This window comes from Stegastes partitus, unplaced genomic scaffold (genome assembly GCF_000690725.1).
Source record: "Stegastes partitus isolate 25-593 unplaced genomic scaffold, Stegastes_partitus-1.0.2 Scaffold97, whole genome shotgun sequence".
Lineage (NCBI taxonomy): Eukaryota > Metazoa > Chordata > Actinopteri > Pomacentridae > Stegastes > Stegastes partitus.
Window position 1 is genome coordinate 334,083 of NW_007577828.1, and position 67,704 is coordinate 401,786.

Genomic DNA, 67,704 nt, shown 5'->3' on the forward strand with positions numbered 1-67,704 from the left:
TCTCTCTGTCTCTCTCTCTCTCTCTGGCATGTTGGGACAGCAGCTAACCAAATCACTGATCACAGGGAAACGAACACACATTAGGAGAGAAAATATGAGGAGAAAAAAAGTAATTCAGATGCACTATGGGGTTCCTAAATTATATAAGGGTTCCTCTTTTTTTTTTAAATAAAAAAGCCACAGTTAAACTAAATTCTTCTAAAAGAAAAAGTCAAATTAAATGTATCTAAACTGCCACTTAAGACCCCCTAATTTCTCCTCTTGTATTCCCTCCATGTCCAGTTTTAGATCATTTAAAGAAGTATTTATTCCAGCCCTATTGGCCTACTTAAAACCCTCACATGCAGAAATATGCTTCATCATGCCAACAACATACATCCCATCCACACATATATCATTTTTGCAATGTACAGTAAATGCAAACTCACTACCACAGAAATCTAAATTTGAATTGCTTCGTGGCCACTTCCCACATTCGGGCCCTTCCATCAACACAATATGCTGTGCAATCCTTGGGGACTGTAATTGTGAATCACGTGGACGTGACCGAGAGGTGTGGGGGGTTTGTTAGATGAGAAATTGTCATTTGTATTGACCAACAGAGCTGACCACTGCGAGGAGAGCCGAGAAAGCAGAGAGAAAGGAACGGCAGCAGCTGAACACTGGGAGCACAAACTGGCCCGCGAGCATGGCAGAAGGTATGTTGGGGAGTTATCTCTGGGAAGACTTAGGAGTGCTTTCTGGAGGGGCAGGGTTAAGTTGCATTGTCTAAGGTGTTTTTTTTTGGAGGGTGGGGGGATTCTTGGATTCTTCAGCAAAAAAAAAAAAAAAAAAAAATTCTCCCGATGACCCCCCCACCCCTCATTGTTTAGGGGGAAAAGGTTGCCAGCCCCCTTTTGTTTACCTCCCTCTCCCGCTTTCCCTCTTGCTGCGCTGCTTCTGCCTTTCACAGCATTTTGCATGAAAGTGGCAATCTGTGAGGATTACCCAGTTTGAGGGCTAAAAACAAAAAAAAAAGACAAATCTGAGGATACTGTAGCTTGGGTGCTAATTTTGACTCAAGGCAGAACTGAAGACATGGGTTCCGTTTCTAACCAGGAATTCCCAGGTTGAGTAGCTTCGCATTTTTTATGTTTTTTTTTCTTTTTCTGCAAGTTGATTAAGTTGTTTTTCCGATGGAACTGTCTGATCGATTGTAGTGGAACATTTAAGGGGTATTGTTCGCACACGTGATGCGCAAATCGTGTGTCTATCAGTGAATGTATTAGAAATGCTGCCAACGAGATCACTTATTTTGCAGCAACTCGTGGCATATTGAATGGAAAATGTTGCTCAGTGGGTTTTATAAAGTTGGGGGCGATTTTAACTCGCAGTTTTTTGCTAAAATCCACCCTAAGCGCGTTACTGGTGTGTTCATTTCATTGATTCGTATTGATTATTGGTGCGGGAAAGCGAGAGGAATAGGTTTTCCGTGTTTTAAACCTTATTTAAAGTCCACACCTTTTTTTTGGATACATTACGCAGCGTTTTTACGCATCTATCCATTTGGAGCGATTTAAGTTTTTTTAATGTTTCGATGCATTTTTTTTGTTGTTGTTGCAGGAGTTTGTAAGACCGAGGAGGATGAAGGACCGAGCACCGAGGAGGATTCACAGTCTTTCCACGGGCTCGGCGTGTGTAAATGGTTCAACGTCCGCATGGGCTTCGGTTTCCTGTCCATGACCAACCGAGAGGGAGTGCCTCTGGACGAACCGGTTGATGTATTCGTCCATCAGGTAAGGATCTGCTCGGGCGTTGAAACAGATCTATTGTACTTGTAACGATTTCTCCTCCTAACTCCTTGCTAATTTTCCAAGTCTGAAAATGTAGATCTTAACGAGCAAAGTAGAAGGAGCGAGATCAGCCCACCTGTTTCTAATGCAGCCTAATTAATTTAGCTTTTTTTTTTTCTTTACTTGCTCAGACAGAAAATGATCATAAGCTATTAAAGTACTAAAAAAATAAATAAAAGTGCATTAAAAAAACAACAACAACAAAAACAATTAACTACTTCACGGAGCGTTTTGAGATGTTTGGATAAAGATTTGGATACTATCAGGATATATTTAACTGGTTTAGTTGGGTGTATTTCCTTGCACTGTGGTGGGTGTTTCTCCTTTCGGGAAACACGTGTTGCAGCCACAGGAGAGCAGAGGGCCTCCCTCGTGGTTTGCAGGACACTGATGCAAGCTGATGGAGAAATTAGAGTGTTGGAGAGGGTTTTTTGTTGCTGTTGTTGTTCAGTGAAGCTTATGCACGTTAACAGGCTTACATCAATGCTCCTGAACTGCAAGAAAACTTGTCTTTTAAAGAGGAGGAATCCTAAAATTGATCCTCCTCTGGAGCTGTGAGCAGTCCATACTCGTTTAGGTTGGTGTTTGTTTAGAATAAGATAAGTGGATGTTTTTGTGTTTTTGCTATTTATGATCACATCTGATAATAAAGTAAAGTAAAAAAATATTTTTGGCTTATTTATTACCTCATTAAAGACGGTACAACATCTGAACTAGGGTTGATCACTGTTTTTTTAAGGTTAGATGCATTTTGTTGGGCTGTATCTGTAATTTCCCTCCTTTTTTTTTCTTTTGGTACTTTTCCACCTTAAAATCTTCATCCACCTTTAAAGAGTGCTGATGATAATGAAGTGGGAGGTGGGGGTGCGTTTCCCTCCTCTTTCTCATCTGAGTGAGTGAGTGCCTCCCATTTCTGTCTGATAAGATAGAGGTTTAGCATGTGAATGAGAGGCATCCCCACTAGCTGCTCATTCACCTCAAAGTTCCTGTCATAAAGTGATAAAAGCCTGTCTGCTCAACCCCCTCCGTGTGAGGTGGTGCTACTTCTTCAAAGCTAACACACCTTTAAAGGGAGACTTTTATTTTAGGTACATTTCCTTCTTCACGCGCCACCGTGCCATCGAGGCCTTTTAGCTGTGGAGACACCCGTCTACCAGAGTTTATTCTTTAACCTAGTTCTGCTATAAATCCCTATAAAATAAAAGTCAATCAGCTGCATTACATCCTGATAGTTTGCATGTTCTTTCAAGCAGCTGCTACTTATTTCTCGCTTTCTGCTGCTGTCTTTACAAGAATGCAAATAGAGAGATTTGACTGTTCAGTTGTAACTGAAGTATTATTTGACTACACACAGGATGTTGGTATTTGATTACTCATACTGCAACCCAAAACATGAGCTCGGTTGAGGATAGAAACTTGCAGTTTAGTGATGGTTCTCATGGTATCAAGAAAAAAAAAATTAATGACTTGGTTTGCTCAGTCGTTAGAAAAGACAGACGCACGTGCGCACATGATGAATGTATCGGGGTTATGAAAAAGTAAAAGGCCTCTGTCCTAAAATTAGTGGCCGCGTGTCAAGGAAAATTAACTCCCAGGGTCCTCTGGCCTTTGTGCAGGTGGACAATAGAGCCATGCATCCGAATGAAGCACCCCTCGGCCGTGACCGAGCCCCTCTTTGTCTCAGCAGTAGTCCTGCTATTGTCCCCTCGCTGCTCTGATGTCTTTCTCTGCCTCACTTGGCTTCCAGACACATTCTGAATATATAGTTTACAGTAGACCCCGCTAATAACATCTCAGCATCAGGTCCTTTTGAGTTAAAAAGGCCCCACCCGGATCCTGTACCTGTGTGTGAGAATAACCTGATCTGGCCATGTGGCTGGTGAGGGTCCGTTATGGGGGTGGGGAAGGTCACACATGGGAGAGGAAGTGGGTTAACGGTCACCAGGGCAGAGAGGCCTGATGGGACAGGGGCTCCGCGGACGTCCGTGTTGCCACTCAAACGTCGCGGCTCACCAATCGTGTTTCCTCGCTGCTCGGGGCCCTGCGGCAGATGCTCAGCTGTGACTGAATGGGGATTAGAGACGACGGTCATTTAGGGTTTTGTTTGTTGGTTTTATGGTTGTTTGTTTGTAGTTCGCTCGGAACACTGGCTGCTGTGTCATAATTGGCGGTTTATTCTGAATCTGGGTCTTGGGGGATTAACTGCTTGTATTCTATTGAAGGATTGTTCTTTATAATAAATTGCGTGCTTTTTGAAATTTAGTTTGATTCCTGGTGCTTTCAGCAAACAAAAGAATGCACGTCCGGGTTTATCAGTGATAGATAGATGTGGGCTTTCCTCAGAAATGAATCAAAGAAAATGAGATTAATGTTTATCAAAACAGCCTCCAGTAGCCGTGACAATTTAATCTTAGAGTCACACTGGGGGAGTTTTAGACAGGGGTTTCCCGTGTTGTTTTTGCCAGTCTGAGAGGTTTATTCTCACAGTCACACCACACCTTCGTTTCCTTCATCTCTCCTTCCCTTCTGTGAGAATCCCAAATGCTTCCGGAAAGACGTTATTATAAAGAAGAAGAACCTCCTCAAGGGTCACTTCAGGTGAACGTAGCGTTGGTGAATACGTACTTCTCGGTTATTGTTTTCTCTCAACGTATTCAAACCTCCAGTTCCATTGTTGCCCCCTTATCGACTAATTAGGCCGGCACACCTCTCCGTTGTCGCTGTTTATCGAAATCACAACAAAATGAATTCGTTAGGTTTGTTTTTTTTTACAGAAAAAGATCCGATTTTCGAGCTGATATCAAAGAGATATAATTCATTTGTGCTTTCCCCTCAACTTTTTATCTTTCATGTCTTTTCTGCCAAACAACTATCCAAAGAATGTCACCCTGACCCCCCAACCTCTCAGAAAAGCCTCGGTGCCTTCTCACCCCACCCCCAACCCGAGCACCAACCCCTGCATCCTGCAGTTTAGGGTTAGCGGTGGTGGTCAGTGTGTTAGTGGAGCTTTGTGATGTGGGTGGGAAGAGGGATGGGGGTGGGGGCAGCAATGTGGAATGCTGTTCCTCCGGAGGGGGGGGATGGGTTGAAGGTTATCCTCATCAGGTTTACCACTCAAACACAGCAAAAAGACAATGCAGCATTACCGGTGGTTTGTGAAGCAGGCCGGTGTGTGCAAACTGCTGCGGCGAGCGGGAACAGCAAGCTTTGTAGGGCTTGTTTGTTTATCAGGCGAGACATAATGATCACCTTAAAATACCTGATAAGTGCTGATAGGATCACACAGTGAGAAATGGTTGGGGGTTGTCCTCATGGGTCAAAGTCTCCACAGGCTGGGTGTAGAGGTGATTTGGTAACTGGTGGAATAAGGGTAGTTTTAGAAGATCAAATCATTACTGCTTATATCTTATGAAGTATATTCATGATGGAGAAGGTGCTGACACGTTCATTTCTTCTTTTCTGAACTTCTTACCATGATGTAGTTTCTTTCCACACAAAACCGGAGCTCCCGATCAGTAATAAAATCCCGCTATGTCTCCTTTCAGAGCAAGTTGCACATGGAAGGCTTCCGCAGCCTAAAGGAGGGCGAGGCAGTCGAGTTTACCTTCAAGAAGTCATCAAAGGGCCTCGAGTCACAGCGAGTTACCGGACCGGGTGGCATCCACTGTGTGGGCAGCGAGCGGAGACCCAAAGGCAAGAAGGTCCAGAAGCGGCGTTCGAAGGGAGACAGGTGAGCAGAGACGAACTGAAACAGAATCAGAGAGAGTTTAGCTTCTTAGCAAATAAGCAAACTGGAGGAGGGTATGCTGAGAAAAATCACCAACATAAGACAAAAGTTTACATGAGTGTAACACAGAATTTAATCCCCTCTCTGCTACATTGGATGCAAACTTACCAGAGAGCATTTTGAAGAAAAAAAAAATCAAAATGAAATAGTGTTAAGGCTCCAATTCAACAAGGCTAGCAGTAAAACCATTAACCTAAACATCAACTATGAGGAACAGGTGTGTTTTCAGCTTTAAGATTATGCATTTTTCAGATGAATCAATGGTTTTTTGAAATGGTTTATTCAGCTTAACAAGTTTGACAATTTCCTCAACTCATAAAGACACACATGACTTTTTAGGATGTCCAGAAAAAAGTGAAAATCACCAAAATCTGGAGCTGGTTTCTATTGGGAAGCAACAAATTATGCAACTTTACATTAACGGCAATGCACAAACAGTCACTGTGGTGTTCAGTTTGGATCAAATATACAATGGTGTTGCAGTTTCTCCCAATTTTTCCTTCCTCTTCCTTGACACCAACCCCCACCGCTAGCCCGAGCAAGGGTCACATCAGCAGGCTTGACGTGTGACCTGGATCAATAACTGTTTAAATCTGCTGGTCCCTGGTGAATTCACACCAACCTACCCTTTATTCCCTCCCAAACCTCTTCTACCATTGTGATTTTACTCCAAATCCAAACTAATAACTCTAAAATCACAAAACATTAAGTTGGCAAAAAAGCTAGTTTGTGGGTTATTCTAGCACTTTTTTTTTTGAGGAATCGGTAGAAATATAATCAATTCAGTTGTGTAGAGGTCGTCTGTAGCTATGCTGTGTCGCAATAGGAAATAAAGCATTTGAAACGCTGCAAGAGCATCTTACATTTTGTTATGTTGCCATTTGAAAAAAATAAATAAATCCTGTACGTAATACTTGAAAACTATCATCATGAGTGTGGGTCGAATCAAAGCTCCAGAAAAGGAAACACATTGTTGTGAAGAAAGATGGAGCGCAAACACAAGAATGTCCCTCCCAGCAAAGAAAAAAAAAAGGGAGTTCTAAGGGGGCCTTGATTTTTTTGGGTCAGTCTTTGAATATCAATATAATGCAGGGTTAGAGGTGTATCAACTTCACCTCCCTGTCAGTTGTGATTACAGCCAGAGAGTAGTCAGTGTGAGAACAGAGATCATTACTGCCTCAAAGAGTCCTGGGAGGCCCGCTGTGGTTCAATACCTCTCCTTAGACCACACTGATCCACGGTTAAGATATCGTTCCCCCATTTCATTATGCAACCCTGGACTGTGTTTAATGGATTTATGTGTTAATAATTGATTGCATTTATAAGCAGCAATCGTACATTTTAACACTGTTTCGTGTTTGCCACCAGAGTGAACGACTGTCCACATTTCATAGACCACCTTTGTGAGTGAGTGTGTGCATATATGACGGAGGGAGGAGGAAGAAAAAAAAAAAAGCTCCTGTCCATTTAATTGATAACAGATGCAAGAGCCCAGGCAAGGGGGTGAAAGGTCACTGTTGTCAAGGCAACGGTGTATAAGTAAAAGCAAGAGAGCTGGGGGCAGGGTTGGGATCGGGAGAGGTTGGGGGGGGTCAGGGTTCAGAGGTCATTACTGCAGCTTTTTTAGACAAAGGGACCACTTCCCCTTCCCTCCACTTGTATCCTGATGGATGCTGATGTCGCGAGCTTCTGTGATGTGATCGTATAGACCTTGACACCATCCCAACGGCCGCTGCCACAAAGCCACACTGACCCCTCGGCAGCCGCCCTCTTCAAACCTCATCTGCTGCCTACAAAAAGGTAGCGGGGCAGGCTGACCACCACACGCCCACCACCCATCTGTCATCCGCCCCATACGCGTGGCTATTCTATGGGTAGTGTTTGAACAGCGGTGGTCGATGGCACCCCTGAAAGCTGCCGCCGCCAACCCCCCTCGTGGTGCTCATTTCGAAAGTTCGGTGCCAATGAAACAGGTGTCTCGCAATGACCTGAAACTTTTGACAGCGACAAATACGACAAGTTGTTCACAATACTTAAGATGTTCCATGTTAGCTGTAGCTAAAGGAAAATGGTAACCCTGCCCCTTAAATATTTACCCCATCCATCGATCTCCTTACTGTGCAAAAGACTGCTTAAAAAGACCAAAAATAAGTTGGCGGGAAATTTTTAATCTAATTTTTAATCTAGCAAATGTGAAAAGTTTTGTTCCAATCAATAATAACAGTGTGGTGTGACCTGGAATGCCCTCAAAGATTTATGTCCAAATGCAAGTCATTCCAGGTGAACTGTTGCCATCTAGTGGCAAACAGGTGCAACTGAAAGTCCTGTGGTCATGGCTACTCTACAGGAACGGATTATTTTGACTGTTCAGGTTGATGCAGAGGCAGGATTTGACACTAGAAGGTGGATTTTTAAATTAATATGAAAAGGAAAGTGTCTCAGTGCTTTTAAATATATGATTTGTAGGACATCACAACTAGCGTGGAAATCGATTTTCAGCTCAGTCAAGTGTAATATAAGCTAGATAAGTTTATCAGGCACACATAATAATTCAAAACATTTTTAAGCATCTTTACAGAATCTGTTTTCAACAGATTGCCTGTAGTGATGAAGCCACAACTCTCTAATTTATACGGTCTTTCAGGTCATTATTTGACTTGCATGTATTTTATTGTACTGTTTAAACCCCAGTGGTCTCTCACAGGTTGACATTTGGTTCCTCGGAAAGCTGCTGTCAGTAAAAAAGAATCTGATATGAACATAGTGGAGGGTTTAGCAGCTAAAGAGTCTAATAGTTCCACTAGGAGTTTATGGAAACCAAAGTACATTAAAAAAGGAATGTAAATATTGGACTTTCAATCATCAAGTAGAGTGAAACATGACTCCAAATGGACGTTAACGGTGCTCCATATCTGAAGGATGTTAAAACAAGCCATATACTCTTAAATGGATGATGTCATTGCTGTGTTCACTGCTTTTTCCTCCCAAGTTGCCCAAAAAAAAAAAAAACCTGTCACAGTGTCTGAACACAGTGTCTGAATTCTTTCCACTCATGCAGGTGCTACAACTGCGGAGGCCTGGACCACCATGCCAAAGAGTGCAAGCTACCACCCCAACCCAAGAAGTGCCACTTCTGCCAGAGCATCGACCACATGGTCGCCAGCTGCCCAATCAAAGCACAACAGTCCTCGCCGGGCTCTCAGGGAAAACCGTCCTCTTTGAAAGGAGACAAGGAGGAGCACAGCCCCTCGGCACCACCTCCTGAGACCTCCGACTAAAGGAGAGATCAGGGAAGCACAGAGGCCAATCACACTGCTTTGACGGGGAGGAGGGACACACGCTTCCCTTCTGGCTGTCGAAGCTGCTTTTGGAACTACCTCAGGTTAAAAAGAAAAAAATACTCATGAAGAATGTTGCTGAAGTTTGGTTTTTTTTGTCTTTTTTTTTTTCTTTTCATTTGGTGCAACACTCAGGAATTCTGCTTTTTATTGCACTCAGGACGTAAATGTATGAATCACTGCTGTTGTTTAACGGGTTAGAGATCGTAGTGAGCGATGCCATAGAACGGACGGTCTTCATGAGTTCTTGCGTGTTTCTTTGATGTGATACCGCGCCTCCCCTATCATTTTGGCATTATACCTCTTCTGGTTTTTTTTTTGAGTAATACTCGGTGTGTTTAGTATAGAGCTACACTTTTGCTGCCTTACCATTTAGTCTTCTTCCTGACTGTTACACGTCACTATCCGACAAGGCAGAGATGTAACAGTTAGTACCTCTGTAATGAATGTTAGTTCGCATATCGCATGGGGGGGGGCTGGGAGGGTTCGTGAAAAAAAAACATGGGACGGGTTTAAGGGTATAGCTATAGGCAATGTATTGGCATCTGCCAATATTGCAGTTGACCATCCAGGTTTTTTTAGGGCCAAATGAATGTCCGACCAGAGGTGTTTTCCAGCTTTTGGTCAGTTATTTTTTTTGTCATTTCATTTCTTCAATCCAGCGTACTGCTGGCGGTCTAAAGGTGCATGGTCTACCTCATTGGTGCATGTTTGGTCTGCTACTAAAACCATCATCCTAACCGCTGATGGTAAGCCAAATATTCTCAAAATACAGTTTTGGAGATTGTGATTTGAACTGGGATTACATCGGATCCTTTTTGCACTACAGTTTGAATACAGAATTGCCACTGGCTGCAATATTACGTTCTTAAAGAGTAACTTAGCACCTGCTGAAAATCTGGTTTTTCACTCGCTTCCAGTGGTTTGACTTCTGACCTTGCTGTGAAGGTACAAGACGCTGGTGGTCGGATGTCCGCTGTGTTGCACTTGTAACCTCAACCAAGACGGTCGAAACCCTCAAGTGGTTTCACACTACAGACTACCTTCAGAGGGTAGAAGGAGCCGTACTAAACTTTATTTGCATAGTGAAACAATCTGGGGGTGCGGTGGTGGAAAGAAGTTAGTCATAGATTTCTATATGATTGGAGGATGACTGTTTCAACTGGCCCACCTTGCAAGTTTCTTCATTAGTTGAGTCAGAATGTCAGATTTTAGGTTTACAGAAAGCTACAGGAAGTGTTGGACATGCGCCTTTCTTGTGCTGCAAATGACTTGGGGGGAAGTCGTGGTGTGGTCTGTTGTACTAGGCCGTGTGATATTGCTCCACAGTTACTCAGGGTGTAGAACAATGTGGTTGGCAGGGCAATCAAGATTTAAAGTCTCACCCAGAGAGGGCAGCAGAACACTGCTTTTCAGCTCGATGCTAAGTTACTCTTTAGGTTCGACGCATTATCAACTTTACCTCTGCAGTATATTCTCATTCTATGAGCTGCTGTGTGAAAGACTGCTGTTTTACAATTACCTCAACTTGGATTTGAATTTTTGCCAATGGGATACCAACCCTAACACATGTGCAACATCATTAAAGATACCTGACCGGGACCAAGTTGCTAAGGGATCCAGCTAGCTCTCCTTTTTGATACTTGAATACAACGAGGCAGAATCAGACATGATGTTGCCAGTGAGAAGGCTGGTGTTTTTGTTTAGTCAATGTGATCAATTTTTAGGTAGTTATTTATGACATTACCTCCATATAACCCTTAGTAGGGTAATAGTTCAGGAACACCAAGCCTGCACGGAGGAGCATGTAGGACTAGCTAGCTAATCAGCATTTTACTCCCGTTTTACAGGAGACGCTGACTGTGACTTTACACCCAATTAATATATATGTAAAATTATTCTAAAGCCTTTTTTTAAAAATAAAAATATCATACTACTTATTTATTTTCATCCAAGAGTGCTGCAGCTTCTCCTCCTGCTCCTGTTGAAGCCTCTCAGCAAGTAATGATCTAGTAGACATCAGAAAACTGCCAAATGTCATTCAAAACTACATATGACTTGAGAATATATTTGGGTAACAGATTTTTTTAACACCAAGGTACTACTTTGTACATATGTGCTTGATAAATCACTGTCATTGTCCTTAATAATATAATATGAATACAATGGAACAGTAATATATTGCACCATAAGAGTAACAATATACAGTACATACTGTACAGGTATAATGAGGACTGACGGAAAACTGTGAGGGTTTTTTTTTTTTATTATTATTTTCTTTGCCTTGTATGATTTTTTTTTCTTTTTTTTTTTTACTTTAGTGCACAATGAGCCTTTCAGAAGAGAAGCCCATTGGTATACCTATCTATGCCAAAACCAATGCAATGTAACTCTGCACTAATCATGTGTAAGATGCATTTTTTATTTTTTTGTATTATTCAGTTTAATCACTTTTAAATATGTTGCATATTTTAGATTAGAATTATTTTGATTTTCAAAAACCATATACAGTCAGTTGCTGGTTGGGGGAAAAAAGGAAAGAAAAAAAAAAAAAACACCTCTACTCTTAGGCTCATCTCAGGAATGACCAATCTGAAAACTCAGGGAATGCTTCAGATTGATTGGAAGGAGTCAAGACGTGTTTATTCAAGACAAAGCAGGGATTACATGCTCATTACGTGAAGCATACAACGAGCAAGCCGCAGCAAATTGGGCTTGGAAATGTCTTGATGCAACAGCTTCTATTTTTACAACAAAGGAAAGTACAAAGATTTTGCTCAAAGAAGAAAAAACGATGTTCAGCGATTAATGCTGAGATCTACGAGCTTTTTGACTCTTTGTCAACTTCTTGTCAGACACCCAGTGTGACGGTGTTCTTAATATTTTGTCTTTTTCGGCATAACTCGCCATGATATATGATATGAAGAAAATGTTTTACTATTATTGATTTTTTTTCCTCTATAATCGTTGTAGATGGGGATGTAGTAGAATATTGTAAAGGGACTGGGGCTAGTAGTATATAATCCGGGGTTGTCTCATCTCAACACAATTATGGTTCAGACTATCAATGCTTATGACAAAGAGAATGTGTCATGGATGACTTAACACTCAAATGTTACTCCATATCCTTCGGTTAATTGACATTTAAAAAGAGTTTTAAAAGTTTATAGAGTGCAGAATCAAACATTATTTTGATAATTCCATTCCACAACATAGGTAAGTGATGTGATTAGATGAAACAGTTTACATTTCTTGGTATTTTTTTTTATTTTGAATTTACCACTTAAAATCGCTGTGCCAGTAGATCCTCGAACTTGAACGTTGATTTTTATTTTTATTTTTCTTCAAAAGGGACACATACGGATGACTTTTGCTCAGTAATTTTAGTGATGTTAAGTTTGTTTGTTTTTTTAATGACAGAAAACCACTGATTGCCTCATCTGTCAAACTATCTAGTTTTCAGCAATTCAGACACCCACTCTTTAGATAAAGGGTGCGTTTAAGGCTTGTAATATTTGCAATATTCTGCAGTGCTGTTTTCCAAACACTATTTGGAAACTAAGGATGTTTATGCCAGACATTCTGATTGTAACGAACCTGTTTGACCCCTCAATGGTGTGTGACTTTTGATTTTTATTGTTGGGTGTTAGATAGGTTAGAGATTCCTTTTTAAAATCCAAGGACTTGGATAAACCATGTGCTCAGGGTAACATTTGAAGCTCATCCTGTTCTGCAGTTTTCTATGTGCTTATCATGGTACATCTTGTTCGTGACCATCAGCCATTCAATTTGCGATGGTGTATTTTTTTATCAGGTAAACGGCTCGAGCCACTTCCCACAATGTGCATTTATAACTGATGAATGTATCAATGTTTACTGCCACAAAACTACAACTGTCTTGATCTCAGGCGATTTAAACGGCTAGTTTGTCAACGATGAGCAGCATGTAGGATTTTTCAAAGTATTACTGTGATTATGTTTCTATATGTAAAGATCTGCTCCATTTCCTAATAAATATGTCAATACCCACGTTCTCTTCATGTCCTCTTACTCTTACAGCAGAGATTGTTTTCACTTTAGTTACACGATCTGTCTGATGTTGATTGGAATTTGATAAACAATCGTGGAGGAAATATTAATTAGCAAAAAGCAAATACAATTCTACAATTTCGTTTAGCAGATGCCTTTATCCAACACGACGTACATCTGAGAGCAGATACAACACAAGCAAGGATCCCGTCAGGAGAAAACAATCTAGATAAGTGCCATAGAACAAATTCAAGTGTGACAGGGCGTTGATGCCAACAGCAGGCTGTGTGGGAGGTAATAGGATTTATATATATATATTTTTTCCAAATACTTGCATTTAAGACATTGCTTGGCTTAAAGCGCACTGTACCACTCCCTTACAATCCTTCCTGTTGAGGAGTATTAAACTGTAAGCATGTATGAATAGATATACCTACAGTCATTGTCAGATTCATACCCTCCCATTAAAGAAGACAAAAAAATCACCTGTCACTGAAATAAGTTGAAATTGAAAAAAGTAATAATAAATAAAAATTTAATGGAAATCATGACCTTGCTTTTGAATTGGGTTTCAACAGAAACATGAAAAAAAAGAACAAAAAAAAACAAAACAAGCATGATGGGACCCGTGAACTAAAATTTTGTTGAACAACCCTTTGAGGCAATTGAGTGTTTTCTATAACTCTCAGTCAGACTTCTGCGCCTGTTGACAGGTATTTGGATTTCACTGCTCATCAGCAAAGTGCTCTAATTTGTCTGGGACAATTTTTTAAAAAATTATTCTTTTCACCCACAATTCAAAAACAATGTCTTATTTCACTACAATATAATTTAGCACATTTTTATTTATTATTACTTTTTTCAGTTTCTAGTCATTTGATTGACGATTGTGCATTTTGCCTGTTCTTTACTAGAAGGGTATGAATGCATTAGATACAGACAGTAAGACTACATGAGTAAATGTTATCTTTCACTACTGCAATCTAATTTAATTCTACCGAAAAAGCACCTGATAAGATCACCGTTCCTCACTACATTGCTTTACAAGAAGTGAAATAGAGAAATAAATTCATTAATTTAAAAAAAAAACAAAGAAACAATTCCTCCTTCCTTTTCCGCCAGAAAAATGACGCGGTGGTTCCGGCAGCGTCATGACGCATTGATCCACTAGGGGCGCTGTTCTCTGTTTATAATGACCTCAAATCCAATATGGCCGCCGTGTGACGGCTTCTAGCTTACCTCACGCGTCAAATTAGAAATATTATTAATTTGTCGTGTCGTTTTTATGCCCTAAAGTGAATTCGCGGATAGCTATGTGGTTGCCACTTCACACAGTGTGTCTCAGAAGCCGGACAGGCTGCAGGAGGAGCTTCGTCGCTGCTCTGTTGAAGTGTTCACGGCGCAGAGATGCTAACATTTCCCACTTCAGTCATTCAGCTGGACGCTCTGCAGCAGCATGCAAGGCACTACTGTACAGAAACCACGGAGACCCTTCACGAGTCGTCCAGTAAGAATGCTTGTCTTCATTAAAGTACAGAAGTGTTTTCAGTTTCTGTAACCACGAGATAGCGAAAGCTAATGTGTGGCTAACCCCCCTTCAGGGAGTTTCGGTGGAAACCTCAAGACTTTTCTCTTGAAAACACTTGTTATAAGGAAGAAGTCTCACCAAATAGTTGCTTGTTCAAGTAGTTTTCCTAACATGTTGTCTTCAAATTAGTGTGGTTCACCAAACGGTAACCGCCCCCCAAACTACAACTTCTTCTTCTTCTTCTTCTTCTTCTTCTTCTTCTTCTTCTTCTTCTTCTTCTTCTCTTATCTCTGTGGCCACTTGCTGTTTTTGTAATTAGATGATAACTTCCATTGTGAACAAATATTCACCAGAAAAAGATTCCAAGATCATACAATCTCTTGCAAAAGTTTTGTTTTCTTTCTGTGTAATACTCGCTACCTTCAGGACTGTTACACTCTGCAAGCACTGATATAACCTCCAGTACCTGAATCTATTTGTCACAACAGGTAGGCTGCCTAAACAAACAAATGGCTTTTTTTTTAACCTGCTGATTAAGATAAAAAATTAGTGCCTTCTTCAGGTCTACCTTCCCTATAATTTGTTTCCATTCACTTTCTTGTCCCTCCTTGATTTTCACTCCCTCTATTCCCAATGATACCTTAAAATCTCTGTCTTTGTTGCTGATTTTATTATTTATTTCTTTCAACCCCTGCCCCCTTTAAACCCATCAGTATAGCTGCTGACTCCAAATACCTGAGGGCCAACAATGAGCCCATACTGCACTCAAAAACAAACATTTAAAGGCAGTAAACATCCATCCATCCATTATCTATACACCGCTTAACCCTCTCTAGGGTCGCGGTGGGCTGGAGTCTATCCCAGCTGACTTAGGACGAAGGCAGGGCCACACTTAGAGACAGACAACCAAGCACACTCACATTCACACCTACGGACAATTTAGAACCACCAATTAACCTCAACATGTTTTTGGACTGTGTGGGAGGAAGCTGGAGAACCCGGGACTGATGTTCTGACTGTCAGAACTGATGAAGCCTCTTAGATGAGAGGTGAAACGTTTTCAAGAAACTCAAGCAAGTCCAGTTGCTACGATTAAACTACGAGAATAACCTGGATGACTGAGAATCTTCACAGACATAAATCAAAATGCAGTCTCCAAAAGAAATACAGTTTGGCATTTGCACGTTTGCACGAATAATGACTTAATGCACCAAACTATGTGATGGTTTCTTTTTTATGTGCTTATCAGGTTAGAGGATGCAGATGTGCCTCCCGTTGGTGCTAAAGATGTCCTAGTTAAAGTGCTGGCAGCCCCAATAAACCCGTCTGATATTAACATGATTCAAGGTATGGAGTTTGTTGGGTTTCCTCCACACCAGACAGCAGCATTCAGATAGTGCCCTAATTGTAAGAAACTGTGTCAACCAACAGTCATTTATTTTTTTAGAAAGTCTGATGATCATATGGTGGTGTGTGTTTTTTAGGTACTTATGCCATCCTGCCTGATCTTCCAGCTGTGGGTGGTAATGAGGGTGTGGCCCAGGTGATAGAGGTGGGCAGCCAGGTGAAGTCCCTCAAAGCTGGGGACTGGGTCATCCCAAGAGATGCTGGTTTAGGTAAATTAAAGCTCGCGCAACATGAATGGGTCCACCGGTGTCAACGTGAAATCGCTATAGTTCCGTACCTCTGTGTGACCAGGGACATGGCGGACAGAGGCGGTGCTAGCTGAGGATGATGTCATCTCACTGCCAAATGACATTCCGCTGCTGTCTGCTGCCACGCTGGGGGTGAACCCCTGCACTGCCTTTAGGATGCTGTCTGACTTTGAAGATCTCAAGCCAGGTAGCATTTCCCACACACAGGAGTATAATGTTTTCTTTAATGGAACTCAGTGTCATTGGAGTACATACACATGTGTAGATATACAGATAAAGCAAGTCACTTTATTTTATTTTCATCTTTACTGGGCTGGCATTTGAAACAAAAACATCCATAGAAAGGAATTATGTACAGTCATGAGTGTTCATTAATCAACAAGCAACATGATGAGAACAGCATGATTATTTAACCTCTTAAGAACCAAGCTCTTGTTTGATATGCATTTTTTATTTCTCTTTGCTATGTGATCAGATCAAATAGCAAAGATAATAAAAAATAAAAATCTGTAAATAAATAAAAATAAATTTAAAAATATTTAAATTATATATATATAATAAATAGCAAAGAGAATAAAAATATATAAATATAATAAAATAAATATTTAAAAAATGTAATTATTTAAATAAATAAATAAATAAAACAGTAATAAGAAAATAATTTTACAAATAAATAAAAAATACAAAAAATTAACTCCTGTGTTAATATAACCCAAAATGTGATGTCCATGCATGTGGATGCCAGGTTTTAAGAGGTTAAATGTGAAATACTGAAAATCTAAAAGGAGGTTTTTGGATGCAGTACCTAAATGTTTCCTAATAATATGACATGCTATGCAGTAGTCTTGGCCATCATAACACAGTTTCTCTCTATCTGCTGTATTTTTAGGTGATTCTGTGATCCAGAATGCAGCCAACAGCGGAGTCGGGCAGGCGGTCATACAGATTGCTGCTGCAAGAGGCATTAACACGATCAACGTTATCCGAGACAGGTGAATTCAGGTGTATTAGATTACCTCTTCAATCACAAAGTTTTTAGAAACAGTCAGTAAATAACAGAGTATAGCTCTCTGTACTGTTTTCTTCTAAGCTTATTAAGTCTTTTAATAGTCAGTCCTAATAAAGTTGTCAGTCTGCCAGTCTGCACAAGTTTTTATGTGCTAGCCTTTACAGCTGTAATGAACTTTTTTTTCCCTTTCTAAGGCCAGAGTTCACACAGCTCAGTGATAGGCTGAAGGCCATGGGAGCCAGTCACGTGATCAAAGAAGAGGCCCTCAGGCGGCCTGAGATTAAGGAACTGTTCAAGGTCTGTGGGTATGAAGACCGCTTTAAAGATATGATCACACGGTTTTGCCGGCCAGAAAATAACAAAGTTCTGTCATTGTTTTTTCAAGACGTGTCCAAAGCCTAAACTGGCATTAAATGGAGTTGGAGGCAAGAGTGCAACAGAGCTGCTGCGTCATCTACAGTGAGAATGCTTTAAAATCTTTGTTAGTATCATATACCATCCTTACATTGCAGAATAAAACAACAATCATATGTTTTCTGTTTATTTTAGGGTTGGAGGATCTATGGTGACATACGGAGGGATGTCCAAACAGCCAGTTACTGTGCCAGTGGTAAGATGAAACCTGGCAATGGCATTTCAGATTTAAAGACACAATTTTACGTCTTTTCAAATGTGCCCGCTTGCTTTCTTGCTGAGAGTTAGGTGAGAAGGTTAATACTATTCAGTGTGAGAGTGATACTGACCCTCTCATCACCGTCTCAGACTTGTCATTTAACCTTCTGCTTTTCTTTTTACTCACCGTTTAGTATCATTAGTGTTAGGGGAAGTTGTTACATGACGGTCTCACTGTTGTTTAATCTGCTTCTCCATGAGATCACATTAGATGACGCACTGCCCACCTGAGTGCTCCCGTTGTTCTCCCTCTGCATAGTAATTTTAATGTAACATAGTGTATGAGGCCCCACTTTTTTTGAAATCTCGTCATATATCTGCGATTAGAGCGAAACACATCTGTGAGAATTTTCCTTATGTGTGTTATGCAACCTGATTTCTGTCTCCTTCAGTCTGAACCCAGCACTGCTCTGAGCAAGAAAGCAAATTTCTAAAAAAGAAAAATGTTGAACTATTGCTTTAAAGTAACATCTGATGAGGATTTTTTTTTCTCTCACATGTACACATGGTGACCTTGTTCTCTGCAGAGTGCTCTTATTTTCAAGGATGTGAAAGTTCGGGGGTTTTGGGTCACACAGTGGAAAAGAGATAACTCTCATGGTGAGTTCGCATGACTCATAAAATAAACCTAAAGAGATGCACATCTCAACGGGTCACTTCAGATGAACTTTAATGACCTATTCCTTTCTCTAGATGAAAGAATATTCAGAACCATGTTGGATGAGCTCTGCTCCCTCATCCAGCAGGGAAAGCTTACCGCTCCAGCCTGCACCGAGGTGGGTCTCCAAGAGTATGGCAAAGCTCTGGATACAGCCATGCAGCCTTTTACTTCAACTAAACAAGTCCTGATTATGTGAGCTGTCTTGATTTCACATGCTAACACCACACCGTTGTGATTACAGTGCCGAAACTGAACTGTAACCTCAGGACTGTCACATTATTTCTAAAGTGTCAACCAAATGTACTGCTCAATCACATGCTGAGTAAATGTGTCTTCACACCAGGCTCAAAGTCCAGTATCTTTCCTGTTCTGCAATGACACCTCTGAGTGTTTGGCTTACTGGCAGTGATCAAAAGCTCATTAAATCTTTATATACTTATATGAGAGAACAGGCGTTATCACAGAACCCAGATAATACAAATTTATCTGTTATGTTAACAGATGGGACAGATTGCTTTGCTTTTACGTGATTAGTTACACAGACACAATGGAAATCCAGTTAATATTTAGCAACGCATTTATTGTTGAACAGATACTGATTGTCAATGGTGCATTGATTCCATGTACTGGAACCGATTTCTGGAATAGCTGCAGTAGATTTTGACAGTTTCTGGTGAAAAACATTTCACAGACTTCTTGATTCGATGCAGAATCTCACAGTTTCTGGTACCTTAGCCTCTTGAATTTCAAGAATAATGTGTGGTTTTTCAGTTGAAAGGAAGTACCAATAAACCAAGGTCAAGAGGCCACACCAAAGATTTGTGAAGTCAAAGGTTGTTTTTCTTTACTTCATTACATCTAGCACATGGCTCAGTGCATCTGTGGTTATTGTATCATTTAAAATATGAGGACACAATCTGTGATGCTAACTGTGAAACACACGTCATTTAAAACAAATATCTACATGATAACAATACTGCTGATTATTATTGAGTATTGCTCATTTTTCTATTCAACCCCTTTCACACAAAAATGTGCTTTGGTCGGTCTTACTACTCTTTCATGTTTAAGCTGTGAGTGATATATGCTTAAAGTTTGAATAACTTATAATTAAAAGTGGAATATTTTACATCTTTAAACATGTCTAGAATGAATGTGTTAGAAGTGTCTGTGATGATCTCTACTGACTGGTCAGTATGAGACTTACAGCCACAGAGAGGACCGGCAGCAGCCCGCCATAAATGAATGCTGCTCCTTCTTTTACCAAACACGCTTCATACTTGTCAAAGTCTACCTCTCTTGCTGCACACACATGGTCAACCCTGCAGTCACTGTCACACTCTGTCAGGTCGTAGTTGACAGAGTTGAAATCATAGTACTTCTGGAGGTAGCAGTGATCACTAGCCATACGCTCCAGGACCTGGTGCATGGAGGCTGGAGAGGCATCCGGTACTCTGAAGCTCTCTGTGAGGCGATACTCTTTCTCCCAGCGTCCTGCGGCTGCATTAGCGTGACTCAGGTTCAAATAATAGGTCACCACATCCTGAGTGTGCCCACACATGGTGTTTCGAAACAGAAAACAAAACCATAAAAGCATTAGAAGTCTCCTCTGGACGTTTCTTTGTAAAATATTGCTACATAGACAAGCCACTAAACATACTTGAATGAAAATGATATAAACTGGCCATGACTTACTTTGACCAGGAGCGTTTCTGTGTCATATTCAAACACACGAATCCCAGGGTTGTTGGCTCCATCCACGACTCCGGGAAGTGTTGTTTCCCATGGTGTTACACCTGGACTGAGGAACATCGTACTAATAGGAGTGCCTGTGGAAACAGAAAAGGCGTCACTATTGATTACTAGAATTTTACCACTTTAGGTATGGCACATGCTCATGTTGACGTCAGGACACTGCATAGAAGAGGAACCACACGATGAAGCAATTACCAAGTAAAAATAATTCAGTAGATCACTGGTGCAAAACAAGGTAAAAACAAATACTGCTATTAGAACAAAGGGACCTACCCTTTGCGTTGTAGAACATGCGGAAACTGTCGGTATGATGATGACCAAAGAACTGCCCGGCTATGACAGAATGATGCTTTTCAATTAACTCCAAGTATTGCCTGTTGAACTTCGGAGTGAACCATGGCTTACTTCTTTTCTTCTCAAAGAAACCTGGGGGAACGTGGCCAATAATGTAAACCTAGTAGACAAACCAATATAGTTAGAAAAAGTTATCTCACAAAAGGCTGACTTCAACTATTGCTGAATATATTTAGCTTTTGGGTTGTTTTGAGCCAGAGAAATGTGATGTGTCACCAGGCAGAGTCTAGTGGTACAAGATACCATCTTCTCCAGTGGATAATTACTTATACATGGGGACATAACCAGAAGCTGCCCTTCCATTTTACTCTGATAAACAGCATCAATAGAGGTATTCATTTTCATTTGCATATTTCATTGCAAGCATGGAAGCAAATAAAAAGAAATCAGGATAGTGGTTTGCAAAAGTTCCCAGCATCCAGGAAGATGCCCTCACTATTAAATTCAGTAATAATCCTGTTGCTGTGAACAGATTGCGATGCCTTGCCTTCTCTTTGTTGTTGGCTGCCTCCGTAAGAGCCCGATCTGCCCAGTAAAACTGGCCCGCAGGGTCGACCGTGTTCTGGGTCAGCTTGTTCTGGTCGTAGTACAGATTAGTGTTAAGGACCAGCATCCTGAAACCCGGTCGATTCAGTAGCGCTTCTGTGTAAAATCCCCCTGCGCAAGAGGAACATTTCAGAAAGCGTGTTTTACTTACATTTGTTCCATGTATGACAAGATGAGTTTTGGATTCTTTGGAAAGAAACTGTGCATATGTTTGTAAGTGTCACAGCAAGTTGTGTTTACCTTTTATAAATGTCTCTCTGGAGTTTGGATCCAACCAGTCCTGCCACATTTTTGATATTTGCTCATAGATATAGTTTTGGGCTGCAGGGAGCTGACTCTTAGGGTGGTAGTCATGGTTGCCCAGGGCAGAGTACACTTTAGTCACTAAAGAAAGCAATAATATAAAACTTTAGTCATTGTTTAGAGTCAGTAAATGTTAGAACACAATGGTATATACTGATCTGGGACGTTTTCTCCTTTTAATGTACAGCGATGTCACCTGATTTCACACTTACTTGGAAAGACCTCTTTTATGATGTGGGTGAGGTTTCGGACAATGCTGAGCACTGCCTCTTCTCCCAGATCCTCATTGGGTACATGTGGTGTGTCATCTCTGGGAAGTAAAAACAGCTTTCTGAATATATGCTGGGTAGGAGGAAGTGATGATTATCTGGGCCCAGTCAGAAAGAATCTACTACCAACAGTAATAAACCAGTATGCTGTTCTCAAGCTGCTGTACCTCGTAAAATAACGGTGACTCTGAAGGTCTCACAAGCATATGTGTCCCCACGGATGGACTTGGGACTGAACACTGTATTCATGAAAACAAAAAAAGTCCCTGTCAGATTACATACCCCGTCCACACGATGAAGTCCGGGTCTGGTAGGATGTTTTTCATTGCGTGCACAGAGGAGTTGATAAGGTGCCATGGCGCGTCACAGACATAGTCTCCAAATTTACCGGCACCGGCTGCGGGTCGATTCCCGCTGGATGCGCACACCAGTTCAGGATTGTTGCTCAGTTCGTATGTTGGGTCCCAATGCAAATCTGTGATATGCCAAAAGTTCCCTGGACAAAGAAAACAAAAAACAAAAACGATGCGTAATTGCGCGCAGAAAGTTGTGCCTGCACCATGACAAGAGCTCTCCAAGAAACACTGTAATGCGGTTATGATATTAATGCTGCTTACCTGACAGCGCAAGACCCTCTTTCAGAAGCAGACACGATAAGAGCAACCTTACTGCGGACATGTTGAACTCTTTGAAGAAAGCCAACAAACGACAAAAGCCAAGCCGAGGTTTGAAAGGTAAGGCTATAAAGGACAAAGGAAGATAAGATAGAGGTGTTCATGACGCGTCTGTGACTTGAAGGTGGTCCATTGTGTAACACGTTCCCAAGCATGCTTTGTATTTATTTACCTATATTGATAACAAACAAACAAAATAATCTCTTAAATGAACAGTAGATAGCCTGTTATGGGCAATGACTCACCCATAATAAAGAAGCGTCATTGCGCATAATTGTGAAATTAAAGAGACAAAAATTATGATGACTAGTTAATGGATATGTGTCTATTAATAGGCTTCAGCTCAGAGTGCCATAAAAAGCATGAGGATAGTCCGCATCACACTCTATTCCGAGTGGCAACTTAATTCCGACTCCATGTTGCCTGGTTTATTTTAATGTAGGCTAAAGATAAATTCAGTGTAGCAGCTTTTATATTTTATTAAAACATACTAATGTTTAAGTATAGGACTAGCCAAGATGGATTCAAGGCGCAAATTATTATTATTTTTTTTAAATTTGCGATTAACTGTGATTTCTTTGAATTTGTCAGAGGAAAGATATGATTCTCTAATATTTATTTTATTTTAATTTTTTTAAGGTGATGTTTTAGCTTCAAAAAATTCAAAACGTAGATATCATTGCATTTAATGATTCCACAATGGATTCAACTTAATTATATTATGCCAGTGGTATTTTCTAGACACAATTATGAATTAAAAGCTTTGAATAAACAGGAAATGCATTTTATAATCATAATAGAGCCTGTAACCTCCGATTACTACGTATTTCCGGCAGCGTTTGAAGGCACCTTCGGTCACGGAATCGCTAGAATTATTGTACCCCGCGATTTGTCTTGCAGGCAGCCTTTCTCCCAGCCTGTCCACCGCTTCGTCAAGCAACATCAGCTAAAGCTACAGCTAGCAAACGCTAAAGTTTGCATTAGGACCGTAGCTGATATTTTTTAGACTCGCCAATGTTGGTGCCAACGTGGGAACTACAGTCTGACAAGCAAAAATAAGGGCTTACAAATCCCGCAACTCCATGCCATCGCAGCTTTGGCGGGACTTCAACTCTGCGCATGCGCCGTACATTAACTCTGGCGCGCGGGACAATACTAGGAAGAATACAGCAGACGTGTGCGCACCTGCAGACCCAGCTTCACAGTGTCTGTCAAGTTTCACAATAGAGTTTAATTGAATTTACATCTAAGGAGCCAACATGTGGAATCAGGGTGAGTTTAATGTCCACACCGGTGTGTTTATGAGGCTGTCAGGTTTGTTTGTTGACGTTGTCTGCTCGCTGCTAACGTTAGCTTGACTACCGAACTGCCTCTTTGTTGTTGTTGTTGGTTGGATGTTAATGCAAATAAGCAAAGTCGTGTGTGATTTAATTGGGAAGCAGTAAAAGTTTGCTTATGTCTGCTATTTCTGCCGTTTTGCTCTTTCAGGAGGGTACAGTGAGTCTGGTATGGCCGGGGGTTACACTCAGTCTCCAGGAGGCTTTGCATCGCCTTCATTATCCCAAGGAGGAGAGAAGAAAGGGGTCTGTACTGCAGCATGCACCGCAACGCCTTTATAGCACACTGACAGCTTGAAACAGAAGTAACACAACTGTGCTGAAAATCAGTCAAAACTATGACAAACCTCACAATAGCAGCTTTGTCTCTGAGTGTTTAATCTATCATAACCCTATCCCATAATTTGTGCAAATGTTATGTGTAGCAAGTGGATGTTGGCACACAGCAGCCAACCATTGTGTGTGTGTGCTGGTGTGTTTTTGCAGAGAACCCGTGCCACACAAATAGTCCCCTGCACAGTGTCCCAGCTGATGTCTGCATCCCAGGCTGATGAGGCCTTCAGGGTAGGAGATGTGGAAGTTACCCAGGTAAGCTGAATCAAAGTGCTCGATGGCATAGAACGCAGCTTTTTTGATTTGTTTTCTAAAGTGGGCCTGACAAGAAAAGTCACAGTAGCTGATGTCTTTAAATTGGTCCGATTAACAGTCTAAAATCCTATTATTATTGTTATTTTTTAAATGAATAAATGATATCAAATGATAACACAGTGATGCATTTTGTTGCATTCTTGAATTAGTATGTAGTCATTAATCTTTTGTAATTGTATTGTGTAACAACAGTTCATGGTTTGTGTTGTAGGTCACTATTGTGGGTATCATAAGGAGCACAGACAAATCCATGACCAACATCCAGTACAAGGTTGATGACATGACGGGCGCTCCCATGGATGTGAAGCAGTGGGTAGACACAGAGGCAAGTGGGGCTCATTTACACCATTTTCACGATTATTGCTGTGATAGATTAGCCACAAGCCATTTTTTAGTGAAGTATAAATATGCAATAAACAAAACTGCTCACAGGGAGGCCTGCGATGTTGTCGTAATTCTGTCGGTGAAACTGTCGGAGCTGGATCTCAATCTACCAGAAATTAAACTATGTATGAGATAGTTAGCGTATTTGTTTAATGAAGCAATAGGAGAAGATATTTAGGTCTCACTCAAAGTGTTTAGCAGATAGCTGAATAAGCACACAGAGCTCTGGATCAAACTTCTCACCCTATCACCAACAAAGTTAATGTCGGGGCATGAAGTCTGACTGACTGCCTCTCCTCGATCCAGATTACTTATACTATTACATGAGGATGTGCACACAATGTGTTGCAGCTCGCCGATTGGCCCCTCCGTGTCCTTGAGTCTTCTTCCACCATCTCATGGGGGCAAAAACTTACCACTCAGCACCCGATTGTTCAGCACCTTCAGTTCCTCCCTCCTGCAGATACCTGCTTGTGACAGGGAAAGATACACACAAACCACCAAATCCTGTTTCCACATATGTTTTCTAATGCTGCAATTGTTTACAAGTTATGTTGATTATGCCTTAAGATAATAATTAGAGGTTAAGAGAATAATACGAGATTATCAAAACATGAATCAAAAAATATATGATCCTGACAAAACGATCACTAATAAACATCATATTTGGTCAACAACAAATGCCACTTCTGAAATTCTATTTTATTGTTATCCTTAACAGTTTTAGTTCACATGTAGTCAGGTATATTTATATTTACAAACAAATTATCAGAGTAAATACTTATACCAACACTGTTACCTGCATGAATTAGAATTAAAGGATCTAGATTGAAGTAAGGTGCTGTTCAAAGTGTTGAGCAAAAATCTCATTTTTTGTTATATTTAATATCTAATTCCACTTGTGCCCATAAAAAACTTGAAAACTGCTCAATGATTCCTTGTTTAGAGATGATCAGGTTTTGGTATGAGATATCACAGGACTCAAGCACCCTAGCAATGATATGATTTTTATTTGTATAGGACCCCGGTGTGGACAGTAGCGTCCTGCCCCCAGGAACATACGTCAAAGTCTCCGGCAATCTACGCTCCTTTCAGGTGAGTTTACCCCTTTTAACAATACCCAGAAACACAGTGGATCCCTTGTTTTTATGAAAGAAAGCGTTGTTCACATTTTTAACATTCTGCTGTACTATGTGTCTATAAGGTTGTGGGATACTGACCGACACGTTTTTTGTTTTGTTTCCTGAAACACGTGTATTTTACCTTGAGAAGGATGTGTGTAGATGTTTCCCAGAGCTGCTCATTCCCTGTAGGTCCTCTGCAACGTGCACAGAGTCTGAAGGTGTGTGTGTTTGTGTTTTTGTCTCAGAACCACAGATCCGTTGTGGCATTCAGTGTCAGGCCACTTGAGGACATGAATGAGATCACCTCGCATATGCTGGAGGTTGTCCAAGCACACATGGTGCTCGGTAAACCTCAGACCATGGTAAGAAACCTTCAACACACACACCAGCAGCCTTTACAGTTGGTTTGAAAAATTTGAGAATGAGGAAGTTGGGGTCAGTTGCTATGGTTACTTTCAGACGTCAAGTAATTTACATTTATTGAGCCGTTTTCCCACCATGTAGTCAGTTCTGCTGTTATCAGATTTCTAAGAATGTATGTTTGAGGATGTCCTGTATGATGATGCAAAGACAATTTGTCAACAAAATGTACTTTTTCTTTCTCTTTCAGCCAGGAGCTGGTGGAGGAATGAGCAGCAGCATCGTGCCCATGTCACGGCCAGCCATGGGAGGCCAGGGCGGCATGGGAGGGGGCTATGCAGGTGGTAACGACATGGCTAACAACGGGTTAAACCCAAATCAGAATCAGGTTAGTGAATGAGTGAGAAAGCAGACAATCCAAAAATAAAAAATAAAAAAATCCTCAAAATTCAAATGTCAGTGATCTGTGAAGAGCCATCGTCCACAGCCGCGACTAAAGGAAGCTGTTTGCTAATCACACATAAATTAAAAATTATCAGTGATTTGTCACAATGAAAGTTTTCTTCATGGTGTTAAGTTCTTTTACTATTTATTTACTGTCCGCCACTTCCTGTAAAACCCATTTGCATTAATGACTTAGAAAAGCAAGTGATGGTTTCACAAAGAGAAGTAGCTAAGATGTCATGCTTCTTCTTTTCGCAGTTGGACACTTTGTGGATATGTGATGTGTCTGTTTTATCTCATTAGGTGCTGCGTTTGATTCGAGGCTGCCCCGACGCGCAGGGCATCAGCATTCAGGACATAAAACAGAGGCTCAACGGCATAAGTCTGGCTGTCATCAAGTAAGGGAAATGCTGCTCTAAGTTTTGAATGACTTGTGGAATTGTAGTGAACTAGGGCAGTAAAGTTAGTCACTATATTGTCGTGTTTTAAATATATATCATTTCTTTTACATACTGTACTGACAAAGTAGTGTTTCTGTTTCTTTTTGTGCTCTAACAGGCAAGCAGTGGAATTCCTCAGCAATGAAGGCCACATCTTTTCCACCATCGACGAAGACCACTACAAATCAACAGACAATGATGACTAGACATTTTCTTAGCACTTGTGGCGTCACTTATTTGAATTCATCCACACAAAAGTCATTAGTTTTTCCCAACTCAAAGCTATCAACAAAGCAACAGCACCTCTGACCTCTTTAGAACTGAGTGAGATCATGCGCGTCCCTGTCTGTTAAGATACTGTGGCTGATGTTAACCGTTGGTTTTGGGTTTTGTGAGACCTTTAGTGTGCACATCCTGCATTCCTGAGGTTGCTTTTGCTGTTTTGCAAAGTCACACAAGTGTTGCCGAAGAAGCCGTTGGTGGCATTTATTACTACATGTCGGTGTGTACGCCTCTGCCCTGTAAAGCATTTTGTAATTTCAAGAATTTGGGAACATAAGTACTCAGTTTATTTTTGTGTATGTAACTTACAAATTTCAAAAGATTGTACAAAATGCAGGTTGTCCTGTCTCTGGAGCTTTTGTTTATCTAATAATAATAAAAAAAATCTTTAAAAGAAAGAACACTGTATTTGAATATGTTTTGTTCAGCAGGATTAGAAGTGATAAAAGCCCTTTCACTTTCCCACAGCTTGTTTCATGAAAAATGGAAGACAAGGTACTTTTTCACATCATATTGCACACAATTACAGTCATCTTTGCAAATTTATTCAGATTTAAATACAGAAATAGTTAAAAGTTACATCTGTATTTACACCTTTAGCTTAGCGTAACCTTTCACATCACAAAGTGAATTTTTGCATCTGGCGGCTTCACACGCTGGTCATGCTGCACATTAACATACACTTAAACATCTATGAGTTCTTAAAGGTGCACACTGTTAAAAAAAAAAAGACAAAGTTTGAATAAACCCAACAGGTCTGGGTGCATTTAGATGTCCCATTTTATGATGACAGATATATATTTTGCACAAGAGTAACATATTAATCTCCACATGAACAGAAAATAGTTTCAACTTTCAAAACACTGGTGATGCTAAACAACCATTAGCCCTTTGTTGTCATTTCACAGCACACCATTAAGTTCTTACTGGTGATTAGTTTGATGTGGTTGGAGGAAGAGTTTCTGCTACTGAAGCTGCAGAGAAACTGTCATTTTATAGTTCACCATTAAGTTTTTCAGCTGAATTTTTTTTTTAAAAAGAAAAAAAAAATTCACACTATAGCAACCTTTTGTACTCGCTGGTGATTAGTTTGATGTGGTTGGAGGAAGAGTTTCTGCTACTAAAGCTGCAGAGAAACTCTTTTGTGGTTTGGACTGTCGCCTTCTGTTGAGGACTAGACGGAGCCCTTTCTGGTTAGAGTTTGCATATATACAATGCGAGTTTGACACAGACGTTAAATATGAATGCAATAACATGTAACCCATTGCTATGTGAAGCTGATGAGTATTTTTGATACAAGAAGTTATTGATTCAACTTCATCCTTAAGACTGCAGACTGTTGATTATAGTTCATTTGCAAAAACAGACAACTCAGAACAGCCACTTTTCCATCATCTACCTGAAACAACATCAATCAAACTTAAGCTATCTCTATTTTTGTCATAATTTCTACTGAGTTAAATCCACTCAACTTCAGTTTGATTGACATAACCTAACAACAACAAAAGTTTTCTGAAAATCTACAAAAATGGAGTTACCTGTTTTTTCAAATTAGCTCTTCATATATAGTAATTCACAGCACAGTATTGCACAATATAAATATGAAGGAAAAACTACAATCACTGCTGGCAAATTACCAAATGGCTAGTTAAGAGTTAAAAAGGTAGTATTCGTTCTGTCAGAGTTTGTGTGTGGTAGAATATGGGTAGATGCAGCCACTGAGAACCTTAAAAAAAGGTAAAGCATCTTGGGTGGAAGAAAGAAATGATGAGCAGGAAGAAATTTTGCTGACGACATGACAAAAAAAAGGAGAATTAAAAATACTGTCTAATCATCAGATATCTGCGGGCCAGACATGTCCTATTACGGAACAAAATAATGGCACGCCAATGTGCGAGTATACCATAAGGAATAGGCAGCTGGATAATTTAATATTCACCTAAAGGGGTGAATACATCTATAGTGAGCATGACATCATATGAGTTTCAACACAGCATTTGAAATTTCATCACCAGGCACCGCACTTTGATTCATTTCTGACCTCACGATTGCAGAAGAAGATGATATTTTTTTTTAGTAGAACATGACATCCTCTTGTGCTTTCTTCACCATGACTGCCAAAGTGTCGTCCACAGTTTCATAGTCATGGTCGCTGTCCTCATCTGTCAGGTCGCTGCTCAGGGCCACTAGGGGAAAGAAGGATAAGTAATGTTTTATATCGGCAGTATTTTTTAAAAATAATTCCTTTGTTCTTTCTAGTTCTTCTGTTACTGCATTGCCATTAATGTCTTCCTTGGAGAGAACTGTTTGGAAATAAACAATAATGTCTCACCAGCCTCACATTTTACTTCCACCTTTGAGTGTTAGCTCAAAAATATTAAAAACACTTGAATAAGTCTGTGATATGTTTCTTGATTTTGAATTAATCCCACATACACAGTCCTTGTTCCGTAGCTGCAGAAAATGTGGCTGGATTTAGTCCCCAAAAGAAGCAGGATTGGCCTTTTGTTAGCATTATTTCACCTTTTCCACAGTCTGGACAAGGAACTATTAGTGATTCTGGTCTTAGAAGAGAACATGCAGGAGAATAACATCAGAATCCATTATTTGTGATACAGTCTGCAAAAAAAAATTACCGTTTATCTTGGACTCCTCGATTTTTACGTAAGTGTTGGGCAGAGCCTTGCACTGTGGCGTTTCAGTCCCTGAGTGCTTTCGGGGTGCGATGGGTGGAGGTTTGTCATCTGAGCAATCCTGCATAAAAACAAGGAAGTGAGAAATACTTGGTTTTAATACAAGCATGACTTCATTTAAAAGAAAAGAAAACTTGAGGTCCTTTTAAGATTTCCTGAAAATCACATTGCTAGAAAAGGGCTGCAGTCACGCTTTGGTGGAGTTTACAGAGAATCATGAAAATGTGGAACAGCTCACACATTTGAACTGACTCTTGAGAGTGTAATTCAAGCAATAAGGAGGTACACTTACTGGAGGCGGTGGAGCTGGGGGCCGTCTTTTGCTATTCAAAGTCAAATCACTGAATTGTTTGGTTGGCACGCTTTTCCCTGGTTGGTGTTTGGACTTTTCTGCCTTTTCTGATTTCTTTGAGGATTTCGATTGCGCCTTTTTGGACGGTTTTGAAATTGACATATTTCGCTTCGGTGGTCGAGGCGGAGGAGCCACATGCAAGTTATCCTGTTTGCAAAACTCATAAAAGAACGTGTCTGTCACCTCAGTAACCCTCTCCACGTGGCACTTGGGGGATTCACCCTCGGGCCACGGCGGGGACTCCTCGGTGAACGAGACGGACATAGAGACCCACTTGGTTGGGATCTCGAAACAGCAGTCCGGCTTGTGTGTAAAGCTCGCCTGGATGGTGGGCTCCAACATAGCCCCTTCGATTCTGAGACATGCAAAGCCTACTAGCGGATCAGTCTCCAGTTCTGTGTCACGGCTCACCACTTTAACATCCAGTGGCAAAGTAAACTCCTTACCCAAGTCCCTGAGTCTGTACTTCTTGTTATCGCTAAGTACTTCCACAAAGTGACCCTGCATGTAGAGAGGCAGAAAAATCTCTTCTTTGACATCTTCCCGTTTGACCTCCTCTTCGTCATCTTCATCGTCGTCATCATCGTCCTCATCATCAGGCTCTTGAAGACGGTGACACATGAGAGCCTCGACCGACTGCTTTGGTCCCCCCGTGCTTCCGCAAGGCAGCTCCAGTCTGTCGCATCGCACAATCTCCAGCTGGTCCCCCACACTGAGGGCAGGCAGGCCCTCCTCCTCGACATCCTCACAGTTCCTTGTCACGCTGACCTTCAGACCTGGCGCCTGGATCGAAGCAGCATACAGCTCATACACCGAATTGAACTCTCTCGGCCGTCTCCGAAACCTCCCACCATATTGCTGAGACACCAGGAAGTACTGCTGCACTTTCCGGCTCTTCAAACTGGACAGCAGAATCATGGCGGAAGTTCCTTTTTTGTGCAAAACCAGACGCTGGTTCTTGATAATTTCCGGCAGCCAGCTGCACTTGAACAGATTACGAGTGTCTGGGCCTTCTAGCACCTCTGCCACGACAGGAAATGATTCGTCTGGCTGAGAAAGGACCTCTGTCAGGCTAATCGGGGTCACGAAATTTACATCTTGACACATCTCAGTGACATCAACCACATCCACCTCCAAGCTGGACGGGAACTTCAACACGTTCTTCCTCACTGTGAGAAAATGAAAGAAATGGTTAGAAAACTGAGTGGAGGTGCTGACTGAAGTGATGCTATGTTTCATCAAGCATGTCTAGAACCTAGAACGGCATAAATACACACTCTAGTTTGCATTCACATTTCTAAAATAGAACCAGCAAAATATATGTAAATATTCTCTCTGTGATGTTCAGTTATAACACATCATATGAGTGAATTATTTTCACTGATGCGCTGATGTTGTTTGAGGTGGCGCTCATTTTTATTTTATATCATCATTGGTTCTATATATAAATTTAGGAAACGGAAACACACAAGTGCGAGTTCCTCATGATAATATGAATATGCAGATTTAAAAGGGACTATCCACTATTATTTACCTATAAATCAGACAGTAAGTTATTCAAATGAATACATAAATTAATTCTGATAAAACAGAAAACAATGTGTAAATAGTTAAATAATATTTTTTTAAAAAGTTGCTCTCACAGTTCATGATGGCATGGACTTGGTACACCGGACTGAGGACCAGTCGTCGCTCACACTTGGTGGTGTTGATGAAGCGAAACCTTCGACTACGCAGACAGGGAGAGGACATGATCTCCACCAGAGTGAAACACTCCTCGCTCTCACACTCGTAAAACTCCCCCCGGGAAGAAAGAGGGATGCACACTTCAGCAGAGGCTTCTTGTTGTCCTTGAACGTGGCAGCGCGCACGGTCCTCTTCGCCCTCACGCCTCTCGATGCAGATCACAGTCAAAGCCCTCCCAGCCCCCAATGTAAAGTTGCCAAAGGTCATTTTGGAGCGGCTGGTGAAAGTGAAGGGAAGGCAGGATTCTAGCTCAACGGGCCTCAGCCTCACCATCTCCTCTATTGTGCTGTACGGCATCTCTTCTGGAACAACCTTGAACAAGCCTTGAGAAACATGCAGGTTTTAGCGAACAACCGCACAACAAATTTAGCCGTTCTCATGAGAATGCTGTAAATAGCTCTGACCAACCTGTGTGGCTGAGAGGCAGCTCAAATTTCTCATGTTTGCTGATGTCTTCGCAGCAAACTGACACGAGCTCAATGTTGATGACCTTTATCAGGTCCCCAGTAGAAAAGCAGACTTCGCTCCCAGAAATTTCATATATAGAACCTGTCAAAGTGAGAAACGGACCCAGAAAGGAACAAAAAAGATAAACAATGTTTTCTTAACCGAGGCATAATCTAACATACTTTAATATGATTTTTAGGAACTGTGAACAGTACAGACTTTAAAACTATAACAATGTGGGATTTAGCTTTCAGAAAGGAAGGAAGTTGTCGCTATATAAGTTTTAATGTTGGCAAAAAATAAAGAGACATTGAAATCCAGACATTATAATCACAGCCATCAAATGTATTCAGATCTATAATTTCTTCAGCTTTGTCCTCATCTATACATTCACACTCAGTCACGTCACACTTTGATTTCTCAGCAAATAAAACAGTAAAAAAGTCCTACCTTGGAAATATACACCCGAGCAAACTTGTAGAATTTTGGGCAGACAGGTATTGTCCAATGATGCGATAAATTCTTGAAGTGGCAAAGCAGTTGTGCCTGCCATCACTGATGTCTCGGCGTGCTGCAATCAAACATGAAGGCAGGCAGCAAATGACAAGCGCTGCACAAAAAGGGTATGTTTTCTCAGCTCAAAACCACAAACGTGAATGAGGAAGTTACAGGAGCCATTTGCAGAACTTTTGCATTCATCGACAATGGCCAAGTGATACAGCATTTTACTGAGAAGGTGCAAAAAGAAAGCATGTTTTGTCACGTAAGTTTTCACCAAAATAAAACAGACCAAGACACTCTAAGTTGAGCTTTACACCTTTTTTTTTTTTTTTTTTTTTTCAAGGAAATGTGTGTACATTCTGTGTGTGAGAGACAGAGAGAGTGGGAGCTTTAAATATTTCTGTGTGAACAAGTAACACTCTTAAGTTCTCCCCTTCTATCAAAAGGACAAAATCAACTTGTGTTCCTATATGTCACTTGACAAGTAGATCTGCTGCTTGGAAACAAACTGTCAGGTAGATCTACTTGACATATAATGTTCCCAAGCTTTCAGTTTTGGTATTATATCTATCAAAAGTGTCAGAGTACTGGTTTGTGTCAAAGCAGTAATACCAAACCACACTAACAATGTCTGCTTCTTATTATTCTCTCAATATATTCTACTCCTAGTGAAGTTCTACGTCTCTGACACATCCTTCACACAGGAAACTCTGTGTACTTAAACTAACCTCATGCTCACGGTAGGAAAAGACAGCACCCTCGCTTCCTTCTTCTGCAAGGAGAGACAAAGCTGAGCATCCTCCCACCTCTCCGTGGCAATGCAGCATCTGACAAAAACCACACTTTCTAAATTAACCTTAAATGGCCACGAGGATCATCTGGAGCCCCCCTAATATAATGTGCGAAGGCCTTGCAACGACTATACACCAGAAACCTTCTCAAGCCGCCACCTCTTCACAGAAGTTCAGATCAAATACATTTCACAACCTTCTTATTTTAACCTTTTCCATTTTGAGTCAGAAAATTAGGGTCTGAAGACCCCCTAGGAGTTCTTAAGGGAACTCAAATTTGCCTTTATTAACTTTTTTTCTCCCCTGATTCATTTTAGCACTTAAAGAATTGTAGTAATAAAAATAATAACAATAGTACACATCGCTTAATATGGTCTAATATTGTATATTTTCTGGATGTATATTGTTTCGGTTTCCAGACTACAACTCCCAATAATCCGAAGTGACGTTTACCCAACATGCACTTCGGGTTTGAGAGGCTGAAGCAAGATGGCGACTAAAATAAGCAAAGAGAGTCCCCCTCCTTTTGATTGTCCATCATGGTGAGAAAATGCACACGCTAAAGTTGTAACAGTTTGCTTGTGATGCAGTATCAGGTGCAAATGAGCAAAGCAGCGTTAACTCATCCGGATATCCCAATTTTATACCAGAGAAAAGCTCAGAATTACTGTAGCTAACATTAGCATCGATGCGAGCTAACAGGCTAACCCGTTAACGTTGGCATTCATTTAGAAATGGCGTGGGGTGTGTTTTTTTTTTTTATTGCTATATCTTCAACTTAGGAATCATAGTTATGAACAGCAGAATTTCAGTCATACGAGCAGGATGATTCCTGTGAGTATTATTAGTATGAAATCAATATTTGTCTTTTTATCCGTGAAGGTTTTACTCTTGCAAGAGATGGCGACTGCCATAAACGTTTTCATGCAGAGGTCGAAGTGCTCGCTTTTATTTCTAAATCTTCAAGTATGACAAGAAAAACAAACCTAGGATTTCCATCTTTCTACAGTAATGATCTGCTTGCATGCATGCCTGCCATGTAAACTGTTGTTTAAATGTTTAAAACGATCACCAACTGTGTGTTTTCAGGGCAGGCAAACCGCCCCCGGGGCTCCATCTGGACGTGATGAAAGGAGACAAACTGATAGAGGTAACTGGAAGCTTGGAAATGCTACCTTAGGATACAGTTATCTTGTAATGGCTGATACCATGGGTCTAGTAAGCACCAGATACGAGCCTGACAGTCTGCTTTGTCCCAGATGTGGTTCACGCTGGGACTTTCTATGGCTGCATGGCTTCAAACGGTGCAAGAGCAGCATCTGCCCTGAGATTTAAGCTTTTCAGTGGAAAGCAACACTGTTGAGTTATGGCTCAGAGGCACAGAGGTTTTATTCATGCCCTTTTATCATTTGTGTAAATGCTAATTATCGGAATTTGTGTCTCCTTGTAGAAACTTATCATAGATGAAAAGAAGTACTACCTGTTTGGGAGGAACCCGGACTGGTGCGACTTCACCATCGACCATCAGTCGTGTTCGCGTGTTCACGCAGCCCTAGTTTACCACAAACACCTGAAAAGAGTCTTCCTTATAGACCTCAACAGCAGTAAGACATCAACCACAATCACATCTGTATACTCACTGTCGTTTGTCTGCAAAACTTTGACGTATGTTCTGCTAAAGGCTAGAAATGAATAGAGCTGACCTGTAAAGAAACTAACCTCAGATAATGTGGTATGAATGAGGCACTTTATGTCCAACCAGCCATTTATTCTGGCAAAAATTGAATGATATGAAGTTTGTCACTGCCAACGTTTTAATAACAAGCTCCAGAAAATGCACATTGAGAGGATATACCAGACGGTAACTGAGTTCTGGGAAGAAGGTTCTCATGTTACACACAACACATCAGTCCTGCAGGAAGCTGTAGATATATATTAATACATGATTGCCTAATAATGAATTAAATTTACAGTAATAATGGAGAATAATCGTATTGACGACTTGTAGTTATTTTTGTTTAATACACAATCTTAATTTATGCTTTCATTCGTCACAGGACCATCTTTAAGTGTTGTTTCTGTTCTAACATGCAAACCTTATCTGATTGTCGCCAATTTAGCGCACGGTACTTTCCTCGGACACATCCGCCTAGAGGCACACAAGCCTCAGCAGGTTCCCATAGACTCTACAATATCTTTTGGGGCCTCAACACGGACCTACACGATCAGAGAGAAACCCCAAACCCAAGGCAGCGCTGGCACAGGAGACAGTAAGACAGGCGACGATGAGGAACTGAAGGGACTGCTCGGGCTTCCAGAGGAAGAGACGGAGCTCGAGGTACGTTAAGTCTCCTGATAATATTCTCATGTTGTCAAACATTAACTGCATAAAAATAGTGAAAAATAAATGGCTGGCTCTTGTGACTGATGTGAGCAACTCCCTTCACATTCCTCAGCAGCTGTTTGGTTCAGGTCCAGGCTCTATCTAGCCAACAGCATGTGGACAGTCAATGTGTTGTTTTTTTTTTTTTTTTAAACTCAACTCAAACCATAGCTTGCACAGGTATAAAATCACCAGTCAAAATTATAACATCATAATATTACCACATGATCTCATTATGATTTATTTATCTGTTTGTGCCATTTGCATATTTATCAACAAAAATACATGCTTACTTTTCTCATGGGGTTATGATATTACAGTCCTGACTTGACATTCCGAGCCTTAACAATCCGGAAACGTTGCTATCTGACAGGTTTTTAGGAAAAATGAACAGAAACCATAAAGAAACAGCCTTAACATACCGACAGCCTTGGATTCCGACTCCGACATGACATTTTATATCACAAATAAGGATAACGGCGTATTATCTGACTGAACAATCCGACAGGTTTACTTCCCTTTGATGGCAACCGACGGGCCCGTGCACAAGCGCACCGGTCAATTAGACGTGAAATCCAGCGATGCGTAGTGTTCTAACAACACACTAGTGCCACTCATTGAGTGAGTTTGCCAACTTATGAAGTTGGTTTGCATCAGAACAATTCTATGAACCTGTATATACTGCAGGTGTATCAGGCTTATCAGTCATAGAAACAAATTGCTTCCATTCTGTTACACACCAGACAGCATACGTAAAATAGCATTGACCAAGTTCTCACCAGCGTTCAAAAAGTCACAGACCACATCGTGCTCTGTCATGGAGCGACTGACCAAGCGACAACGGACAGAAATAACCGTAGCGGTTAAAAAAGCTCTGTGTCAGTACAAGCTGTTATAACAACTATGAACAATAAACATTAACAGCAAATGACCCTTCAAGCATCAAGCCCTCCTTGTATCTCGACCTCCGTCTTGACAATCCGACAGCCTTGCTATCCGACATAAAAGAAGGTTTTACATTTAGTGTTGGATTATCGAGTCATGACTGTACTTGTTACCGTCCAGATCAGTCTGGTGTTTTGCTTTCTAAAGTTTTGATACCCCTGTTATAGTGCAGCCACCTTACACATGTTTTTTCTTGTGATGCTTGTATCCTGCCAGAACCTGACGGAGTTCAACACAGCTCACAACAAGCGCATTTCCCTGCTGACCATTGAAGAAGGCAACCTGGAAATCCAGAGGCCTAAGAGGAAACGAAGGAACTCCAGAGTCACCTTCAGTGAAGAGGACTCCATCATTAACCCAGGTACAGATCAGAAGTGAAGTAACACAAAATCTAAACTTGCAATGAAACAACTGTGGTTAAACCATTGATTTTACTGATAACGCTAACCTGAAACATTTATTACAGTACAGTATCATTGTATGTAGTCTTGTCTAAACTAAAAATAGTGTTGAAGTCATGCATTCATTTATACTTAAAAGTGATGAGTGACAGAGGTTTTATCAGCACAAGGTACAGACACTTACCTAATATCTGTTCAAAGTGGAGCTTTTAATTCAGATATAATGGACAGTTTAATGAAAGGCATTGCAAAATGCAAATCATATAGTTATGCAAAATTATTTTGTGAGTTAAACCTGTGATGCTGTCCACAGGGCTCTGATCATCCCATCAACATGACATTAGTGTCTATATACATTTCAATTCAAACACCGTACGTATGAGAAAATTAAACAATCTTTATTTTGTTCTTAGTTAATTTTTTCTCTTTAAAAAACAAACAAATACAATCAAAAAATGCTGATAAGAATACCGTTAAAGTACCGGACCGAGAAGCAGTATCAGTAAAAGTGCTAGTACCGTTAAAATCTTAATGCTACCCATCCCTAGTCAGCAGCATATTGTAACTGTGGCCTTTTATTTACTTACAGAGGACATAGACCCGTCGGTTGGACGCTTTAGGAATATGGTTCAGACTGCTGTCATCCCCATCAAGGTAAGTTCTGATGTATGACTCAGTTGACAGGCTAAGCTACAGTCGTCCTCAAATGTATTCATACCCTTCCATTAAAGAAAAGGCAAAATGCACAATAGTCACTAAAATAACTAGAAACTGAAAAAAGTAAAAATAAATACAAATTTGCTAAATTATAATTTAGTGAAATAAGACATTGCTTTAGAATTGTGGTTTAAAAGAATTTTTTTTAAAAACCACATACAAATTAGAGCACTTTACTGATGAGCAGTGAAATCCAAACACCTGTCAACAGGTGCAGAAGTCTGACTGAGAGTTACAGAAAACACTTGATTGCAGTGATTGGCTCAAAGAGTTGTTCAACAAAATATTAGTTTACGGGTCACATCATGCTTGTTTGCTTGTTTTTTTTTTGTTTGTTTTTTATTATTTCTGTTGAACCACAATTCAAAAGCAATGTCATGATTTTCATTAAATTTTTATTTATTATTGCTTTTGTCAGTTTCAACTTATTTCAGTGACAGGTGATTTTTTTCCTTCTTTAATGGGAGGGCATGAATACATTTGAGGACGACTGTATATGTAAACAATAATAGGGCTAGCTGTATGACTGGTAGTAAACATGTAACATCAGGGGCAAAATGTGTAATTTGTGACGTTGATATCCTGCCATCCCTGCTGTAGAAACGGAGATCAGAGGGCCAAAACACTCTGGGTCTTGACGACCTGACTTCAAAACGCATGCATGGCTACAGCTTGGGCGGCGGTCTTTACGGGGACTTGCCTCCCATCAGTCATGAGAACCAACCAACAGGTGCTCCAGGAGGCGCTGCCATGCAGGGAGGGCTTCCTCTTCCCTTCCCTAATCCAGCACCAGAAGTAGACCTCGCCCCCGAGGCTCCACAGCCACCTGTCACTCTCAACCCTACACCTGTAACAGCCCCCTACCTCCCAGAGACCCACAACGAGCCACGCAAAAAGAAGTATGCCAAAGAAGCTTGGCCGGGCAAGAAACCCACTCCGTCATTACTCATCTAACCAGTTTGTTAAAGCTGCTGACTCTCAGGTTACCAGCAGATACATCAGGGACTGTGACCTGGCAGAGCTAGAGCCGTTCACTATTATTATTTTTTGTTGTTTTTTTTTGTTTTGTTGTTGTTGCGTTACTCATTGTCATAAGGTTAAAAAAAAAAAAAAAAAGACGTCACACAATTTCCCTGTCACAAGATATCATCACTAAGTCAGCAGAATATCGTTAAACAGAATTAACCTAAACTTACAAGATTTGACAGCGAGCCTCAGAGTGGCGCTCACATTTTTGTTTGAGTGACAGACCACGCGGATATAATGGGTCATTTAGTTGTGTTTTGGATGGATTTGATTTGATGGATGTACAGCTGTATTTTTTTTTTTTTCTACACGTTTCAATAATTTTTCACTCCTTCAGAATGTTGACAGTGCTTTTAAAGAAACGGCAAAAAAAAAAAAGAAGAAAAAACTACTTTTATATGAGATATTTTACTGTGAGAAGTCAGAAAAGTCAGAAACTCCACATGTGAAGAATTTCTGTCGAAAACAGGGCTGCTTTTTATTTTGAAAAAACTTTATTGATATTAATGTGATCCCATATTTTACTCACTCAAGGTTTCCATTCCATGTGTTAGACCAGTATCAAATCAACTGAAGTGTCTTGCAGTTTTATTACGAGCCACTAGATGGTGACTTGTGCACAAAGGTCAAAGAGTTTTCCATTGGGGGTTTGACGGCAGGCTTGCAAGGTAGCATTCGTTTACGGCCTGTTGCACTAGCCTTAACCAAAATCTGTACGTGGCATCCCATGAGAAGCTTTCGAGTCATTCATTTGGATTCTTGTGCAGGTTAAAGCCATTTGGTCCTAACAGTATACTGATCGTACTTGTCCTTTTGACTTTTTCTGGTATCGAGTTGAAAGTGGTTTGTTGCCAATTTCCCAGCACAGATCTACTGTAAATACAAGGATTTTACAGTTTTTTTGTTTTATGTTTGGCATTTAATTGGACTGAAGTAGAATAAAGCAGAATGGATTCCAGCACAATAACAAATAATGTCAGTAATAAAACAATCAGAATTAGACAGTTTGAGTGGTTATATAGCATGTTGATATCATTCACATTATACCGTTATTACTTTTGTTTTCCTGAACCAAGGTGAGACATAGGAACCGTCTTTGCACTCAGTAGTAAATAGCATAGTTCACTCTGTCCAACATGTAATCAGCTGGCTGTGTTAGGGTTTTAAAAAAAAAAGGTTTACCACAAGTTTAAAGCTCCGATAAAACTTATTCGATAATGTTTGGGATTTTCAAACAGTACAGAGACGATAGAAAGTAAAGAGAAAGAGAGAGATGGAGGGAGAATGGATCCTACAACGCTGTACTCACATTACATCTCTACTCACATTACATGAAATGGAACCTGACCATAAGGCCACCTCAACAATTCCTTCTGTTTTCTTTTCAAAGAAGTGTGTGTGTGAACCAACAAGGTGTCAAGACTGAAAACTAATGGGTACTATATATTGTTTTGGTGGAACTAGGAGAAAGACCACCTTAGTTTTCTTCAAAGTTCACGTGGCCATTTTATGGAATCTTTAAAAGGTTGCAAATCTGGAATTGAAAGAAAGATCCATTTCATTTTTACAAACTGTGCTGGTGACTTTTTTGTCCTTGTGGGCGTGTGGATTTTGTAATGATATGACTGTAAATAAAAAATTAATTACTTTTGATTCATGAGCTTTTTTTTGTTTTTTGGGCCCTTCATGATACTTGTGGAGTCATTCAGGTTGTGCACAAACCTACTCGCTGCAGCCTGTAACATCTAGAATGTCATATCATTGTTAAATTTGACTTTCCTTCTACATTGGGGCATCGACTTTAACTGCTCTGTGTGAATTGCAGGCACACCTGCTTCTCCTGCTGCAGGGGCAGGAAGTGGGATTTTGAAGAGGAAGCCACTGAAAACTTTGTGGTGGCACATGAAAACCATAAACAGCCAAACAGCAACAAAAAAAAGGATTTCAATCATGCCAGACTGTTGCTGCATACAGGCTAGTTGAAAACAGTTAACTGGAGAGTAATTTTTTTGGCCTTTGTGCCTTTATTGATAGTGCAGTGAGAGAGAGACAGGAAAGTGGGGGGAGAAGAATGAGGGGAGGACATGTGGGAAAGGTCCATGAACGGGATTCACAGTCATGACCTCCACATGGGGACTGTAGCCCTGTTCATGGGACGCCAGCTCAACCAGGTGAGCTATAGCGGCGCCCCAGAGAGTTAAGAAATCTTATGCTAACATGCCTTCAACTCTCATTCTACACGTATTGTCATTAACTAGTAACAACTTCCACAGTCTCTAGAGAGGCTGAGGATGGGTTCTGTCTAGGTGTATGACGCGCTGTTGCTTCCTAAATAATGCACAAAAGTTGGATGCGGCTCAGGTGGTAGACTGGGTTGTCCTCCAGTTGCAAGGTTGGCGGTTCGATCCCCGGCCCCCTCCACAGTTGAAGTGTCCTTGGGCAAGAACCCGAAGTTGCTTCCAATGGCAGACAGCACCTTGCATGGCAGCTCTGTCACCATTGGTGTATGAATGAATGGATGAATGACAAAGACATTGTAAAGCGCTATTTAAGTGCAGACTGCTTATTAAAAGTGATTTGTGATTCGCAGGCATTATGCAGTCCTGGCCTACGGTAAACTTGTCAAAATAATAAAGATCCTATATGTATGCTTAGTGTCAGTCACTCAAGCGTGGCAACAAAAATTACAGCTACCCAGTCCTCCTCTCTCTGGCAAAATGACCGCATGACTGACTGTCAGCCCTTTTGAAAGCTCAGCCTGTAACCAGCTACACCCATGTGACCCATGACAACCAAATAAAACAAACTATTAACCCAGTGATCAATACTCAGAAAACATTTGTGGCTCCTACAAACTATACGATTAGCATTTTGGTGATCTCTGTTCACAACAGTCCCTAACAAGAGGCTGCGGTTTATCTGAAGGTCAATAGATCACCCATAAACTTGGAACACTGTTTAAAATACTCGCACGTTAATGATACATCCAGAGTTTGCTCATGAATTTATTATTGACAATCCTCTCAGTTAAATTATAGTTTGTGAGTAAGCTTGACACTGTAGTCAAGCTTACTCACAAGCAGCTGTCCTTTAGCTCTGTATTACCCATGATGCTCTAGTCTTCTGTAATAAAATAGATGTGATTAGATATAAAATTAGTTCCAAGTCTCCAGTTACTTCTGCAGTGGTGTTAGACACTGTATATCATGGTGCCTTGCGTTTTATTCTAAACACCAAATCTCTCACCCATCACCGTCTCTTATATGAAGGGTCAGGACTGACATCATTACCGCAGATGGCTCCACTGGCACATTTTCATCTACAAAGCCATCTTAGGGTTTCTCCCTGGCTATTTAAATCGCCTCCTTGTTCGCTTTACCAGTGGGTACAGCCTCCGCTCCCAGGACATTTTACTGTTCTCGGTCCCTCGTGCCTTCACTGCATTCGGGAAGACTGCGTTTTGTTTCAATGCCCCTTGGTCCTGGAATCTGATCCAGAAAACGCTCAAATTGTCCGACCTTGTTTCCTTGGGAGATTTTAAATGTTTGTTAGAAACTGTAAAAAAAAAAAGAAGTCTGTAGCTGCTTTAAATGAGTTTTTATGTACTGTATGTATTCCATGTATTTATGCCTTCTAGTGATGTTCTATTACTTAGCTTATTTTTTGTGTGTTGTATTGTTGTAAACCTTGTTGCTGCCCTCTTGGCCAGGGCTCCCTTGTAAAAGAGATGTCAATCTCAATGGGACTCACCTGGTTAAATAAAATAAATAAAAAAGACTCAGTTTAGCATTACGAGACACTGTTTAACAAATCTTAGCGAGTACTTTGGACGTGTTTCAAAAGAGGGAATGTGGCATTTACGTGATGTTACCTCCAGTTAGGTGATGTTGAGTTTCTATTTATAGAAATGAATAAAAACAATGATTATAGTATGAAGACACTTGCATCTGAAAGATCCAGTCACTGGTGAATCAGTACTCCTGGCTATAACTACACCGAGAAGACAAAAGAAGACTCCAGGCAACTCAGTGAAAAGGTTTTTTTTAAAGCATTAGAGACACCTTTAACTCCTCGGATAGAGTTTGAGTGCCAGATGGGGAAGCCGATGCATACGACCCAGTTCTTCACCAGTCAAAGCTTTACAGCAAAGTGGCAAAGAGAAAAAAAAAACTGCTGAAGAAAGGCCCACATTAAATCTTGACTAGAGTTCACCAGAAGGCATATGGGAGACTATAAAGTGAACTGGAAGAAGAGTTATTTGGTCTGAAGAGATCAAAACTGAGCATTTTGGTGGATACCAAACACAACACAGCATCCCCACCATGAAGCATGGTGGTGGCAGCATCATAATGTGGGGATATTTCTCAGCAGCAGGCCCCAGAAGGCTTGTAAAAGGTAGAAGCTAATATGAATGCACCAGAGTATAGAGAAATCTTGGAGGACAACCCGATGCAGTCAGCAAGAGAACTGTGTCTTGGGATACGATTTGTTTTCCAGCAAGACAATGACCTGAAGCATGGAGCCAAAGCTTAACAGAAATGGTCTAAAAACAAGGAAAATGTTCTGGAGCGGCCAAGTTTGAGCCCAGACCTCAATCCAATTGACAATTTGTGGGTGGATCTGAAAAGGGCTCACAATGGCCATGTAACCTAACAGAGCTTGATCAGCTTTGCAAACAAGAATAGTGTTACTAGAATACGCAGAGAGAAGCATTAACGACTAAAACAGTGAAGCGATTTATTTCCGTTCCAATTAGCCATAACTCATTTGCACATAAAATCATAAATATGTAGTAACCTGTGCTTTGCTAAACTTCACAACATCTTAGATTATTCATTTACACAACAAATAAAGAAATACAAACTCACCTCTGAACATTTCAGATTTGTTAAAAACGGATTAGCAGCACATTTTTAAAAACAATGAAAGTACTATTAATCTTTCACAAACAAAGTGCAAAAACAACTTATGGATATAGTGTTCCAGGGTTAGCAGCAGATCACAACTTTTCTCTTTGTGCTTTTTCAACAAGCAATTCATTCTGAACATACAGGAAATAGAATACAATTTAAATCATTTGTAAGATTCTATGTCAGTATAAAAAAGGTTAACAATGTAGATACCTCAGATCAGCTAAAATTATTCACTAGCTGGGGAATGAATTCTACAACAGCGACTTTAGGTATTTCCCTTTAATTACCCCACTGGGTTTACCGGCTTGATCTTGATGTAGATGCCATCAACAGAGCGGAGCACCACTCTGGGAAGGACCTTAGGTTTCAAAGTGGGATCCTCTATCAGCTCGTATCGCTTCAGTGCCATGGCAGTCGCCACTTTCATCTCATTCATAGCAAAGTTCTGACCGATGCAGTTTCTGAGGAAGGACAGCACAACAAAACAAAAAGAAAAATTATTTCAGTAGCAATATGAGCAACACATGAGATATGCAGCAGGTGGACCAGATGGAAAATAAGAGATGTTTTAATCATATCAAACAACCATTCAGCATCAGAGGTGTGTATTGTTTTACAGTGGATCACTGTAAGTTACGACCTTTCCCCTCCTTTGCACAACCTTTTTTATTGTGTGAAAAAATACATGGGCTGGTGGGGTGGGATGGGGGCTAGTGCTACGTTACACATTCACAAAGTTTAAACTGTTGTCACGGAGACAAGTACACAGTTACAAGCTGTAAACTGAGAACATCATTTACTCAGACCCACGGTATCAGGTACAGACTAACCTTGGCCCAGCTGAGAAAGGCACAAAAGCATGAGGCGACCTCTTAGAAGCATTCTCTGGTAGGAAACGCAGCGGATCAAAGACCTGGAATTTCACAAGATGGAGGGAAAAAAAAAAGAAAAACCTGTTGCGTAAATAACACATTTCCTAATCCTTATCTGTCCATGGAGAACTGGACCAGAGGGCTGTACTACAAAGCAAGATTAGTGGGTTAGGTGTGTTGAGCTTAAAGCCAGAGTTTTCAGCGTCAACAAAGGTGGCTCTCTTTTTACCTGGCTAGATCTCCATGGTAACCGATGCTGTGGAGCGAACCTGGCTGCAGATTCTCAGCTGAGGGAATGCATGATATCTGCAAACATGCTAAGTTGTACATCACTAACATCACTGAATGATGCTGTGTTGTTACAGTATGGCACACTGTAAATATTGCGTTGCCATGGGAACCAGGCATGTATATAGTTGTCGATACAGAAATCATATAAATATGTTTTTATGTTTGGCTCTGATTTGGTGTCGAGTCCATTTACACGACTGGTACTGCAGCTGATAGAACACAAAAAGTGGATTATTCTACTAGTATTTATTACAGAGAATATTTTATCAATAACATTAATTTCGCTTTGATTTGGCCAAAAGTTAAAAAGATATCCTGCATTATGGGACAGAGTCAGACCTAAATGCACTTCAATACAAGATCATGTTTAAATACATTAAGTTTAAAGTTAAACTGTAACATGCAGCTGTCAGTTGGAAATAAGCAGCTGCATCTGTAAAACATTACACGCTAACACGTTTGACAGTTTTCTACCAGCATTGCTGTCTGGAACCATTTGCAGCAGCAACGCTTCTTACTTTCACATTTTTTTTTTAATATGTTCTCCATTAAACCACGTTTAACCACCAAGCAGTTGCACACCATCGTTTCATGCTGTGCAGAAGAAGAGTCTTGTGAAGCGCTGAACGCCACCTTTTATGTGAACACGCACAGAGTGTGAAGCAGAAAGCCTGAGCTGACAAAGTTGACAACCACCTTCGTGATGCCCGTAATCTCTGACTGGGGCTTTCGTTTTTGTCGAGTCGGCATCCGCAAAGAAAGCCCGGCTATCTCAAACTTGCTTTGTAGTATACTCCTCAGGACACTTTGCATCAATTCTGTCATCAGTTTTACAGACAATGTGTAGCATGTTGTGCTCAGAGTGAAATCATCTAGACTTACATGAGGGTTTTCCCAGACAGTTGCATTTCTGTGAATTCCATACACGCTTATTCCAACAAGGGTACCTACAAATAAGAAAAACAAGTCATAAGATATGGTGCACACTAAAGGTGTGTACAGTTCCTAATAAAAGAATTATTAAAAGATTGCAAGCAGCAACCACTCACTGCTGACCAATGTTGGACTGTACCCAACACTGACTGGACCCACAGAACCTTAGTCAACTGTTTATGAAACATGCAGAAGACATCATGGATATGGCTACATAACAGAATGAAGCACTCAGAGAATCTATGGCGTCTTTCAATACTTCACTCAGTGTATATATATACTTAGTTTAAAGCAGGGGTCTCAAACTCCAGTCCTCGAGGGCCGCAATCCTGCAAGTTTTAGATGTTTCCTGCTTCCAACACACCTGATTCAAATGATCAGCTATTCATCAAGCTCTGCAGAAGCCGGATAACGATCCTGATCATTTGAATCAGGTGTGTTGGAAGAGAGAAACATCTAAAACTTGCAGGATTGCGGCCCTCAGAGGACCGGAGTTCGAGACCCCTGGTTTAAAGTGTCAGACGTGGTGGGGAGGGGGGGAGCAAGGCTGACTTGCACAACAACAAAGTCTAGAGGTCACAATGGAAACCTATAAAAGTTAATATTTCACCTTTTCCCTGCAACCTAACTTGCACATTCATTTCCTCTTGTCTTATAATTACACAGACATGTCACTGACCTGCTGGCGCAGTCCTTCCATCAACGAAGGTCATGGGTTTGGTGATTTTTCTGGCAATTCCTGGCACAGCAGGGTAAAGACGAAGGGATTCTTTTATACACATAGTAGTGTAAGGAATTTTACTGAGATCCTCCCTGAAAATAAGACAGACGTGCAGTATGACTTATCAAGGAACAATGAAGTGATGCCTCAGCCAAAACAGCTGTGGCACAGCTGTGGCACTCGCTAGATTCCACATTGCAATGTTTTCACTGCATAAGCCTACCAGTCCATGTAGTCCTTGCCATCCAGAACCTCATTGACTTCAGCCCTGCAAATCTTCTGGTGTTCTGGGTGGCAGGCAAGACAGTAGAAAAGGTAAGAGAGGGCGCTGGCTGTGGTGTCGTGGCCCTCAAACATGAAGGTTTCCACTTCTGCTCGTATATCTTCATCTGACAGACCCTGCTGCTCCTCATCCTGATGGTGAAATAACAGACAAACATATACAAATAAATGAGAAATAACCATGATAATTAAATTAGCTGAAGTATCTCAACTATGATGATTACTACAACTAACAAAAATAGCCATCGTTATATTTATGAAGCACTTTTAAAAACAAATCCAGTACTTTTCAATGAAACAATGATAAAAGTATTAAATAGAGACAATCAGGTTGGTGCTGAGTGTTTGAATTCACACAGGTTTGTCTACTCCTTTAAATTTATGTTGTTTTCTGCCCCAACTGGGCATAAAATGTTCACGTATAGGCACCCACTTAAACCAATAACATACAAGAAGTCATAATAATTACTGAACACACGCATTAGTAGTAGAAAAAAAAAAAAGAGCAACAGGGTTTAATAAGCCTCCTTTCACAGCAATAGCCTCAAACTAATTTTTCTGGTAAAGATCAGATCTGTTCAATGTTAAGAAGTAGTCCTTACTGCTGCTTCTCAGCCTTTTTTGTTTTTCAAATCTTTATGTTTTTAATATTTTTCATTTTTATGTACATGATGTACTTTTATGTATTGTGTACAGCAGACCAACGGGGGCAGGAGGCGTGGCCCGTCGGGCAAATCTGACAGATTGCCAGGCGGGTCGCGCCTCCAGGAAACCACCAGCTGATAGAGACACATTACCACAGACGTCAGTGACGTTTCTGAGGAAGACTGAAGCGACAGTCAAAACAAGGCAAAAACAAAAACAACCCAAAAAAAAAAAAATACTCAGGGAAAAAAAAAAAAAAAAAAAAAAAGAAAAAAAAAACAACCTTATTGTGTACAGCACTTTGGCCAACTGCAGTTGTTTCTAAAGTGCTTTACAAATAAAGTTGGATTGGTGGTGTTAAGTCTACCTTGGGGTCATCCTACACTATGCATACTAGGTGGAGGTCTACAACTCTAACTGGGTCACTCCAAACAGAAGATTTGTTTAAAGTCACTCTGTCGTCTATGTACTTATATTATTAGAGTCATGGTCCTGCTGCATCACCCAACTTCCACTGAGTTTCAGCTACTTGACAAATATCCTGATATCATCCTGTAAAATACCTTTATTAAGTAAGGATTTCATTTTCCCCTAAAGATAAAAGGCTCATGAAACATGACGTTCTCACCCCTGTACTTCACATTTGGGATGATGTTTTGTTGTGGTGCAGTGCCCTTTTTACATCGTACCAAGTACTGCAGTCTCTTCCCAAACATCATTATCATTTGGCATTGTGCATTAGGAATTATCTTAGCTGGGTGCACACTTCTTTTGAGAGTTGCCGGAGCAGTAAAATGTCTCCATTTATAGCCTGCTTGTCTATCTGTAAACCAATTCATAACTTTATTGCGTGAGATTACTGTCTGGCTGTCTTCCCAGAGTGTTTTTCAGATCTTAGAGCAGCTCTAACCCAGAGCACCAATACTTTTTATTCAGTGAACTCCATTGTATTATTGATTTTAAAGCATATTTCTGCATAAATGCAACCCGATTACTAAAAAACTTCTTTTAATCTAAGCAAAAAATTAGATTTATTTTGTTTTCCCTGACTGACATCTTTTTTCTCTAGTGAGGAAATACAAACATGGATAGGCAGGGACGTGGCATGCTGGGAAAGCTAAGGTGAGCCAGATCCTGGTGGCTGTGGGATGTTGACAGGAACCAGAGAGTCTGACTGGCAAACATGAACCTAGATTACCAGCCTTTGCACCAAGAATCTGAGTGTTTGTCTATTGTCTTGTCGCTGCTCGAGAGGACAAAAAGCCTGGCTGTCGCTTTTGTATCAGTGAACATTAATATGCTGAGCATGGGTTACACACATTAATGGGAGCATTTTCTGCTTGCTTTGGCTCATGCTGCACATGAACTTTATGCCATGTCATCTCTTGTTTGATCTCAGGTCTGTGGGTGTCCTCTGGTTTACAGTCGTTCAAACAGTGTCTCAGGGCTACAAACCTTTAGAGCTTGTTAGTTATATTTGTTTGCCTTTCTAAAGTCAGATGAAGGATTCTTTAAGGCTGCCACTGCTTTGATACTGTTAGTTAATACTGGTTATTACTGTTTCCTGGGACTCGTTGCAGTAGCACATACTATCAAAGTGCAGTTACTCTCTGAGCTGTTTGTGGCCTATCATTAAACAAACATACGAGTGTGTGAAGTCAGAGGTTGGAACAGATATGGAACATACTCTTGCAAAGAGAAGAATGTCCAGAAAGTCCAAGTTTCTCTTGGCCTGTATGCGGCCCAGCTCATTCACTTCTTTTAGAGCTTCTTTTCTCTTTTTTATGACTTCCTCTTAAGAAAAAACAAAGAAGATGACAGATGAGCATTTGTAGATTCACTCTAGAAATGGACATACGACACTGCAAAGTGATTGGAACTAGGCCTACAGATACCAAACAGAAAACATTCAGACTGTCAGAGCTTACCTGTATGATCGTGAGCCACCTTGCATGCTTTCCTGAATCTGAAACCGTGTGGACTGAGATAGAAAATGATGTTACTGTGGTATGGAAACGTATTGAGCCGAAGGTTATTCAGGTTGCTGAGCTCATACACTGCTTTGATGTAGGCACTTGTTCCACTGAAACGAGAATGTGGGCAAACATTAGAAACGACATTTCCTCCACTCGTGATCGAGACAACTCGACTGTATTTGACATAAAAACTGAAGCCGTAAACCAGGCAGAGCACAAAACTCAAACTGTGAAAGGCTGTCAAAGATTTAAACGGACTCACGATTCTGTCTGGCAGTTACTCTTGCAGCTGAAGGCGCACCTCATGATGCTGTCTAGTGTCATGAGGCTCACTTCGCCAAACAATTCGAAGGCCTCGTTGGTCTTTGCATAACTCTCCCATTTGTTCTGGCAACAATAAGTGAACAGATGTGACATCTCTGCGGGGAATGGAAATACTCCCACACACTCATTAGCTGGGTCAACTTTTGGCGCAAAAATATGTCATCTTGTAAGGGCCTACATGAGTTGATCATCACATCCTCACTTAGGTTTTCATTTACCCATGTGAAGTGTAATGTACATACCAGCATAATCTCAGCAGATTCTGCCATCTGTTTCACATACGGCTTCAGAACATCATAATGGAAACCCGGAGTCAAGAGCCTTCGGTGGCGAAACCACTTCTGACCTTTTGACAGCAACAACCCTTCTCCTGCAGACAGTATGTGTGTGAGCGAAGCGAAGCAGCTGAACAAAAATAACAAACATGCTGTAGGAGGAAGGCAAAGCAGACTTACCAATCCAATCCCGCAGAAAACTATATGCCAAATCCCCTTTTGGCTCTGTTAGGAAACAAGCAAAAGAAAACTTTTCTAGGTTTGACTTTTGGATGTTATCATTTAAAAGTGTATGCAACTCTGATATGACTACACTGTTAACACTACATTTCAGGACACATATTAAATAAAATACTGCTCACAAACCTGATGATGCCAGAATGGTTTTCGCATAATCTGGATGGTGAATGTTGAGATAACAAGCAACGGGACCAAACCATACGGGGAAAGCATAAGGATACTGCTCTCCCCATTTAACTATCGTGTCCAAGTCTGTCCCGTCTTGTTTAAACTAAAAGAGAAATACCAACAGTGAAACACTTGTGATAAGATAAGATAAATCTTTATTGTCATTGTACAGTCACACTTTTGTACAATGACATTTGCATCTCATCCACAATGGTGCCAAAAAAAAAAAAAAAGGACACGCCACTGTCAAAGATGAGCATAAACAGTTCACTTAACGCATCCATCTATCCATTATCTATACACCGCTTAATCCTCACTAGGGTCGCAGGGGGCTGGAGCCTATCCCAGCCAGGGGACACCCTGGACAGGTCACCAGTCTATCACAGGGCTACACTTAGAGACAGACAACCAAGCACACTCACATTCACACCTACGGACAATTTAGAATCACCAATTAACCTCAACATGGTTTTGGACCTTGTGGGAGGAAGCCAGAGAACCCGGAGAGAACCCACACTGCACGGGGAGAACATGCAAACTCCACGCAGAAAGATCCCGGGTGTCCTCACTGGGATGCGAACCGGTGACCCTCTTGCTGTGAGGCAACAATGCTAACCACCGAGCCACCTTGCAGCCCCACTTAACGTGTCAGATATGTCAAATAAGCAATTCGCCATAATAAACATTATGTACAGTTCTGAATATTATCAGAAAAGAATAAAGATTATGTTCATCATATATAAGCAATATATACATAAAAACGATCAAATTAAATAATGTGCAGAGTAAAGTGTCTCAAAATGAGCTGTAAGGTGCAGAGAGCATGTATTGTAACATACAGAACACCAGATGCATGTCTTTTTTTTTTTTGCAGTGACAAAATCATTTAGAACTTGAGTTAAAGTAGCTGCATCCCAAGTTTACTCAAATTTTTTATTAAGACTTTTGTCTTTTGTTATCATGAGTAAAAATGTGTTTGGTGTCAAAGGGAAAGTACAAAACTGCTACACAGAATGACTCCTTACAAAGATTACTCATTCAAATCATCAGCTCATCATCAAGCTCTGCAGAGAAGCCTGAAAACGATCCTGATCATTTGAATCAGGGGTGTTGGAAGAGAGAAACATCTAAAACATGCAGGATTGTGGCCCTCGAGGGCCAGGATTGCCCACCCCTGCAGTCTACACCCACATGATTTAAGACATCACTACCACATACCAAATCATCTGAACTAGACTTAAACACGTTATAACCTGTTGCACTTCAGTTTATTCTCTTGAAACGATGCTGCTGCTGCTGCTGCTGCAAGCCTCAAATCATCACCTGGAGCACGTGTCCAAACAGCCAGTTTGGCGGTGGTCCTGGAAAAGCTTCAACGTGTCGCATCACATCCTTTCTCCGCAGGTATAGAACCGTTGATTTATAGACAACGGCGACAAGGCAGAGCACAGCAAAGATGTGAGGCCAGTTCAGCTGTAAGTTCCCCAGAGCTTCGGCAAACGCCATACCGACGATCTCCGAGCTTCAGCTGGCGGTGGGAAAGAAATGCAAAAAAAAAAAAAAAAGCTTTTTGTGCACCTCAGGGGTCGACCTAGTTGTGGTAAACACTGGAGCGCAGAGCAAATCAATTGGATATGCGTGGAGGGCGTGTCCCCGCGCGGTGGGTTTACGTGCTGACGGAATTCTGGGAGTCTCGAGCGCACGAATAATAACTTTGATGAGAAAAGTTTTGATGGCATTCATTAGATAGAGCAGATATCGTCTCTATATCTATATATATTTTGATATTATAAGGAAGTATTTAATTATTCAATTTTAAAAAACTTTATGGGTAACCTGGGTCAATTTAACACTGAGGTCCACTCAATTGGTTTCTGTTTGTTTTTGTTATTTACTTTAAACGACGTCACTGAACATTACACGAGATGTGATGTAATGTTTTAGAGCACAGGGACTTTAACACAAGAGATTTTACATGTTGTCCTGCAGGTTTTAGACGTTTCAGGTGTGTTGCAGTACGACAAAGGTCTAAAACCTGCAGGACAGTAGCTCAGGAGGACCGGAACTGGAGATCCCTGGTGTGTGTATATATGTACAGTCGTCCTCAAATGTATTCATACCCTTCCGTTAAAGAAAAGGTAAAATTCACAATAGTCACTCAAATAACTAGAAACTGGAAAAAGTAAAAATAAATAAAAATTTGCTAAATTAGAATTTGGTGAAATACAGACATTGCGTTTGAATTGCGGTGGAAAAGAATAATTAAAAAAAAAACAAAAAACAACAACAACTGTCCAGGACAAATTAGAGCACTTTGCTGATGAGCAGTGGGCCAGAATCAAAATACCTGTCAACAGGTGCAGAAGTCTGATTGAGAGTTACAGAAAACACTTGATGGCAGTGTTTGGCTCAAAAGGTTGTCCAACAAAAGATTAGTTTATGGGTCCCATCATGCTTGTTTGCTTGTTTTTTTTAATTTGTTTTAAATATTTCTGTTGAACCACAATTCAAAAGCAAGGTCATGATTTTCATTACATTTTTATTTATTATTACTTTTGTCAGTTCCAACTTATTTCAGTGACAGCTGTTTCCCCCCCGCCTTCTTTAATGGGAGGGTATGAATACACTTGAGGATGACTCAATATGTCACATATATTTTATCTTTTCATGGGGCAGCGCTGTACAGCTTATATGACAGTGTAAATTTACTGTCCCCTCAAAATAACTCAATACACAGCCATTAATGTCTGAACCGCTGGCAACAAAAGTGAGTACACCCCTAAGTGAAAATGTCCAAATAGGGCCCAAAGTGTCAATATCATGTGTGGCCACCATTGTTTTCCAGCTCTGTCTTTAACCCTCTTGGGCAGGGAGTTCCCCAGAGCTCCACAGGTTGCCACTGGAATCCTTCCCCTCCTCCATGACAACATCACAGGGCTGTTTGGATGTTAGAGACCTTCTGTTTGCGGACGCCCCACAGATGCTCAATAGGGTTCTTTATAACTGACGGTTTTGTGCTATTGCAAATAATCTAAACATCTAAAGCATCTAAAATGTTTGCACTGTGCTATAGGAGGCTTTTTATTAGTGTATTATTATCTTAAATTGCCAGCAGGGGACAAAATGAAGTTTTCTGATTTGGAATGAATTGAATATAGTGTTAAGGTTGTGCTTCAAAGAGCATGTAAATGGATGAAACAGCAGATTTAAAATGGTTAAGACCTCAGTGTTTGTACGCTTGTCGTGCTTCTGTGACTCATACTGAACTCACGTCTTTCTCATCTTGCAGGCTTTTCCGTTGTCGCACTTTTGAGACATTGTGATTGTCATCTGTTTTTGCTTCCCTTTACCTGATAAACGCTTTGAACTTTCACAATGCTCAAATGAACCGTTGCTGCAGATCATGTCTACCAAAGTCTGCTTAGGTTTGAGCTTGGTAGATGAATGAACCGTGCAAATAGCTTCATCACAGTTTTCTCACGGAATTTACGAATCATCTAATCGATGTATAAAACAGCATAAACTGTGTACAAAGCCGACATCTCTGTATAGAGAAAATAATCGTGTCACTCCTGCATATGCTGCAACACCTATACTAATGCAAACAGTGAAATAAACACGACATCATCAGAAAAACAGTGTGGGTTTAAGCAATGCGAAATTTCCTCTGCACTCGTTGTTGGACCACTTCCTATGTGTCAACTAGAATTTAGTCTTATGATGCGATGCAGATGCTATGAAGTGTATTTAGATGAACAGCCACCGTGTAACCACAGAGGGGGTGTTTGTTTTCTGCTCAGTATTGGTTTTCTTTCCGAAGACACAGGAACTCTTTAACCACGATGCAAAAAGGCTTTATTCTTATTTTTATACAGATTGTTTGGATATCATCCACCTTGTCAAGAAGTGACGGTAAGTAACTGACTTAACCATTAACATCAGAATGTATTTGAAAGTTTTGTAAATTTGTTCATGGTTTACATTTTTCAAGCGACTATTATTAATGCACAACAACTGATGTTTTAACAGCGGCACATTACCTTCATTTCCTGCTGGGATGTAAAGCTGTGATACCTTGTCAGTATTACAGCCAACAGTCAGAGGCTTTCAGCTGGTTTTACAAGAAGGATGAAACTAGTACGGAAACCCAGATATTTCATCAAAATAAGAACGGAGTACAACACCATCAAGACTCTACCAAAAGAAGTGTTACCAGCAATCTTTCCTTGGTCATCAGTCATGTCACTGAGAGCGATGAAGGCATGTACTCGTGTCAAAACTGTGATAAAGGCAACTGCCAGAGGGGACAGACCACAGTCATCAGAGTCAACAAAGGTTTTAATGGCTACGATTGTCATCTCATTTCATTTCTAAGACATATCAACATTCTGTAGTCATTCTGTTCCATTTTTAAACTGTTTGTTAAAGCCCATCCTTAAAGCCTTTTACTTTTTTTTTCCCTCCAGAAATTCGGCATGCAACTCAAAGGACAGTTTACATTCCTGCAGGCAACACTTTTAAGCATCCACGTCCGAGTGAATTTAACACAATGGACATAAAATGGACTTTTGACCCGAGTAATAAGACTGCTTCCGGCAAATCAGCACCAAGACCAGGAACACTGACTTCCAACGTATATATTGTAAATGTCAGCGTTGCAGATGCTGGGAAATATACCTGCTGGGGCTGCGGTAAACAAAAGCTGCTTGTTATCAATTTGTGTGTAATTACAGGTAAGAAATCAGGAGCTAAAACAATATGTTTCACCAAAAGAACGAGATACTTACGACCTTTTTTTTTTTTGTTGCATTACAGTTCACCACAATAAGGATCTATCACCTAGTTCTTGTGCTGTGATGTGTGACGTGGATATCAATGATCGAAACAGAACTTCACATGTGGAAATAGGCCCGATGACTGTATCAGTGGATGTAGATGCAAACGGATCCTTAATCTGCAGAGCAGAGCAGAAGTTCGACGGATACACCACAGCTACCAGCCCTAACGTGCCATCTACAGCATTTAACACAACACCAGGTGGAGGTTTTGCCATATATTGCTCTAAAGGGAATTTGTGAGTTGACAACTATTAATACTTTTTTTTGTTTTTGGCTTCACAGGTGGACATAAAGAGCCGGAATACCAGACATCAGTTGTTTATGGAGTATCAGTGGCCCTTTCATGTCTCAGTTTAATGGCACTTTTAATTTTTTACCTCAGATTAAGATTGTGGGAAGGTAAGCTTTGCAGCTCTTTGTCTTGTTAAAAAAATGCTTATTTTGGTTGTTAGTTGCTGCTTCCTTGTGGTTTTTTGTTTGTCCTTTTTGACTCTGATTCTGTTTCTCTTCCTCCAAAGCATGTTCCGTTCACCGTTGTAGCTGTGGCTTGGCCGGCAGGGTAAGTGTTAGATGATTTCAATGATGTAATTTTAAGCAACCTACCATGCTGTTGTTCAGGTAATGAGAATTCTCACTTCTTACTGCAGGCAGAAGAGGAGACTCCAGTGGTTTACTCATCAATCATCATCAGGAAGACTGCTAAAGCACACACTCGTGTAACTTACAATGATTGTATCTATAGTGAAATAAAGGTATAGAGAAAATATCCCAGGTTAAAATGATCAGTGAATGTTGGAATCATTTAGTAATTTATTCCTCAAACATTATGTGTAGGACAAAGTGAGTATGTCTTCGCCCACATTGTCCCGAAGGGAAATTCTAAAACACTGACTCTTTTTTTCCAGTGATCAAACAGATTAATAATATCTGATTGAATTCCCCCTCACAACAAAAGTGTTGTTGTTTTTTTCCCCTCTCTGAAACAGGGAAGGCTTCAGACTATACTGGTCTATGTGAATTAAAACTTTGGGTTTGATGCCACTGTAATGTTACAGTGCTTTAGGTAAAGATATTGTTCTTAGATACTGTCGGCGAATACATTCATGTACATATTTTTTTGTGACTATTTATCCCTTTCTTCTACTCTATTTATCTGTCAGATTGTTACTTTGCAGATTAAACATTATTAATTTACTCAACTGTATGCAGAGAAGTTAATCCTCAAAAAACAACACCATTAGAAGGCTGCTTACATTGGGAACATTCACTCTTTTAATGAACTTTTATTAAATTTCACTACATTTTTTTTAAAAAACACAGTCACTTTAATTTTCTACACTTTATTTTACAGCTATATCGGTTTGCAGATTCAGGGTATACCAACAAAAGGCATGATCAGGTGATAAAATATAGCTGTAGTAATGGATTCACTATGCAAGAATGGATCAGGCTAAATGAAGCAGACACCTCCATGACCAGCTAAAGCAACCATGACTGCAACATCACCACTAATGAAATAATATTATACTGTACACAACAGATTTTAGTATGATTTAGCTGATAAGTGCGTGGGAACGACATAATTATCACACGGTGTTTCATCGCAAGAGATCGCAGGATGTCGGTGTAGTTCATGCCAAGGTTAAAATAAAATAAAATCAAATCAAAATGCTCCATGTTTCATGCAAGTCCGCCCGTTATCCTTAATCGACAGCTGGTATGACCGCACTGTGAAACTTGCTCCATAACATCTCTTGTTTCTTCATATTAGTAATGCGAGGCCACAATTTAACTATGTCGCTCCCACGCATTAACAGCTCGTGGCCACGATTTACTAATGCGTGGAAACGAGATAAGAGCTACTTTCTTGTTTTAAGGAACGATTTTTCGCACTTAGTATTGATGCTTAGGTTTGTGCAGTTTTTCTTGTATTTCATTTATTTTTTATTTTTTTTATTTTTTTTTTTACTGATAATCCAATAATACATGCGCTAACTACTTGAGGAAAAGTTTATGATTTCTACTTTGTGCAACAAGTACACGATCAATACAGGAAGCTACCGCTGGTCCAGCAGGTGGCGCTACTGAGCCTCAAAGTTGGTTGCAAACTGCTGCAATACAAACCTGCTTCTCATTCACTGTTAGCCGCTGTGACCATTCATGCTTTGAAAAGCAACCAAGCCGTTGGACTAGTTTTGTTCTCATCAGCTTTGTATTTATGCTCATCGATATTTGTCATCCTATTCGTGTTACAGTGTTAGAATGCTTAGCACGTTAGCTTGAGTAACTGTGCAGCAGAGCGATGATGGACAACTTAGCTAACTAGCTGCAAGCTAACTAGCTGCTAGCCGACTGAGCAAACCGGTGAGGCCTGTTTGGATGTTCGGTCAATAGTGTGGCGGCTCTAACGAAGACTAAAACACCAGTATTTACCCTGTGCTCCTCGGAAGGTGGATAGCTGTGTTCTGCTGTTTGCGGTTTCTCAGGTAATCACGCTACAACTATTGTTACGAGTGAGCTAAACTACACGAATTAGCTAGCTTAGCCCGCTACGTTTAGCTTTCACCGTCTGCTAGCAAACATGGTAAAAGTTAGAAACTCTGTCAAATATTTCCGGTAACTATTAATGATTTGGCAAGAAATTGTTTTGTTTGTTAATGCAGGAAAAGCACCGGTGAGTAGAATATTGTTAGTAAGGGTTTAGCTCCATCAGGCGACCGAGTTAGTCATGACTGTTAGAAAGCATGTAGCTGAGTCCTTGAACTAGAACACGTAAATACAGTCCAGTCATTATTAATGTCTGTAAAAAAAACAACAACTGTGCTCTGTAGTTTTCTGACAGTATTTTCCCTTTTTAGGCTTGAAAACAGCAAAGTACCTGTGAAAAGATGGAGGCTCCTCCTGTCACTGTGATGCCAGTCACCGGGGGCACAATCAATATGATGGAGTATCTGTTACAAGGTGAGTGAAGTCACACAGACATGTCAACAAGACTGAATTTATATATTAATATGATGTGCAGTGCGTTTTGTGGAGCACTACCAACTATGGTACGAGTGTACATGGTAACTCTGGTTTTAATAACTTGTAAAGTGTATATTTTTGACAGTGTGCTAAGTACAAGTGCTTACTATAATGGCAACATACAGTCGTCCTCTAATGTATTCATACTCTACTATTAAAGAAAAGGCAAAATTCACAATCATCACTCAAAAAACTAGAAACTGAAAAAAGTAGTAATAAATAAAAATTTGCTAAATTACAATTTAGTGAAATAAGACATTGTTTTTGAATTGTGGTTAAAAAGAAAAAAATTAAAAAACAAAAAAACTGTCCCGGACAAATTAAAGCACTTTGCTGATGAGCAGTGAGCCAAAATCAAAAGTCTGATTGAAAGATACAGAAAACACTTGATTGCAGTGATTGCCTCAAAAAGTTTGACAAAATATTAGTTTACGGGTCCCATCATGCTTGTTTTTTTTATTATCATTATTATAATTTTAAATATTTATGTTGAACCACAATTCAGAAGCAATGTCATGATTTCATTAGTTTTTTTATTTATTATGACTTTTGTCAGTTTCAACTTATTTCAGTGACAGCTGTTCTTTTCCTTCTTTAATGAGAGGGTATGAATACATTTGAGGACGACTGTATGGTGGTACGACAGTTAGACCCTTAACTTGGGTTAACACCACTTTTTATTTCACATTGCAGCAAAATATGAAGGTCGGTTTTATGACAGCACTGTTTCATTGAAACATGCACGGAGAGTAATATTTTAACAAGGCCTTGGTGATGAGATGTTCAACTTTTCTATTTTTTTACTAAAGGAATCTCAGCTGTTGTTTGTTGCGGTGTTTCTTTTGGAAATAGGTGTTGAAACTACACTTACAATTCCAACAGGCATGCAGTCCTTGTAATCGCTCCATAATGTCTATACCATTAATATATTTATGCATCTGTTTTTGTCCACTTTATAAACTCAGGGAGTGTGTTAGATCAAGCCCTGGACAGCCTCTTGCATCGCCTTCGAGGTCTGTGTGACAGCATGGAGCCTGAGACCTTCACAGATCATGAACTGGTTTACCTTCTGAAAGGCCAGCAAGGCAATCCTTTCATTCTGCGTGCTCGGCGCTCCCTCTCCCATCCCAGCGCTCCGTGGCATCTACGCTATCTCGGCCAACCTGAAGTGGGAGACAAGAGCCGCCACGCCATGGTGCGCAACTGTGTGGACGTGGGCGCCTCGCACAGCCTCCCAGAGTTCCTCAACGAGATGGGTTTCCGCATGGACCATGAGTTTGTGTCCACCGGACACATATTTCGTAAAGGTGCCATGAAAATTGTGGTCAGTAAGCTGTCGCGCATCCTGGTGCCGGGGAACACAGAGAACACAGAGCGTCTGTCGCTGTCGTACCTGGTGGAGCTGAGCGTGTTGGCCCCTGCCGGCCAGGATACCATGTCGGAAGACATGCGCAGCTTTGCCGAACAACTCAAACCTCTTATTCACCTGGAGAAGATTGACCCAAGCAAACAGAGACACTAGAGGGTCAGGCCCTCTCTGACTGTCACGGACAAAATTCAATCTCTTGTTTTTTTTTTTTTGTAAAGCAATGCTTACAAGTTATGTTAAATGAAATACAGTGCAACTTAATGTTTACCTCCTCTGGTCAGTTTGTTATGAGCTGAAAGGTGTTTCAACTATCAGTGGTAAATATCACTGCTTTTCACCAGTTTTCACCAATTCCTGGTCACAGAAGTTTTATTATGTAGTGTCACCACTTAGTATCATACCTCAAACAGGTGTTAAGTATTAAAATAATAACTCTTTAATATAATACAAAAGCAGTCTGGCTACATGATCACTTTCAAATAATGTGATACGACAACTTTAACCTTTTTTTGTGTGACAACATTGTCATCGGTTACGAAAGTGTAATGCTGCACAAGATTATTTTCAACTAAAATAACATCTTTTTATACATTTTTTCTCGTCAGTTTAATAGAACCCTTGTCTTATCTTTTCAAAGTTTCTAAGTTCTTTTCCATCACTGAGCTAAATGGGTCTTTTTCCTCTGACATGTTGGTTTCGTTCCACTAGGGGTCTCTCTTTCTCTTCTTGTGACTTTCTTGACTGGCGCAAACTGGATGCTACCTCACATCATCTACAGGAGCTGTGGTTGCCATGGAAATAATTAGCTGTGAGATCTGCACATCCTTTCCCCCACTCTAATTAGCTTTCTCAATTGCTTAATGATACATAGACCTGTGAAAGCCTTTCTTTCTTCCCCTCAACAAAAGCATTGATTTTCCCTCTCTTCCCCTCTCATTTCTACTGTTAACCCATTAGTGCCTCTTTCATGGGAACTTGAGCTGGGACTATTACACATGAAAGCACTACAGCTGCCTCAGGTTCTTTACTGTTGATGTTAGAATCCGAACAGGCTTCTATACTAGTGTCAACCTTATAGCCAACCTGGTGCAGAGACCGAAGTAACTAATGCACATCCTGTCAGTTATGATAATAATGTTGGCAATAAGACATGAGTGCTTCTAATAATACTCGTACAGGAAGATGCATTTGCAGTGGTTGAGATGTTAAGTGACCATGTACATATCTAAAGGGAGACACGAGGGCTCATGGCTGTCTCTACGTGTTGACCTACCTGCACGTCAAGACGGATGAGGACAAGCTTGCTGAGGTGGAAAGGTGAGATGACATTGCTTCCACATGCATTTGGGGGACCTTGAACACCATCTTTGCAAAAGGTTATGTTGCCATAGGATGTCTGGAGACGATCTGATCTGTGCTCAAATTGAACCTTGTTCTGTAGTTGGTTACTCAGTACCCAAAGTTGCCTGTCAGTGAGACTGGATTATCTGATGGAGACAGTTTTATGTTCCAACAACCAGAAGCAGACTACCGGCCCTCAGGACTAAAGCATGATGTTTCAGCTCTGAGTGAATTATGTATTAAAGAGGCAGATGCCTCCTTGCCCAAGGCTTTATATGTCCAGCATGGATAAACTACAGTCTACTGGCTTTCTTCCACTTAAACTTGTGCTAAGCACAGTGCTCTTTGGTGATGAGCTGGACTCCCACTGCACCTCCACTCCGCATTGCCTGGAGAACAGAGGGATAGCTAGGCTAATCAGTGTCTTGGCATCAGGCCTACTTGGCTATTGTGGATGTAGCCAACCACGGACTTGCACAAGTGTGGGATTTAACTTGTTTCTGGAGGCAATATTACATGCTACATGGTTTATTTGAAGAAATTGAAACCGGAATGACACCCTCTTCAAAGCAGAATATGTTAAGGGTTGCAATACACCAGTGATTATCAAACTGATTCGTTTTCTTTGTGGTGTTGCTGATAAATTATGAAAAATCAGTTGAGTGTCAGGACATACATGCATCGCTATTTTCATGATGCTTGCAGCCTGAGCTACTGAAGTAATTGATTCATTTTTCAGTTTCATGACACAGAAAGGGTTTCTTTGCATGACTTGTACCTACTTTAAGCTCTACATTTCTGTATTTATTTTTAGCAACAAATCAGACAGTTCATTTAAATTATCATCTAGCCGACAAAATGTCAAATATAACTGAAAGAATCACAAGAGCACAACATGTTGATGTGATGTATTGTTACCATACTGCTTGTTTCATTGTGTTTGACCAACAGATCAAACCTGAAAAGTATTCAGTTTGAAAAGAAAGAGAAAAGCTGCAAACAATTCACTTGTTAAATAATAATTGGCCCAAATAGATGACTGATTATACTGGAGACACCTGTTGATAAAAGTAAAACACAGCACACTTTAATTGTGCTGCTTGTTCTGCTGTTCTCTGTCTCATACCTTGATTTGGAATGAACAATTTTCTGTACAGCGGCGCAGCCTTTAACCGTCTTTGACATCAGTTTATTACATTACAATTAGGCTTGCTACAGTTCCGGGTATGAGTACAGCACGCTGATTTTCCTCTCTGGGCCATTTGGTTGTTCTGCATTTTTAGCTGGTAAATATAATTAATTGGCTGAGGCAGATAGTGTTAGTTAATCATATTTTGTTAGACTGCTGAAATGGTGATGGAAGCCATTACCTGCACATTCCTTTACTTTCCATTTCACAACACTGACTTAATTAAAACTCTTGGCACCAATTGTCTTCGCTGCCTCTGAACATAATGTTCATAGTTTGGCAGTGCAGATGCCAAGATGCCACAGAAAGCTGGCACTCGCTTGGGGCAGGAAGTCTTTAAGTCGGCCTACTTTGGGCCAATGCCACAAAAGGGTGAAATCCAGCTTCGCCTACTCAGAAATGTTCCCAATACTTGGATTTGTGCCCTCTCCTTCCTGTGTCATTGGGAACCCATATGCTTGTTAGAGAGAGTTGTTTTCTAAGAGAGGAGGAGAACCAGGGGAGGTGCTTTCCCAGACAGACATCCATCTCCCAAGGGTGTTCTTGTGGCTTCTCTAGATTCCTCTAGCCCTAACCCCACTGGGCAGAAGGGGGTACAGGGATAAATTGCACAATATCATGAGGTTACGAAGGACGGCTTAAGTGGCAGGTCCGAAGAAATAAGGATGGGTCTCGGAGAAAGTAAAAAAAATAAAAAAAAGGGCGGAAAAAAATATGTCCCTTTCCTTATCTGAATGAAATTCCAGAGCACTTTTTCAGGGTGTAAATTGACAGGCACAAAGCTCTGACTTGTTGTTCATGTGGTGCTCTGCCTTGCTTGTGGCTGGCTGAGGTGATTACTGCTGTGCAGAACATGCTGTTCCAGGATCAGCCACTCAGAGCTTTAAGCCAGCCATGCTGCCTCTGGAATGTCTGGTATGGGGACAACGTAGCAGTCAGCCTGGAAGGGACCAAACATGCGTAGTTTTTTTAAACTCGCGCTGTTTACGCCTTTCTCCTCTCTGTCCACACGAGCCCCCTCCTCTTCCCACGAGTTTTGCTTCTCTTCGGCTGAGCTTCCCTTGCCTTTGTGCCGTTCACAATTACTTTTCATTCAACTTCACGTGTAATCAAGACACATTGTGTAATCTCAAGTGTCACGAAAATTATGGCATTCATAAGTGTTACTTGTGAAACATCTCAAGTAGAACCTTGTGTGAGAGACTAGAGGCTGTAAAAGGCTGGTGGTGGCTTGATTGTTGTGCCTCGGTACAAAATAGTGAAAAATATAAGAAATAATTTCACATTAATTCTACTTACACTTGCAATAGAGTTTGTGTTGTTGTTGTTGTTGTTTCCCCCCCTCACAAAACAAGCTATTAGCAACATGACATTTTAACCATGTGATCCCACTGAGGCTCAACATTAAGTCATTTCGTGACACACTATATGACACATCCTCCCGCATTTAAAAGCCTACTATTTTTTGCCACAAATTTCTCAACATCCCTCATGTCTGGGTGCACAGCGTGGCCGAGTTGTGCAACTTTTAAACACAGCTTCCGTCCACTTAAATGCATGAAAGAGGGTGGGGTCCTCAGCCACCTTGTTTACAGTGGGGTTTAGACTGGGCTTGTGGATGCGTCACCAAAAAAAAAATAAAAAATTGAGGATGTTTTACTTGAACTAAAATTGTACTGGCTGGAATATAGACGTTTCTGAATTTGGGGTCCTAGACTGGTGCAGAGGATGTTCATTATTCAGCTGTTGAATATTTTGATAGCAATGCATTCACAGCAATATGCCCTCATAGGTCATGCTGATTACCCAAGGGCTGTTAAAAATCTTTGCTTGGAATTTGGTGCCTATTCCAAATATTATCAGAAATTGTAGCTGCATGTGAGTGTGTGTGAATGTGTAAAAGTTGGATTGACTGTTGAAGTCCATGAATAAGTAATATTCTCCCCACAGCAACCCATCAACATAACTGGTGTGAATGTACATGGAGATATGAAGCAGACTGCTGCTGCTGTAACTCAGCAAATCTTTTTTTGGATTGGGGGGAAAAAAAAGGTGAGGACATATGGGGCCAGATTTCTTTTTTTGTAAGAGTTTATTAGGGAAATCAACAGCCAATGGGATCCGTGCACCTGTGACTGTGTGCCCGCCCAGCCGTCAGATTTTAAAAGAGGATGGAATGGGTCGGAATCCCCTCCTCCCTCCCCCTCCACCCCTCCGGCCAGTGCAGCAGCAGAGTTACGCACAAGGGTCTGACCAGGGCTTCAGTCTGCCAGAGCAGAGTGGCTTTGGCTTTGGATCAAATGCGATTTGAGATGATAATATGCAAGTCTCCCATTTCTCCTCACTTGGTTGGAGACAGGAGCAGAAATGATTTGTCATCCTGGCCCCCCGAAGAGCCTCATTTCACCCCCACTCCTCCCGGATTAAAATCTCAGGTTACCTAATATCTCTTAATCTGAACTTAATCTGTCTAATCGGCATAGAAAATTACACTCACTGAGGTATTGCCCGCAAAGAATCACCAGAGGTGAAACCGCCTAGCGCGCCCTAAGTTCTCCCTGGAGGGCATTTGGACGCTGCGCACGGTGCACGGGACAATTTGTTACGCACCAAGACTGTAGCCTTTTTTTTTTTTTTTTTTGGAAGACAAAAGCCCGTGTCGAGATTGTGCAGGAATTCCTCCTCTTGTGGGGGTTTCACATTGTCTTAGGGTTGGACACAGGGGCTGGCAAACAAAAGCGCCATGTGACGCTCTGGCGGAAAGATCGTTATGCAGAGTTTTGATTAAGAATTTGGGTTTCGCTCCCTTCGCTCATAACTGATATGGTGGAGGGAGAGAGAGGAGAGAGAGAGAGAGAGAGAGAGAGAGAGAGAGAGAGAGAGAAAGGGGGGAGAGCGAGCGAGCGAGCGAGAAAGAGCGAGAGAGAGAGAGTGAGTTCGGGATTTCGCTGTAATCATGTTCGGAGAGTATTGATTTCGTGAGCGCACTCCAATTGGCAGCATCTCTACTATACCGCGCCGGCGCGTCACCCTCGGTTCACATCGACGGAACGAGTTGTAAGCAAATGAGAACATGTGTGGGATCTGAGAGAGTGAGCAAAGGCAAGTGGTGATAGAGGGGAGCAAGAGGAGGTGTGATAAAAGCCCATTCTGACAAGTGGATTCGAGATTTGATTGCTGGACTGTATTTTTTTTTTCTCTCCCCCCCCCCTCTCCTCCTTCTCCTCCTCCTCCTCCAGTATATATATTTTTTTTCAGACAGGGGAATTTATCGATTCGTCACATGCGCACGCCTCTTCATTATAATTGCAGACAGTTGGGTGCTGTTCAGGCTGAATGGACTTGAATGTGCCGCTGCCAGCTTAATCCGTACAGACTGGAAGATTTAATAATTCACGGTAATCACGCTTTATCGCCTCAGTGGATGCTCTCTACACAGCCCTTGTGATTTTTTTTTCTTCTCTTTTCCCCCCCTCTCTTCCCTTTTTTTTTTTTTTTTGAAACCCCCCGATTCTTCCTGTTGTCTCCTGGAGGATTTATCGACGACTGCTTTGCTCCTTATCTGTAATATCATCTGTTGCTGCAACTGGATTTGAAAAGCCCCCAATGACTGACTCTGACACCAGATTGAGTGTTCTAAGGTGATGTGGACTGTTGAATGAGAAGCCTTTCAACCACCATTTGATGATTTACTCCAGGTAAAATGGACAAAAAATTATTATTACTTTTATTACTTCTCCTGTCTTTACACGCCAGGTTGTGATTCTGCTTGCGTCCAACATGATTCTTCTACTCCGCTGAATTGCCTCGTATTGATCCAGACTGAGCTTAATAGCCATATTACAAGGCAGAAATCCAACGTGAAGTGCTGTTGAAGACAGTGGGGATACGTGAATCGTGGAGGTATTTCCCTCCCTTTTGCGCTTCCTTTTGATTTATTCTATTTTTTTTTTACCCCCACCTCCAACCGAAGGGTAAATGTTGATGATGGAGGACGACGAATTAGACACTCATCAGGTTGATTCGGATTTCGAGCCGCAAAGCCGGCCTCGCTCATGCACCTGGCCGCTGCCTTGCCCGCAGGATTTCCCCGGTGGACCCGAGGTGAGCGGAGGTCTTCCGCTGGCCAACATCAAGGTGGAACCGGAGGACGTCCCGGCTTGCAGAGCGGGGCTCGTGGGCGGAACGCCGGGAGAGCTGAAGCATCCAGCCGGCGCCCCGGCACCCACAGGCGCGACGCACCCATGCTTGGCTGGCGCGGCGCTCGATGTGACCGGACCCCTGCGCAAAGCCAAATCCTCGCGGCGGAACGCGTGGGGGAACCAGTCCTACGCGGATCTCATTACCCGCGCCATTGAGAGCACCCCAGAAAAGAGACTCACGCTGTCACAGATATACGACTGGATGGTCCGTTATGTGCCCTATTTCAAGGATAAGGGCGACAGTAATAGCTCAGCTGGCTGGAAGGTAAGGAATGAAAAAAAAAAGAAAAACACACACTGGCCAGCACGATGAAGGTTTTGACGTGTTAATCACAGTGTTAATATTGATTTTTTTATTCAGTAAACCATTATGATTCTTTCACCCCTCGTGCCTTACACATGTCACCGTGGGATTTCGTGTCGGTTACGCATGAATGGTGCCATGCGTTATCTTGTCTTAGTTCATTACTGCCGTCAGTCATTCTAATACATCACTGATGGCAGAATGTAATAGACTGGAGTGGAGACACTTGCAATGTGTGTAACAAGGCTTTTCTCGTCTCCAGCTGCAGAGAGCCCGGTCATGATGGGCAGTAGCAGTGCATGAAATCCCCTCACCAGGGGCAGGACCACAGTGGTTAATGATTTATCTCCATATCTGCTGCACA

The 67,704-nt window shown here is 41.0% G+C and overlaps 10 protein-coding genes across 11 annotated transcripts in view; 7 read left to right on the forward strand and 3 right to left on the reverse strand.

The window, feature by feature from the left end:
• The first annotated feature begins 1,077 nt into the window (after positions 1 to 1,077).
• Positions 1,078 to 8,897, forward strand: lin28aa (lin-28 homolog Aa). The gene is made up of 4 exons (XM_008277387.1): positions 1,078 to 1,108; positions 1,603 to 1,775; positions 5,378 to 5,562; positions 8,678 to 8,897. Exons 1-4 carry the CDS (start codon positions 1,078 to 1,080, stop codon positions 8,895 to 8,897), a joined length of 609 nt encoding a protein of 202 aa, XP_008275609.1.
• Positions 8,898 to 14,182: 5,285 nt separating this feature from the next.
• On the forward strand, positions 14,183 to 18,861 carry mecr (mitochondrial trans-2-enoyl-CoA reductase). Its single transcript, XM_008277388.1, has 10 exons — positions 14,183 to 14,493; positions 15,764 to 15,861; positions 15,999 to 16,130; positions 16,213 to 16,356; positions 17,059 to 17,161; positions 17,373 to 17,475; positions 17,564 to 17,637; positions 17,728 to 17,788; positions 18,378 to 18,450; positions 18,544 to 18,861. The coding sequence occupies exons 1-10, from the start codon at positions 14,300 to 14,302 to the stop codon at positions 18,705 to 18,707; spliced, it is 1,146 nt and encodes a 381-aa protein (XP_008275610.1). The 5' UTR covers positions 14,183 to 14,299; the 3' UTR covers positions 18,708 to 18,861.
• Positions 18,862 to 19,070: 209 nt separating this feature from the next.
• On the reverse strand, positions 19,071 to 22,702 carry smpdl3b (sphingomyelin phosphodiesterase acid like 3B). Its single transcript, XM_008277390.1, has 9 exons — positions 22,658 to 22,702; positions 22,356 to 22,478; positions 22,021 to 22,234; positions 21,682 to 21,779; positions 21,407 to 21,550; positions 21,108 to 21,277; positions 20,540 to 20,720; positions 20,207 to 20,340; positions 19,071 to 20,054 (listed from the first exon to the last, which is right to left on the reverse strand). Exons 1-9 carry the CDS (start codon positions 22,659 to 22,661, stop codon positions 19,692 to 19,694), a joined length of 1,431 nt encoding a protein of 476 aa, XP_008275612.1. The 5' UTR covers positions 22,662 to 22,702; the 3' UTR covers positions 19,071 to 19,691.
• Positions 22,703 to 23,547: 845 nt separating this feature from the next.
• Positions 23,548 to 27,832, forward strand: rpa2 (replication protein A2). The gene is made up of 9 exons (XM_008277389.1): positions 23,548 to 23,684; positions 23,901 to 23,995; positions 24,236 to 24,337; positions 24,609 to 24,722; positions 25,802 to 25,876; positions 26,151 to 26,267; positions 26,516 to 26,653; positions 27,013 to 27,107; positions 27,268 to 27,832. Exons 1-9 carry the CDS (start codon positions 23,672 to 23,674, stop codon positions 27,353 to 27,355), a joined length of 837 nt encoding a protein of 278 aa, XP_008275611.1. The 5' UTR covers positions 23,548 to 23,671; the 3' UTR covers positions 27,356 to 27,832.
• Positions 27,833 to 28,894: 1,062 nt separating this feature from the next.
• On the reverse strand, positions 28,895 to 33,250 carry themis2 (thymocyte selection associated family member 2). Its single transcript, XM_008277391.1, has 6 exons — positions 33,120 to 33,250; positions 32,631 to 32,771; positions 32,120 to 32,545; positions 30,417 to 31,645; positions 30,068 to 30,185; positions 28,895 to 29,617 (listed from the first exon to the last, which is right to left on the reverse strand). Exons 1-6 carry the CDS (start codon positions 33,220 to 33,222, stop codon positions 29,505 to 29,507), a joined length of 2,130 nt encoding a protein of 709 aa, XP_008275613.1. The 5' UTR covers positions 33,223 to 33,250; the 3' UTR covers positions 28,895 to 29,504.
• Positions 33,251 to 34,423: 1,173 nt separating this feature from the next.
• ppp1r8b (protein phosphatase 1, regulatory subunit 8b) lies at positions 34,424 to 41,086 on the forward strand. Its single transcript, XM_008277392.1, has 7 exons — positions 34,424 to 34,503; positions 35,051 to 35,111; positions 35,412 to 35,565; positions 36,082 to 36,299; positions 37,506 to 37,650; positions 38,280 to 38,344; positions 39,008 to 41,086. The coding sequence occupies exons 1-7, from the start codon at positions 34,451 to 34,453 to the stop codon at positions 39,359 to 39,361; spliced, it is 1,050 nt and encodes a 349-aa protein (XP_008275614.1). The 5' UTR covers positions 34,424 to 34,450; the 3' UTR covers positions 39,362 to 41,086.
• Positions 41,087 to 44,145: 3,059 nt separating this feature from the next.
• cyp4t8 (cytochrome P450, family 4, subfamily T, polypeptide 8) lies at positions 44,146 to 52,579 on the reverse strand. The gene is made up of 12 exons (XM_008277422.1): positions 52,397 to 52,579; positions 51,032 to 51,176; positions 50,846 to 50,890; positions 50,633 to 50,760; positions 50,329 to 50,453; positions 50,019 to 50,173; positions 49,778 to 49,884; positions 47,387 to 47,577; positions 47,122 to 47,255; positions 46,392 to 46,456; positions 45,177 to 45,259; positions 44,146 to 44,807 (listed from the first exon to the last, which is right to left on the reverse strand). Exons 1-12 carry the CDS (start codon positions 52,577 to 52,579, stop codon positions 44,630 to 44,632), a joined length of 1,539 nt encoding a protein of 512 aa, XP_008275644.1. The 3' UTR covers positions 44,146 to 44,629.
• A 2,208-nt stretch (positions 52,580 to 54,787) lies between these two features.
• Positions 54,788 to 57,106, forward strand: LOC103354122 (uncharacterized). Of its 2 annotated transcripts, XM_008277393.1 has the most exons (7): positions 54,788 to 54,985; positions 55,103 to 55,408; positions 55,540 to 55,806; positions 55,889 to 56,110; positions 56,194 to 56,310; positions 56,430 to 56,470; positions 56,559 to 57,106. In XM_008277393.1, the coding sequence occupies exons 1-7, from the start codon at positions 54,916 to 54,918 to the stop codon at positions 56,667 to 56,669; spliced, it is 1,134 nt and encodes a 377-aa protein (XP_008275615.1). In that variant the 5' UTR covers positions 54,788 to 54,915; the 3' UTR covers positions 56,670 to 57,106. The 2 variants fall into 2 exon arrangements, with proteins under 2 accessions (XP_008275615.1, XP_008275616.1); XM_008277394.1 differs by lacking the exon at positions 55,540 to 55,806 and having other exon boundaries at positions 54,790 to 54,985; positions 56,009 to 56,110.
• Positions 57,107 to 58,017: 911 nt separating this feature from the next.
• On the forward strand, positions 58,018 to 60,890 carry med18 (mediator of RNA polymerase II transcription, subunit 18 homolog (yeast)). Its single transcript, XM_008277396.1, has 3 exons — positions 58,018 to 58,397; positions 58,770 to 58,872; positions 59,901 to 60,890. The coding sequence occupies exons 2-3, from the start codon at positions 58,800 to 58,802 to the stop codon at positions 60,455 to 60,457; spliced, it is 630 nt and encodes a 209-aa protein (XP_008275618.1). The 5' UTR covers positions 58,018 to 58,397; positions 58,770 to 58,799; the 3' UTR covers positions 60,458 to 60,890.
• Positions 60,891 to 65,737: 4,847 nt separating this feature from the next.
• LOC103354124 (forkhead box protein O3-like) overlaps positions 65,738 to 67,704 on the forward strand; it is a 33,977-nt gene continuing 32,010 nt past the window's right edge. The window contains exon 1 of the mRNA XM_008277397.1: positions 65,738 to 67,301. Coding sequence (XP_008275619.1) covers positions 66,813 to 67,301 — 489 coding nt within the window. The 5' untranslated portion in view covers positions 65,738 to 66,812. The remainder of the gene's footprint in view (positions 67,302 to 67,704) is intronic.

What these genes read in the sequence shown, in the direction of transcription:
- lin28aa (XM_008277387.1), top strand. Translation starts at nt 1,078, where the DNA reads ATGGGTTCCGTTTCTAACCAGGAATTCCCAG. An exon ending in TTGATGTATTCGTCCATCAG is followed by an intron (nt 1,776 to 5,377) that starts GTAAGGATCTGC and finishes GTCTCCTTTCAG; the next exon opens with AGCAAGTTGCACATGGAAGG. An exon ending in CGGCGTTCGAAGGGAGACAG is followed by an intron (nt 5,563 to 8,677) that starts GTGAGCAGAGAC and finishes CCACTCATGCAG; the next exon opens with GTGCTACAACTGCGGAGGCC.
- mecr (XM_008277388.1), top strand. Translation starts at nt 14,300, where the DNA reads ATGTGGTTGCCACTTCACACAGTGTGTCTCAGAAGCCGGACAGGCTGC. An exon ending in GACCCTTCACGAGTCGTCCA is followed by an intron (nt 14,494 to 15,763) that starts GTAAGAATGCTT and finishes TGTGCTTATCAG; the next exon opens with GTTAGAGGATGCAGATGTGC. An exon ending in ATCAACGTTATCCGAGACAG is followed by an intron (nt 17,162 to 17,372) that starts GTGAATTCAGGT and finishes TCCCTTTCTAAG; the next exon opens with GCCAGAGTTCACACAGCTCA.
- smpdl3b (XM_008277390.1), bottom strand. An exon ending in GACTTCATCGTGTGGACGGG is followed by an intron (nt 21,780 to 22,020) that starts GTATGTAATCTG and finishes TTTACTTCCCAG; the next exon opens with AGATGACACACCACATGTAC. An exon ending in CATAAAAGAGGTCTTTCCAA is followed by an intron (nt 21,551 to 21,681) that starts GTAAGTGTGAAA and finishes TGCTTTCTTTAG; the next exon opens with TGACTAAAGTGTACTCTGCC.
- rpa2 (XM_008277389.1), top strand. An exon ending in GAGATGTGGAAGTTACCCAG is followed by an intron (nt 24,338 to 24,608) that starts GTAAGCTGAATC and finishes TTTGTGTTGTAG; the next exon opens with GTCACTATTGTGGGTATCAT. An exon ending in TCGGTAAACCTCAGACCATG is followed by an intron (nt 26,268 to 26,515) that starts GTAAGAAACCTT and finishes TTTCTCTTTCAG; the next exon opens with CCAGGAGCTGGTGGAGGAAT.
- themis2 (XM_008277391.1), bottom strand. Translation starts at nt 33,222, where the DNA reads ATGGCAGGCACAACTGCTTTGCCACTTCAAGAATTTATCGCATCATTG. An exon ending in GCTGCCTCTCAGCCACACAG is followed by an intron (nt 32,546 to 32,630) that starts GTTGGTCAGAGC and finishes ATGTTTCTCAAG; the next exon opens with GCTTGTTCAAGGTTGTTCCA. An exon ending in CCCCAGCTCCACCGCCTCCA is followed by an intron (nt 30,186 to 30,416) that starts GTAAGTGTACCT and finishes GTTTTTATGCAG; the next exon opens with GATTGCTCAGATGACAAACC.
- ppp1r8b (XM_008277392.1), top strand. Translation starts at nt 34,451, where the DNA reads ATGGCGACTAAAATAAGCAAAGAGAGTCCCCCTCCTTTTGATTGTCCA. An exon ending in AAGGAGACAAACTGATAGAG is followed by an intron (nt 35,112 to 35,411) that starts GTAACTGGAAGC and finishes GTCTCCTTGTAG; the next exon opens with AAACTTATCATAGATGAAAA. An exon ending in GGACTCCATCATTAACCCAG is followed by an intron (nt 37,651 to 38,279) that starts GTACAGATCAGA and finishes ATTTACTTACAG; the next exon opens with AGGACATAGACCCGTCGGTT.
- cyp4t8 (XM_008277422.1), bottom strand. Translation starts at nt 52,579, where the DNA reads ATGGCGTTTGCCGAAGCTCTGGGGAACTTACAGCTGAACTGGCCTCAC. An exon ending in AGTAACTGCCAGACAGAATC is followed by an intron (nt 50,174 to 50,328) that starts GTGAGTCCGTTT and finishes TTCTCGTTTCAG; the next exon opens with TGGAACAAGTGCCTACATCA. An exon ending in TGGAAGGACTGCGCCAGCAG is followed by an intron (nt 46,457 to 47,121) that starts GTCAGTGACATG and finishes TCTTATTTGTAG; the next exon opens with GTACCCTTGTTGGAATAAGC.
- LOC103354122 (XM_008277393.1), top strand. Translation starts at nt 54,916, where the DNA reads ATGCAAAAAGGCTTTATTCTTATTTTTATACAGATTGTTTGGATATCA. An exon ending in AGCATTTAACACAACACCAG is followed by an intron (nt 56,111 to 56,193) that starts GTGGAGGTTTTG and finishes TTGGCTTCACAG; the next exon opens with GTGGACATAAAGAGCCGGAA. An exon ending in CAGATTAAGATTGTGGGAAG is followed by an intron (nt 56,311 to 56,429) that starts GTAAGCTTTGCA and finishes CTTCCTCCAAAG; the next exon opens with CATGTTCCGTTCACCGTTGT.
- med18 (XM_008277396.1), top strand. Translation starts at nt 58,800, where the DNA reads ATGGAGGCTCCTCCTGTCACTGTGATGCCAGTCACCGGGGGCACAATC. An exon ending in GATGGAGTATCTGTTACAAG is followed by an intron (nt 58,873 to 59,900) that starts GTGAGTGAAGTC and finishes TTATAAACTCAG; the next exon opens with GGAGTGTGTTAGATCAAGCC.